The sequence below is a fragment of the Pyrus communis genome, chromosome 4 (genome assembly GCF_963583255.1).
Source record: "Pyrus communis chromosome 4, drPyrComm1.1, whole genome shotgun sequence".
Lineage (NCBI taxonomy): Eukaryota > Viridiplantae > Streptophyta > Magnoliopsida > Rosales > Rosaceae > Pyrus > Pyrus communis.
The window spans coordinates 21,570,058-21,642,146 of NC_084806.1; positions in this window are offsets into that span (position 1 = coordinate 21,570,058).

Sequence of the window (72,089 nt, forward strand, 5' to 3'; positions counted from 1 at the left end):
GAATATGTAAAATAGGCAGATTTAGGCGAATTTGATAAAATTAAGTGGATGGTGAGATGGCTAGGAGGTTTTTCTCCACACATGGCATACTTGCATACAAAATAATCTCCAGTTGCTTATTCGATGAATTTATGAACCTCAACACCCCAAGTTAATTAGGTACGCTTAAATTAACTCTCAGATTTCCCTTAGGTCATTGAATTGAATGGAATTAGCGCATTGCAATCAAATTATTCCTTAAAAGTTTTCTATATGAAAGCGCATGATAGAAAGACAATCAAAGATCATTAGGTTCTATGGAAATCATAGGTGTTGACGAGGCATTCGTAACTATGAAAGCGCATGATACTTATGCCAAGAATTCACTTATCATAATTGTGACCAACAATCTTAACTACTCATGAATATAAGTTCCCAACGATTAGGTGAAGTTCCCTCATACCCTAGCATCATGTTTATGCATGCAAATTAAGCGTGCACTCTCAATTCATATACATAAGCAAGTTTTAATTAAAACAGATAAGCAAATTGAATTCATCATTCATGAAATCACAACTAAAAGTAATCAAATCATCATGCAAATATAACCATGGTTTCGAAATTCCCCCCCTAGCCAAAGGGGGGATTAGTTCCTCATGCTTGCGCAACAAAAAGTATTGAATTTAAACATTGAAATCATAAGAAAGATTACACCTAAATGCCCAGCAATTCCAAGATGGATTCGATGCACAGATTGGCTCCTCTTCCTCCTCCTTGCTGCGGCACAAAGTTTGGGTGATGGGATTTGTGGTTTTGGGTGGTGTTTTCTTGTTTGGAGGGATGGAGGATGGTTGATTATGGTGGGGAAGGATGCGGCAGAGGTGTATGGATGTGTAGGGAGGTCTATGGAGGCTTAGAATGGAGAATGGAGGTGCGGCACAAGGGTTTTCTGTCTAGCATAAGGGGGTCTACGAATTTGTGGCTGAAAATATGTTTATATAGTCCTAGGGTTTATTAGATTAGGGTTTACTTAACAGGTTTGGTGGATTAGGGCCCTAGAATTCGGCTAGGGTTAATCAAATCCACTTAGGAGGAGGTTTTGGCCCACCTAGTTTTATAAACTGATTTGTGTACCCAAATCCACAAGGATTAGGCCTTGGAATTCAGAATCCCAAAGGGATTGGGCCTAGGGAGGTGCGGCTGACTTAGGGGAGAGGGTTGCTTGGCTTGCAAGGCAAGCCAAAGCCTTCTAGAATGGATTGGGTCGCCACTTTTCTAGGGCTTATAGAAAGAATAGGTTTTGTGGCAGATTTGGGCCTTCTAGAATAGGATGCTTCTAGAAATAGGTTCTAGAATGATCCATTTAAGTCCCCATGTAATTAGGAGTAAGACATGATAAGGTTTGGATAGGATAAGATGAGATAAGGTTTGGATAATGTTTTGGATAATTGGATAAGGTTGGATAAGGTTGGATAATGTTTTGGATAAGGTTTCCTCTTTTGAGCTCCTTCCTTATCCACTTTGTCCTTAGCTTAGTTCCTTCCTCTTCTTATCACATTTCCACCTTCTTGAAGTCCAAATTCGTCCATCCATGTTAGCCCACATGCAAGCTCACCACCTAGTGTCCAAAATAGCTCCAAAATGCACCAAAATGCACTTTCTTGATACTTTAACCCATAGGACCTACAAACACACGAAATTGAGTTGTAATACGACATTAACTAAGAAATAATAGCACAAATGCACAAGAATAAGGTAGTTAAGTGATGCGTGATTTATACGCACACAAATTAAACCCTCTTTTCGTCAAATTATAGTATATGTATAAGTAGGGATCGTTCTGGACCGGGGATTAGGAGGGATTGTTAATCACTTGGATTTGACTAAAAAAAACGTAAAAACACAAAATAAATGTATTTCTAACTAATTTAACACTTTAAAATAAATGGGGGATTGGTTTTGGACGAAATTAAACTAAAATAGAAACTTGGAAACAAAACAGATTGTACAAACGAAATTGATGGAATAGAATGAAGAAAAACTAGTTAGAGGGTTCCTTATCCACACATTAACATAAGCATATAATTTGACTCCCAGTTATGACTTCAACAAACGATGAATGACAATGCTCCAAGTTAATTAGGTCCGCTTAAATTAACCTTCAGATTTCCCTAGATTCATTGGATTGAATGGGATACGCATTACAACCAAATTATTCCTAATCAAAGTCTCTCACATGGAATACGCATGATAGAGACATTCAACAAAGATCATTAAGTTCAACGGAAATCATAAACATTGACTAGGCATTCATAACTATGGAATACGCATGTTAATCCAGCCTAGGGTTTACTAAACACAATCGTGACTAGCGATTTTTACTACTCATGAATATAAGTTCATAACGATTAGGTGAAATTCCCTTATATCCTAGCATCAAATCTTAGGCATGCAAATTAAGTGTCGACCCTCAACCCACATACATAAACAAGTTCTTAATCAAAACAGAAAAGTAACCCACATCTAAAGTTCATGAATTCATAACTGGAGTAAATCAAATCATAACCAACATATGTCCATGGCTTCAAATTCGCCTCTAACTAAAAAGAAATTAGTTTCACATGTTTAACATAATTGAATAACAAGTTAAATTAAACATGAAAACAGAAACAAGAAAAGAAAGAACAAATGGATGGAAAGTTAGCTACGGGGTTCATCTCCACATATGTTATACTTGCATAATAAAACGATTTCCAATTGCATTTCAATAAATCATTAATTCTCAACACTCCAAGTTAATTAGGTCCGCTTAAATTAACCGTCAAGTTTTCCTTAAGTTAATGAATTGGATGATTGCATACGACAACCCAAAGCATTCCTCACAAGTTCCCTACATGAATTGCATAATAGAGATACAAGCAAGAATCATTAAGTTCTTTGAAAACTATAAGTGTTGACGAGGCATTCGTTACTATGATTGCATGAAACTTATGCCAAGAATTCGTTTAACGCGATTGTTTATAAGCAACCTCCACTACTTGTGAATATAAGTTCATAACGATTAGGTGAAATTCACTTATATTCTAGCGTCAAATTCATGCATGAAAATTAAGTGTGCACTCTCAATAAACATACATAAATAGGTTATCAATAAAACAGTTAAACAAATTGAATTCACAACTTATGAAACGTAATTAGAAGTAATCAAATCAAAATGCAAGCATAAACATATATTTCGAATCACCCCCTAGCTAAAGGGGGGTTTAGTTCCTCATACAAAACAAAGAGAATTGAAATTAAACATTGAAATCAAAGAAACGCCTAAACATTCCAACAACTCAAACTTGAATTGTATGAACGTTTAGGCTCTCTTCTCTTCCTCTTTATTGTAGCATAAGGTCTAGGGATAATTGGTTTGGGGGATGGAAGTGTGGAATGGAAGAGGAGTGGTGGAGAAGTGGAAGGGGAATGGAAAAATGGTGTTTGGATTATAAAGGGAGAGATGGGAAGCTCACGGCTAGGGAAGGGAGAATGTGTTTGTGGTGTGTTGTGTATGAAATGAGATGTCCATGAATGAATGAATGCAAGGGTATTTATAGGAGTAGTGGAGGGAACATATGGCTATGTCATTTGTAGGTGAAGTAGGTGGATGTTGTAGGTGAAGTAGGTGGATGTTGTAGGTGAAGTGGATGTTGTAGGTGAAGTAGGTGGATGTTGTAGGTGAAGTAGGTGGATGTTGTAGGTGAAGTAGGTGGATGATATGTTAAGTGATAAGTGATAAGTGATATGATATGTGGTTATGATATGATAAGTGGTTAAGTGGTGATGATAAGTGATAAGTGATTAAGTGATATGATATGTGGTGATGATAAGTGATAAGTGCATGTGGGTTAACTAATGAAGGAAATGCATGTGCAATGACAATGTGTTAGAATGGATGTGTGTTATGCATGGCATGATTGGGATTAGGAAAGGTTTAAATGTCCTAAAACTAAAGAGAACAAGGTTCCAACACTTTGGCTCCAATTAGGTCTTCAATTTCGTCCAACACTTTGGCTTCAAGCATAAGCTATCCGTCCTTAGCCCAAAAGTGCTCCAAAAGTCTCCAAAATGCATCTTTTTGCTCCTTTAGCCCTTTGGACCTACAAACACACGAAAATAGCTTAAAGTACTAAAATAACTAAAGAAACATAACGTAAATGTACGAGAACAAGCCATTTAAGTCGCATAAATATGCTCCTATCAAATACCCCCACACTTAGCTTTTGCTAGTCCTCGAGCAAAACAGAAAAACAAAACAAAAAGAACAAAACACAACCTACACCTTCCAACAATCGTATCAGGGACTTCCAATGCACATGACAAGTTAAAAATCATTATTCTCACAGATTTGAGCCATCTTTACACTTAAGTACATTCTTAATCATAGTCACCACATACTAGTTCACAATTAAGCAATTAAAACACATTTCAAATGTAGTAACATGCCTTTAGAGAATTCCCTCAATTTCTTACTAGATGTACTCTCGTTTTTCACACAGATTTTCTGACTACACACCCTACACTAGGTATATGTGAGAAGATTGATGTAAACATGTAGACGAACACTCACATATGTTATAATAAGGAAAGCATTTTCTGGAGTTAATAAGCATGTTTAGATATGATCTCATGAATGGAATGCTACTACTTAGACGCGAGAACCAGTGACACCATAAGCTCATACCAAGTTCAAACTCCACAATTGAAATACATAACACTCAATATAGAAGTCAAAGGGTAGTAACGGGGCTAGGGTATTGGCTAACAATGAAAGGTGAAGGATAAACAAACATTCTTAAAGCAATAGTGAGCAAAGTATTGAATTAGGCACTTAGAATTCCCTTAAGAACGCAGAAGTCAACTTTGAACACCCAAGGGAAAATCACACAAAACTTAGGGCCATATTCAACTTTTTGGACCCTTTCTTCAACCATCAACGCTCGTGAGTTCATTCTTACTTATTTTCACTCCTTTTTTTTTTTTTTTTTTTTTTCTTCTTTTTCTTTTAAATCTCAAAACATACAAATAAACGTAAGAACAAACTTTTACTCCCCCACACTCATTTTCTTGCATAATGTAACTCAAAAGGAATTCATTTAAGTCATGCTCACTAAACTTTAAGAACAAGGGTATAGGAAAGTCCTACTCTAAGCTAGGTAAGGGGTGATGTGGGTAAACAAGGAATAAAGGCAAAACGAGGCTCAACGGGGTTAAAACTTACAACATATACGAAGTATGGGAAGTAAGGCTATTTGGCTATGGTGGTGGTCACTACACAACTTCTTCTTGAATATGTGTTATGCAAATCAATAACATGCTTTGAATGAAATGGGCATGAGTTCTAGCATTTGGAACTATATGATGAAACGCCTTCTAAGTAGTAACCAAGCAAAGAATAATGAGATCATGCAACGACTTTAGAAAACAAGAAATCACAGATTATATTCTCCAAAGAACGTTATAGGCTCAAGTCTCTCAGGGTTGTAGCGTTTGTTTGAGTTCCTTCCTTCAAGCATGTTACAAAAACGAATTTTTTTTCTTTTATGATTGCATGTGAAGTCATACATTATAACCATAACCAAGCTTATACCAAGAGTAAATCAAACTTTTCTCTATGTTTATAACTCCTTATCATTGTGTTGGAAGGTACCCTAAGACACAAACACACAAAAACGACTCTTAAAACAACTCTTTTTGGGTTTTTCAAAACAATTTTTCAAATTTTTATGGGATTTTCGAATTATAAAACAAAACACACTAAAACACTCTAAAACAACTTAAAAACACCTTAAAACAGCAAGGAACAACATTTGAAGTTATGGGTGATAAAATCCCACGAATTTAAATTAACAACATTAGTTACACCCCCACACTTAAATCAAACATTGTCCTCAATGTTTTAAGCATATGGTTCACACAAAACATAAGTAAACACACAAAAAGCAACTAAACATGGCAGAATGTAATTAACAAAGAGAAGAGTTTAGGGACGCAAATCTGGTTATGGAGTGTAAATTCCCTCTTCTCCTTGGTGATTGTATTGAGGCATGATCTTGGTGATTCCACAGGCTTACTCTTGAACTGGTTTCCGCCCATCATTGATTTTCCTTTGTGCTACTCTTGAACTGGGCAGCAGGATTCCCTTTAGTGTCTCCCCCGAAGGTCTGAGCTTCCTCCTGCTATCTGTTTCTTTGTTCAATCTTTGCAGGAGTGGTCCCTTCTCTGGAAGTGTATCAACCGTTGAAGATGACTACTCGAGAGCAACGCTAGGTAAGCAATCAGGAATAGATTCCAGGCAGTTGGCTCCAGATCGGTAGACTGACTCCAAGTGCCGGCTGATTGCTTCTTTTACTTTGCCATGCAAGTAAGAACAAGAACAAAGAAAAAGACAGGGAAAGAGCATGATATGAGATATTTTTGCTTTTGACCTTGATGATATGAGATACCTTTGCTTTGAAGAAGTGGTGAATGAATCAGCACATGCTTCAATCCGCCGTTTTCTCCTGGGTCATATGTACTCCAGGCATCTGGTATCATCTTTGGGGAAGAAGAAAGAATTGAGTATTTCGAAAGGCTTTGCTGGGAGTGCGCCCTCAGAGGTGAGGGAGAGTTGGGCATTTTCTTCACGTTTGCCCTGCCATAAAAGACGAAGGTCGACATATATAGAGATAATATCAAGTGGTGGTACTTTTTACCCTTGTCGACAAACGTTTTGATCCCGCAAATCAGGCTTTTTGAAATAGTGGCGCCTCTTCGATCTTTGAAAACGCCCCTTCGATTTCTGAGCAGGCGCCCCTTTGATTTCTGAACGACGCCCCTTTGCTTTCTGAACGACACGTGGTAGTGCAGATGCGGCTCCTTTTGACAAAGCTGCACACGTCTTCTGAAAAGCAGAGAAAGCGTCGCCGAACTTTGCGCTTGTCGGCTAAAGATGTGTAGTTGCGATGATGGCCTCCACGTGTTTTCAGCTTTGTCAGAAATCTTTTGATAAAGTTGAACGCGTCTTCTGAAAAGCCGAGAACGCGTCACCTAAATTACGCCGGAAATTTCGGCTTCTTGAATCGGTGGACGCGTCGCCTTGGCTTTTATAGAGCTATCGATCACCACAACAAACACACTCTGAAGAATTCCCATTCTTGAAAATCGACTCCGGCCCTTTGAGAATTAACTCCATCCGCCCCTCTCTTTGAACACTTTTGAAAAATGGCAAACCCATCGAACCTTAGCTTGGAATTGAGCCTGAGCAGTGATACGGGCACGCCGCGTCAAGGTAACGTATGGCGCCCTTCTTTCTTATCTTCTAACGGTCCTCTCACATGTGAAGACTCCGTGATGCAGGACGCCACAACAGCTACAATAGTAGCTAGGAACCTCCTCACTCCAAAAGATAGTAGGCTGCTGTCAGGACGGTCCGATGAGTTGGCCGTTCAAGAGTCCCTCGCACTTAGTGTTCAGTGTGCGAGTTCTGTGTCCAACATGGGCCAACGCCTGCTTGCCCGCTCCCGTCAGGTGGAATCATTGATGGCAGAGGTGGAAAGTCTTAAGCAGGAGATCAAACTGCTTAAGCATGAGAATAGAAGTTTGCACGTGCTTGCCAACAACTATTCGACGGGCATGAAGAGGAAGCTTGATGAACTGCAAGAGTCTGAAGGTCGGATTCAAAGTGACCGTCAAAGGTTTTCGTCTTTCCTCCAGAGGCACCTTTTTCCTGGATCATCCAGCGTTTGGCCAAGTATTGAGGCCTCGAATGCTCTATCTTCGATGCCTCCAGCTCCGATGCCTTCCGCTCCTATGTCTTCTGCCCCGATGCCTTCCGTCTCGATGCCTTCCGCTTCAAGAGTTTTGCCACGTAGTGGGTCTTTAAGTAAACAACCTTTGTAAAGCCTCCATCGTTCTGCCATGTTTTTTTTTTTTTTTTTTTTTTTAAATGCATTGGGTTGCCTCCCAAGTAGCGCTTTCTTTTACGTCTTGCAGCCAGACGAAGAACCCAATCACTCCAGGATACGTTCACGAATCGGATGAGAACTCCGAGTCATAAACTAGTACCTAGAACAAGAAACAAAATAACATAAGAATCTGGAATAAAATAAAAACAAACGAAAATAAAACAATCCAAGGGATTAGCAAATTTTCTAATCCCCGGCAACGGCGCCAAAATTTGATGCGTGATACTTGCATAATAAAATTACTTCTAATTACGTTTCATAAGTTGTGAATTCAATTTGTTTAACTGTTTTATTGATAACCTATTTATGTATGTTTATTGAGAGTGCACACTTAATTTTCATGCATGAATTTGACGCTAGAATATAAGTGAATTTCACCTAATCGTTATGAACTTATATTCACAAGTAGTGGAGGTTGCTTATAAACAATCGCGTTAAACGAATTCTTGGCATAAGTTTCATGCAATCATAGTAACGAATGCCTCGTCAACACTTATAGTTTTCAAAGAACTTAATGATTCTTGCTTGTATCTCTATTATGCAATTCATGTAGGGAACTTGTGAGGAATGCTTTGGGTTGTCGTATGCAATCATCCAATTCATTAACTTAAGGAAAACTTGACGGTTAATTTAAGCGGACCTAATTAACTTGGAGTGTTGAGAATTAATTATTTATTGAAATGCAATTGGAAATCGTTTTATTATGCAAGTATAACATATGTGGAGATGAACCCCGTAGCTAACTTTCCATCCATTTGTTCTTTCTTTTCTTGTTTCTGTTTTCATGTTTAATTTAACTTGTTATTCAATTATGTTAAACATGTGAAACTAATTTCTTTTTAGTTAGAGGCGAATTTGAATCCATGGACATATGTTGGTTATGATTTGATTTACTCCAGTTATGAATTCATGAACTTTAGATGTGGGTTACTTTTCTGTTTTGATTAAGAACTTGTTTATGTATGTGGGTTGAGGGTCGACACTTAATTTGCATGCCTAAGATTTGATGCTAGGATATAAGGGAATTTCACCTAATCGTTATGAACTTATATTCATGAGTAGTAAAAATCGCTAGTCACGATTGTGTTTAGTAAACCCTAGGCTGGATTAACATGCGTATTCCATAGTTATGAATGCCTAGTCAATGTTTATGATTTCCGTTGAACTTAATGATCTTTGTTGAATGTCTCTATCATGCGTATTCCATGTGAGAGACTTTGATTAGGAATAATTTGGTTGTAATGCGTATCCCATTCAATCCAATGAATCTAGGGAAATCTGAAGGTTAATTTAAGCGGACCTAATTAACTTGGAGCATTGTCATTCATCGTTTGTTGAAGTCATAACTGGGAGTCAAATTATATGCTTATGTTAATGTGTGGATAAGGAACCCTCTAACTAGTTTTTCTTCATTCTATTCCATCAATTTCGTTTGTACAATCTGTTTTGTTTCCAAGTTTCTATTTTAGTTTAATTTCGTCCAAAACCAATCCCCCATTTATTTTAAAGTGTTAAATTAGTTAGAAATACATTTATTTTGTGTTTTTACGTTTTTTTTAGTCAAATCCAAGTGATTAACAATCCCTCCTAATCCCCGGTCCAGAACGATCCCTACTTATACATATACTATAATTTGACGAAAAGAGGGTTTAATTTGTGTGCGTATAAATCACGCATCAAATTTTGGCGCCGTTGCCGGGGATTAGGAGGGATTGTTAATCACTTGGATTTGACTAAAAAAAACGTAAAAACACAAAATAAATGTATTTCTAACTAATTTAACACTTTAAAATAAATGGGGGATTGGTTTTGGACGAAATTAAACTAAAATAGAAACTTGGAAACAAAACAGATTGTACAAACGAAATTGATGGAATAGAATGAAGAAAAACTAGTTAGAGGGTTCCTTATCCACACATTAACATAAGCATATAATTTGACTCCCAGTTATGACTTCAACAAACGATGAATGACAATGCTCCAAGTTAATTAGGTCCGCTTAAATTAACCTTCAGATTTCCCTAGATTCATTGGATTGAATGGGATACGCATTACAACCAAATTATTCCTAATCAAAGTCTCTCACATGGAATACGCATGATAGAGACATTCAACAAAGATCATTAAGTTCAACGGAAATCATAAACATTGACTAGGCATTCATAACTATGGAATACGCATGTTAATCCAGCCTAGGGTTTACTAAACACAATCGTGACTAGCGATTTTTACTACTCATGAATATAAGTTCATAACGATTAGGTGAAATTCCCTTATATCCTAGCATCAAATCTTAGGCATGCAAATTAAGTGTCGACCCTCAACCCACATACATAAACAAGTTCTTAATCAAAACAGAAAAGTAACCCACATCTAAAGTTCATGAATTCATAACTGGAGTAAATCAAATCATAACCAACATATGTCCATGGCTTCAAATTCGCCTCTAACTAAAAAGAAATTAGTTTCACATGTTTAACATAATTGAATAACAAGTTAAATTAAACATGAAAACAGAAACAAGAAAAGAAAGAACAAATGGATGGAAAGTTAGCTACGGGGTTCATCTCCACATATGTTATACTTGCATAATAAAACGATTTCCAATTGCATTTCAATAAATCATTAATTCTCAACACTCCAAGTTAATTAGGTCCGCTTAAATTAACCGTCAAGTTTTCCTTAAGTTAATGAATTGGATGATTGCATACGACAACCCAAAGCATTCCTCACAAGTTCCCTACATGAATTGCATAATAGAGATACAAGCAAGAATCATTAAGTTCTTTGAAAACTATAAGTGTTGACGAGGCATTCGTTACTATGATTGCATGAAACTTATGCCAAGAATTCGTTTAACGCGATTGTTTATAAGCAACCTCCACTACTTGTGAATATAAGTTCATAACGATTAGGTGAAATTCACTTATATTCTAGCGTCAAATTCATGCATGAAAATTAAGTGTGCACTCTCAATAAACATACATAAATAGGTTATCAATAAAACAGTTAAACAAATTGAATTCACAACTTATGAAACGTAATTAGAAGTAATCAAATCAAAATGCAAGCATAAACATATATTTCGAATCACCCCCTAGCTAAAGGGGGGTTTAGTTCCTCATACAAAACAAAGAGAATTGAAATTAAACATTGAAATCAAAGAAACGCCTAAACATTCCAACAACTCAAACTTGAATTGTATGAACGTTTAGGCTCTCTTCTCTTCCTCTTTATTGTAGCATAAGGTCTAGGGATAATTGGTTTGGGGGATGGAAGTGTGGAATGGAAGAGGAGTGGTGGAGAAGTGGAAGGGGAATGGAAAAATGGTGTTTGGATTATAAGGGGAGAGATGGGAAGCTCACGGCTAGGGAAGGGAGAATGTGTTTGTGGTGTGTTGTGTATGAAATGAGATGTCCATGAATGAATGAATGCAAGGGTATTTATAGGAGTAGTGGAGGGAACATATGGCTATGTCATTTGTAGGTGAAGTAGGTGGATGTTGTAGGTGAAGTAGGTGGATGTTGTAGGTGAAGTAGGTGGATGTTGTAGGTGAAGTAGGTGGATGATATGTTAAGTGATAAGTGATAAGTGATATGATATGTGGTTATGATATGATAAGTGGTTAAGTGGTGATGATAAGTGATAAGTGATTAAGTGATATGATATGTGGTGATGATAAGTGATAAGTGCATGTGGGTTAACTAATGAAGGAAATGCATGTGCAATGACAATGTGTTAGAATGGATGTGTGTTATGCATGGCATGATTGGGATTAGGAAAGGTTTAAATGTCCTAAAACTAAAGAGAACAAGGTTCCAACACTTTGGCTCCAATTAGGTCTTCAATTTCGTCCAACACTTTGGCTTCAAGCATAAGCTATCCGTCCTTAGCCCAAAAGTGCTCCAAAAGTCTCCAAAATGCATCTTTTTGCTCCTTTAGCCCTTTGGACCTACAAACACACGAAAATAGCTTAAAGTACTAAAATAACTAAAGAAACATAACGTAAATGTACGAGAACAAGCCATTTAAGTCGCATAAATATGCTCCTATCATTAAGTCGCCTAAATATGCTCCTATTAGGGGTTCATCTCCACATATGTTATACTTGCATAATAAAACGATTTCCAATTGCATTTCAACAAATCATTAATTCTCAACGCCCCGGGTCAATTAGGTCCGCTTAAATTAACCGTCAAGTTTTCCTTAAGTTAATGAATTGGATGGGTTAGCGCAACGCAATTCACAACATTCTCCAAAAGTCCTTTACGTGAAAAGCACAATAAAGATACAATCAAAGATCATTAAGCATCATGAAAACTTTAAGTGTTGACGAGGCATTCGTTACTATGGACTACGCATGAAACTTATGCCAAGAATTTATTTAACGCGATTGTTTATAAGCAACCTCCACTACTTGTGAATATAAGTTCGTAACTATTAGGTGAAACTCACTTATATTCTAGCGTCATATTGATGCATGAAAATTAAGCGCGCATTCTTAATAAACATTCATAAATAAGTTATCAATCAAACGGTTAAACAAATTGAACCACAACTTATGAAACGCAATTAGAATTAATCAAATCAAAATGCAAGCATAAACATATATTTCGAATCACCCCCTAGCTAAAGGGGGTTTAGTTTATTATAACTTTGAAATCAAAGAAATACCTAAACATTCCAACAACTCAAACTTGAATTGTATGAACGTTTAGGCACTCTTCTCTTCCATTCCTCATACGTACAAACAAAGAGAATTGAATTTAAACATTGAAATCAAAGAAACACCTAAACATTCCAACAACTCAAACTTGAATTGTATGAACGTTTAGGCACTCTTCTCTTCCTCGTTGTTGTAGCACAAGGTCTAAGGATAGTTTGATGGTGTGAATGGTTTAGGGAGTGGTGTTTGGATTAATAGGGAAATGGAAAAATGGTGTTTGGATTACAAGGGAACTCACGGCAAAGAGAAGGAATGGAAGTGTTTGTGGTGTGTTGTGTATGAAATGAGATGTCCATGAATGAATGAATGCAAGGGTATTTATAGGAGTAGTGGAGGGAACATATGGCTATGTCATTTGTAGGTGAAGTAGGTGGATGTTGTAGGTGAAGTAGGTGGATGTTGTAGGTGAAGTGGATGTTGTAGGTGAAGTAGGTGGATGTTGTAGGTGAAGTAGGTGGATGATATGTTAAGTGATAAGTGATAAGTGATATGATATGTGGTTATGATATGATAAGTGGTTAAGTGGTGATGATAAGTGATAAGTGATTAAGTGATATGATATGTGGTGATGATAAGTGATAAGTGCATGTGGGTTAACTAATGAAGGAAATGCATGTGCAATGACAATGTGTTAGAATGGATGTGTGTTATGCATGGCATGATTGGGATTAGGAAAGGTTTAAATGTCCTAAAACTAAAGAGAACAAGGTTCCAACACTTTGGCTCCAATTAGGTCTTCAATTTCGTCCAACACTTTGGCTTCAAGCATAAGCTATCCGTCCTTAGCCCAAAAGTGCTCCAAAAGTCTCCAAAATGCATCTTTTTGCTCCTTTAGCCCTTTGGACCTACAAACACACGAAAATAGCTTAAAGTACTAAAATAACTAAAGAAACATAACGTAAATGTACGAGAACAAGCCATTTAAGTCGCATAAATATGCTCCTATCAATGCTTGGTTATGGTTATAATGTATGACTTCACATGCAATCATAAAAGAAAAATTCGTTTTTGTAACATGCTTGAAGGAAGAAACTCATAATAACGCTACATCCCTGTGAGACTCGAGCCATTACTTTCTTTGGAGAGTTATTTTCTGTGATTCTTTGTTTTCTAAAGTTGTTGCATGATCTCATTATCCTTGCTTGGTTGCTACTTAGAATGCAATTGTATCATGATAGAACTAAATGGTAGAACTTATATCCGTTTCATTTAAAGCATGACATTGAATTGCATAACATATATCAAGATGAAGTTGTGTAGTTGCCACCATAGCCAAATAGCCTTACTTCCCATATTTCGTATATATTAGTTTTAACCCTCTTGAGCCTCGTTTAGCCTATTTTCTTTGCTAACCACATCACCCCTTACCTAGCCTAGAGTAGGACCATCCGTACCCTTGTTCTTGAAGTATAGTGAGCATGACTTAATTGAATTCCTTTTGAGTTACATTTTGCAAGAAAATGAGTGTGGGGGAGGGAAAGTTTGTTCTTAAGTTTGTATGTTTTGAGAGTCAAAAGAAAAGAAAAAAAATTGTGAAAAACATATGAGAACCAAAAAGAAGAAGAAAAGAAAGAAAAAGAATGAAAATAAGTGAGAATGGACTCACAAGTGTGATTGTTGAAGAAAGGGCCCAAAAAGTTTGAATATGGCCCTAAGTTTTGTGTGACTTCCCCTTGGGTGTTCAAAGTTGACTTCTGCGTTCTAAAGGGAATTCTAAGTGCCTAATTCAATACTTTGCTCACTATTGCTTAAAGAACGTTTGTTTTCCCTATCCTTTCATTGTTAGCCAACTCCCCAAGCCCCGTTACAACCTTTGACTTCTATCTTGATCGTTATGTGTTCAATAATGTGGAGTTTGGAATTGATATGAGCTTATGGAATCACTGGTTCTCGTTCTAAGTAGTAGCTTTCCATTCATGAGATCATATTCATGTCATTGTCGTAAATCCAGAAAATGCTTTCCTTGTTATAACATATGTTAGTGTTCGTCTACATGTTTACATCAATCTTCTCACATATAACTAGTGTAGGGTGTGTAGTCAGAAAATCTGTGTGAAAATAGAGTGCATTCTAGTAAGGAATTGAGGAAATTCTCTAAGGCATGTTACTACATTCAAATCATGGTTTTAAATGCTTAATTGTGAACTAGTATGTGGTGACTATGAGTAAGAATGTACTTAAGTATAAAGATGGCTAAAATCTGTGGGAATAATGATTTTTAACTTGTCATGTGCATTGGAAATCCATGAGACGATTGTTGGAAGGTGTAGGTTGTGTTTTGTTCGTTTTGTCTAGTTTCGTGTTCTTTTGTTATTTTGTTTTGCTCGAGGACTAGCAAAAGATAAGTGTGGGGGTATTTGATAGGAGCATATTCATGCGACTTAAATGGCTTGTTCTCGTGCATTTACGTTATGTTTCTTTAGTTATTTTAGTACTTTAAGCTATTTTCGTGTGTTTTTAGGTCCAAAGGGCTAAAGGAGCAAAAAGATGCATTTTGGAGACTTTTGGAGCACTTTTGGGCTAAGGATGGATAGCTTATGCTTGGAGCCAAAGTGTTGGACGAAATTGAAGACCTAATTGAAGACCAAAGTGTTGGAACCTTGTTCCCTTTAGTTTTAGGACATTTAAACCTTTCCAATCCCCTTATGCCGTGCATCTCCACAATCCCATTCATCAACACATGCATTCACAAGCTTTCACAACCTAATCCACATGCTTTCCCATTACTTATCATCACCACATATCATATCACTTATCATAACCACTTATCACTTATCATAACCATACACTTATCACTTATCATACTCATAATCATTCACACCTTGCAGCCACATGCATTCCCCTTTTGCACATGCTTTCCCAATTCATTAAAACATTGCACATGCACTCCCATCCTTTACCATTGCAGCCACATGCATTTCCCCCTTTATCATTTCTGCACATGCACTTTGCCTTTCATCATTGCACCACAAATCAGCACATTCACCTTCATTTCCAGATTGTCCCCTTGCACATGCAGCCACATATTCATTGCACATGCATTTCCACCCTTTAATCACATGCATAAATCAGCCACATGCATCTCCCATCACCATTCCAGATTTCCACCAAGTTCCTAGCTGTCATGTTCCCCCCATTTCACCTATAAATAAGCATCCATTGCAGCCACAATTCATTCATTCCATTCACTACACAATACACTCTTCCATACACATTCATTCACGCCAGAAATTCATTCCCTCTCTCTAACACAGCTATACTTCACCATCCTTCATATTTTCTGCCCAAAAACACTCCTTGCCTTCCCTATTAATCCAAACACCACTCCCCAAACCATTCACACCATCAAACTATCCTTAGACCTTGTGCCACAACAACGAGGAAGAGAAGAGTGCCTAAACGTTCATACAATTCAAGTTTGAGTTGTTGGAATGTTTAGGTGTTTCTTTGATTTCAATGTTTAAATTCAGTTCTCTTTGTTTTGTACGAATGAGGAATGGAAGATAAGAGGGCCTAAACGTTCATACAATTCAAGTTTGAGTTGTTGGAATGTTTAGGTGTTTCTTTGATTCTCTTTGTTTTGTACCATGAGGAACTAAATCCCCTTTAGCTAGGGGGTGATTCGAATATATGTTTATGCTTGCATTTTGATTTGTTTACTTCTAATTGCGTTTTATAAGTTGTGGATTCAATTTGTTTAACCGTTTGATTGATAACTTATTTATGTATGTTTATTGAGAATGCGCGCTTAATTTTCATGCATGAATATGACGCTAGAATATAAGTGAGTTTCACCTAATCGTTATGAACTTATATTCACAAGTAGTGGAGGTTGCTTATAAACGATCGCGTTAAACGAATTCTTGGCATAAGTTTCATGCGTATTCCATAGTAACGAATGCCTCGTCAACACTTATAATTTTCATAGAGCGTAATGATTCTTGCTTGTATCTCTTCTATGCATTCATGTTGAGGACTTGTGGGGAATGTTTTGAATTGTTGTATGCGCTAACCCATCCAATTCAATAACGTTAGGAAGATTTGAAGGTTAATTAGTGCATCACGGTTAACCCGGGGTGTTGAGTTTCATGGTTTATTGAAATGCAATTGGAAATCATTTTATTATGCAAGTGTAACATATGTGAAGATGAACCCCTTAGCTACCATTCTATCATCCATTCATTCCATTCCATCAAATTCGTTTTCCAATCTGTTTAGTTTATTAACTTGTTTTGTTATTTCAATTTTCGTATAAATCTAAATCCCCCTTTACTTTAATGTCCAATTTAGTTTGTGCTTTTAAGTGTTTTGATTCATTTTATTTCCCAATTTCGTCCAAATTCACCAAAGTGCTCAAAACTGCCCAGAAAGTGATTTTAAGGCAGTTTTGAGTGTTTTGGGTGATGTTTGAGTCTTTTGGTTTGTTTTAATGTTTTAAGTGTTTAGTTTTACATTCTTTGAGTTAGTTTAGTGTTTTATATTGTGTTTTTACGTTCTTGAGTCAAGTTATTACTTAATTTCATCCAAATTTGTGTTAGTGCTCAAATCTGCCCAGAAAGTGGTTTTTAGGCAGATTTTTCGTGTGTTTGTGTTGTTTTGAGTCTTTTGGTTTGTCTTAGTGTTTTAAAGTTTAGTTTTGCATTCTTTGAGTCTAGTATAGTGTTTCATATTGTTATTTTATGTTTTTGAGTCAAATCCAAGTGGTTAACAATCCCTCCTAATCGCCGTTGCCGGGGATTAGAAAATTTGCTAATCCCTTGGATTGTTTTAATTTCGTTTGTTTTTATTTTATTCCAGATTCTTATGTTATTTTGTTTCTTGTTCTAGGTACTAGTTTATGACTCGGAGTTCTCATCCGATTCGTGAACGTATCCTGGAGTTTTTGGGTTCTTCGTCCGGCTGCAAGACGTAAAAGAAAGCGCTACTTGGGAGGCAACCCAATGAACTGAAAAAAAAAAAAAAAAAAAAAAATTTGATGCGAGAATTATACGCACACAAATTAAACCCTCTTTTTGTCAAATTGTAGTAAGTATGTAAGTAGGGATCGTTCTGGACCGGGGATTAGGAGGGATTGTTAATCACTTGGATTTGACTTAAAAACGTAAAAACACAATATAAAACACTATACTAGACTCAAAGAATGCAAAACTAAACTTTAAAACACTCAAACAAATCAAAAGACTCAAACATCACCCAAAACACTCAAAACTGCCTTAAAAACACTTTCTGGGCAGTTTTGAGCACTTTGTTGAATTTGGACGAATTTGTGTAATAAATTGAATCAAAACACTTAGAAACATAAACCAAGACACTTTCTAACTAAATTGGACAATAAAGTAAAGGGTGATTGAGTTTTGACGAAATTAAACTAAATGAACAAATTGTAATTAAAGCAGAATGTAAATATGAATATGATGAAAGTATGGATGAATGCTAGCTAAGGGGTTCATCTCCACACATGTTACACTTGCATAATAAAATGATTTCCAATTGCATTTCAATAAACCATGAATTCTCAATGCTCCAAGTTAATTAGGTCTGCTTAAATTAACTTTCAAATCTTCCTAACGTTATTGAATTGGATGATTGCATACGACAACCCAAAACATTCCCCACAAGTCCCCTACATGATTGCATAATTGAGATACAAGCAAGAATCATTACGCTCTATGAAAATTATAAGTGTTGACGAGGCATTCGTTACTATGGAATACGCATGAAACTTATGCCAAGAATTCGTTTAACGTGATTGTTTATAAGCAACCTCCACTACTTGTGAATATAAGTTCGTAACTATTAGGTGAAACTCACTTATATTCTAGCGTCATATTCATGCATGAAAATTAAGTGTGCACTCTCAATAAACATACATAAATAAGTTATCAATCAAACAGTTAAACGAATTGAATCCACAACTTATGAAACGCAATTAGAAGTAATCAAATCAAAATGCAAGCATAAACATATATTTCGAATTCCCCCCTAGCCAAGGGGGATTTAGTTGAATTTAAACATTGGAATCAAAGAAACACCTAAACATTCCAACAACTCAAACTTGAATTGTATGAACGTTTAGGCACTCTTCTCTTCCATTCCTCATACGTACAAAACAAAGAGTATTGAAATTAAACATTGAAATCAAAGAAACGCCTAAACATTCCAACAACTCAAACTTGAATTGTATGAACGTTTAGGCACTCTTCTCTTCCTCTTCGTTGTAGCACAAGGTCTAAGGATAGTTTGATGGTGTGAATGGTTTGGGGAGTGGTTGGAGTGGCTGCAATGGAGGAGAAAAGTGTTTTGGTGGCTGCTGCAAGGGTGTGGAGAGGTTTTGACGAATTTCTGGAATATGGAAGAGTGTATGAGAATGAATGCAATGGATGCTTATTTATAGGTGAAATGGGGGGAACATGACAGCTAGGAGGGAATGTGGCTGCATGTTTGAATGATTAAAGGATGCATGTGGGTTGGAATTGCATGTGCAATGAATATGTGGCTGCATGTGCAAGGGGACAATCTGAAAATGCATGTGAAAGCATGTGTTGGCTGCAATGATGAAATGGATGGGAGTGCATGTGGCTTAATTAATTAAAGGGAGTGCATGTGCAATGTTTTAAAGGATGGAATGCATGTGAATATGATGGAAATCTGATGGGAACTCATGGCAAGGATGATTTCTGGTGGTGAATGGGTGTATGTTTGAATGATTAAAGGGACATGTGGGTTGGAAATGATGAAGGAAATGCATGTGAGTGACAACTAGATATGTTGATGAATGCATGTGGAATGTTTGTGGTGAGTGAATGTGGCTGATTTGATTTATGGATGATGCATGTGGATTAAAGGTGAGTGAATGATTATGGAATGCAATCTGAAATGGGAGATGGAATGGGATGTTTTGCATGTGAATTAAAGAGTAAATGCATGTGAATTAAAGAGTGAATGCATGTGCAATGACAGCTAGGTTGAATATGCATGTGGAATGGCTGATTTATTTGAAGATGCATGTGCAATGAAGTGGAATGACAGCTAGGTTATGATGATGAATGCATGTGACTGATTTAATTGAATAGGAAAGCATGTGGATTTAATGGTTTAAAGGGTGAATGCATGTGGATGCATGTGTTGATGAATGGGATTAGGAAAGGTTTAAATGTCCTAAAACTAAAGGGAACAAGGTTCCAACACTTTGGTCTTCAATTAGGTCTTCAATTTCGTCCAACACTTTGGCTCCAAGCATAAGCTATCCATCCTTAGCCCAAAAGTGCTCCAAAAGTCTCCAAAATGCATCTTTTTGCTCCTTTAGCCCTTTGGACCTACAAACACACGAAAATAGCTTAAAGTACTAAAATAACTAAAGAAACATAACGTAAATGCACGAGAACAAGCCATTTAAGTCGCATGAATATGCTCCTATCAAATACCCCCACACTTATCTTTTGCTAGTCCTCGAGCAAAACAAAACAACAAAAGAACACGAAACTAGACAAAACGAACAAAACACAACCTACACCTTCCAACAATCGTCTCATGGATTTCCAATGCACATGACAAGTTAAAAATCATTATTCCCACAGATTTTAGCCATCTTTACACTTAAGCACATTCTTACTCATAGTCACCACATACTAGTTCACAATTAAGCATTTAAAACCATGATTTGAATGTAGTAACATGCCTTAGAGAATTCCCTCAAATCCTTACAAGATATGCACTCAATTTTCACACAGATTTTCTAACTCCATGATGCGAGATTTATAAGCACACAAATTAAACCCTCTTTTTATCAATTGTAGTGAAGAATGTAAGTAGGGATCGTTCTGGACCGGGGATTAGGAGGGATTGTTAATCACTTGGAAACTGACTCAAATACGTAAAAATAAGTTTAAAACACTAGACTAGACTCAAAGAATGCAAAACTAAACTTTAAAACACCAAAACAAACCAAAAGACTCAAAACAGCACCAAAACACTCAAAACTGCCTTAAAAACACAATCTGGGCAGTTTTGAACACTAGACACAACTTTGGACGAAAATTGGTTTTACTTTGACCTAAGACACTTAAAAACACAAACTAAAGTGATTTCTAACTACTATGACTCAACAAAGTAAAGGGGGATTGGTTTTGGACGAATTTAAAAACAAAACAAACTTTTTAAATTAGAACAGATTGTAAAACGAATTTGATGGAATTGAATGGATGGGAAGCTAGCTAAGGGGTTCATCTCCACACATGTTATACTTGCATATAAAACGATTTCCAATTGCTTTTCAATAACCCATGAATTCTCAACGCCCCAAGTTAATTAGGTTCGCTTAAATTAACCTTCAGATTTTCCTAACGTTATTGAATTGGATGATTGCATACGACAACCCAAAACATTCCCCACAAGTCCCCTACATGATTGCATAATAGAGATACAAGCAAGAATCATTAAGTTCTATGAAAGCCATAAGCATTGACGAAGCACTTGTTACTATGATTGCATGAAACTTATGCCAAGAATTTACTTAACGCGATTGAGATCATCAACCTTTACTACTTGTGAATATAATTCCATAACGATTAGGTGAAATTTCCTTATATCCTAGCATCCAATTTATGCATGATAATTAAGCGTGCACTCTCAACCAACACACACAAATCAATGTAATTCACATAGATAAGTAAATTGAATTCACAACTTATGAAACGCAATTAGAAGTAATCAAATCATATAGCAAGTATGTTCATGGTTTCGAATCCCCCCCTAGCCAAGGGGGGGTTTAGTTCCTCATACGCACAAAACAAAGAGAATTGAAATTAAACATTGAAATCAAAGGAAAAGAAACACCTAGAAATTTGATGCGGGATTTATACGCGCACAAATTAAACCCTCTTTTTGACAATTGTAGTATAAGTATAAGTAGGGATCGTTCTGGACCGGGGATTAGGAGGGATTGCAAATCTCTTGGAAACTGACTCAAAAACGTAAAAACACAATATAAAACACTAAACTAGACTCAAAGAATGTAAAACTAAACTTTAAAACACTAAGACAAACCAAAGACTCAAAATGCTTTTAAAAACACAAACTAAAATGATTTCTAACTAAATTGACATTAAAGTAAAGGGGGATTTAAGTTTATACGAAAATTGAAATAACGAAACAAGTTAAATAAACTAGACAGAATGTAAATATGAAATTGATGAAATGGAATGAATGGATGATAGAATAGCTAAGGGGGTCATCTCCACATATGTTACACTTGCATAATAAAAAGATTTCCAGTTGATCTTTCGATAAATTATGAAACTCATCACCCCGGGTTAATTAGGTCCGCTTAAATTAACCGTCAAGTTTCCTTAAGTTAATGAATTGGATGGGTTAGCGCAACGCAATTCACAACATTCTCCAAAAGTCCTTTACGTGAACAGCACAATAAAGATACAATCAAAGATCATTAAGCATTATGAAAACTATAAGTGTTGACGAGGCATTCGTTACTATGATGAGCATGAAACTCGTGCCAAGAATTCATTTAACGCGATTGTTTATTAGCAACCTCCACTACTTGTGAATATAAGTTCATAACGATTAAGTGAAAATCACTTATATTCTAGCGTCATATTCATGCATGAAAATTAAGCGCGCATTCTTAATAAACATACATAAATAAGTTATCAATCAAACGGTTAAACAAATTGAATCAACAACTTATGAAATGCAATTAGAAGTAATCAAATCAAAATGCAAGCATAAACATATATTTCGAATCACCCCCTAGCTAAAGGGGGTTTAGTTTATTATAACTTTGAAATCAAAGAAATACCTAAACATTCCAACAACTCAAACTTGAATTGTATGAACGTTTAGGCACTCTTCTCTTCCATTCCTCATACGTACAAACAAAGAGAATTGAATTTAAACATTGAAATCAAAGAAACACCTAAACATTCCAACAACTCAAACTTGAATTGTATGAACGTTTAGGCACTCTTCTCTTCGTCGTTGTTGTAGCACAAGGTCTAAGGATAGTTTGATGGTGTGAATGGTTTGGGGAGTGGTGTTTGGATTAATAGGGAAATGGAAAAATGGTGTTTGGATTACAAGGGAAATGGAAAAATGGTGTGTTGTGTATGAAATGAGATGTTCATGAATGAATGAATGCAAGGGTATTTATAGGAGTAGTGGAGGGAACATATGGCTATGTCATTTGTAGGTGAAGTAGGTGGATGTTGTAGGTGAAGTAGGTGGATGTTGTAGGTGAAGTGGATGTTGTAGGTGAAGTGGATGTTGTAGGTGAAGTAGGTGGATGTTGTAGGTGAAGTGGGTGGATGTTGTAGGTGAAGTAGGTGGATGTTGTAGGTGAAGTGGGTGGATGTTGTAGGTGAAGTGGGTGGATGTTATGTTAAGTGATAAGTGATAAGTGATATGATATGTGGTTATGATATGATAAGTGGTTAAGTGGTGATGATAAGTGATAAGTGATTAAGTGATATGATATGTGGTGATGATAAGTGATAAGTGCATGTGGGTTAACTAATGAAGGAAATGCATGTTCAATGACAATGTGTTAGAATGGATGTGTGTTATGCATGGCATGATTGGGATTAGGAAAGGTTTAAATGTCCTAAAACTAAAGAGAACAAGGTTCCAACACTTTGGCTCCAATTAGGTCTTCAATTTCGTCCAACACTTTGGCTTCAAGCATAAGCTATCCGTCCTTAGCCCAAAAGTGCTCCAAAAGTCTCCAAAATGCATCTTTTTGCTCCTTTAGCCCTTTGGACCTACAAACACACGAAAATAGCTTAAAGTACTAAAATAACTAAAGAAACATAACGTAAATGTACGAGAACAAGCTATTTAAGTCGCATGAATATGCTCCTATCAAATACCCCCACACTTATCTTTTGCTAGTCCTCGAGCAAAACAAAACAAAAGAACACGAAACTAGACAAAACGAACAAAACACAACCTACACCTTCCAACAATCGTCTCACGGATTTCCAATGCACAAGACAAGTTAAAAATCATTATTCCCACAGATTTTAGCCATCTTGACACTTAAGTACATTCTTAATCATAGTCACCACATACTAATTCACAATTAAGCATTTAAAACTATATTTTGAATGTAGTAACATGCCTTAGAGAATTTGCTCAATTCCTTACAAGATATGCTCTCGTTTTTCACACAGATTTTCTGACTACACACCCTAAACTAGTTATATGTGAGAAGATTGATGTAATCATAAAAACGAACACTCACATATATGTATTTCAAAGGAAGCAATTTCTGGAGTTAATAAGCATGTTTAGATATGATCTCATGAATGGAATGCTACTACTTAGACGCGAGAACCAGTGATACCATATGCTCATACCAAGTTCAAACTCCACAAATTGAAATACACAACACTGAAGATAGAAGTCAAGGGTTGTAACGGGGCTTGGGGTATGTGGATAACAAAGAAGGGATATGGAAAACAAAGGTTTTTAAAGAAATAGTGAGCAAAGCATTTGAATCAACTTAGAATTCACTTTTGAATGAAAACTCAACTTTTGAACAAAAAGGGAGAATTTAGACAATTTACGCCCAGAATTGGTGTTTTGGAACCTTTCTTCAATCACTTATTCTTTCATTTTTTTTATTTTTTATTTTATTTTATTTTTTTTTTCAAGCTCTTTTTTTTTTTTTTTCTTTCTTTCTTTTCTCTTTTTTTTTTTCTTTTCTTTTGAATCTCAAAACATCAACACTTAAACATTCTCTCCCCCACACTTATTTTCTTTCATAATGTAACTCAAAAGGAATTCAATTAAGTCATGCTCACTATCTTTTAAGAACAAGGGTGGGGATTGTCCTAAACTAGGCTAGGTGAGGAAAATGTGGGTAAACAAAGAATAAAGGCTAAACAAGGCTCAACGGGGTTAAAACTTACAACATATATGAAGTATGGGAAGTAAGGCTATTTGGCTATGGTGGTGGTCACTACACAACTTCTTCTTGAATATGTGTTATGCAAATCAATAACATGCTTTGAATGAAATGGGCATGAGTTCTAGCATTTAGTTCTATCATGATACAATTGCATTCTAAGTAGCAACCAAGCAAGGAATAATGAGATCATGCAACAACTTTAGAAAATAAAGAATCACAGAAAATAACTCTCCAAAGAAAGTAATGGCTCGAGTCTCACAGGGATGTAGCGTTTGTTTGAGTTTCTTCCTTCAAGCATGTTACAAAAACGAATTTTTTTTTTCTTTTATGATTGCATGTGAAGTCATACATTATAACCATAACCAAGCATATACCAAGAGTAAATCAAACTTTTCTCTATGTTTATAACTCTTTCTAACCGTCATGCAATTATAAACCAAATCCTTATCGTTGTGTTGGAAGGTACCCTAAGACACAAACACACACACAAAAACAACTTTAAAACAACTCTTTTTGGGTTTTTCAAAACAATTTTTCAAATTTTTATGGGATTTTCGAATTATAAAACAAAACACACTAAAACACTCTAAAACAACTTAAAAACACCTTAAAATAGCAAGGAACAACATTAGAAGTTATGGTGGATAAAACCCTACGAATTTGCATCAAAACACTTTAGTTACCCCCCCACACTTAAATCAAACATTGTCCTCAATGTTTTAAGCATAGATTCACGCAAAACATAAGTAAACACACAAAAAGCAACTAAACATATTAAACATGGCATAATGTAATTAACAAAGAGAAGAGTTTAGGGACGCAAATCTGGTTATGGAGTGTAAATTCCCTCTTCTCCTTGGTGATTGCATTGAGGCTTTGATCTTTGTGATTCCACAGGCTTACTCTTGAACTGGTTTCTGCCCATCGTTGATTTTCCTTTGTGCTACTTCTTGAACTGGGCAGCAGGATGGTTCTTTTGGTTTCCCCCGAAGGTCTGAGCTTCCTCCTGTTATCTGTTTCTTTGTTCAATCTTTGCAGGAGTGGTCCCTTCTCTGGAAGTGTAACAACCGTTGAAGATGACTACTCGAGAGCAACGCTAGGTAAGCAATCAGGAATAGATTCCAGGCAGTTGGCTCCAGATCGGTAGACTGACTCCAAGTGCCGGGTGATTGCTTCTTTTACTTTGCCATGCAAGTAAGAACAAGGACAAAGAAAAAGACAGGGAAAGAGCATGATATGAGATATTTTTGCTTTTGACCTTGATGATATGAGATACCTTTGCTTTGAAGAAGCGGTGAATGAATCAGCACATGCTTCAATCCGCCGTTTCCTCCTGGGTCATATGTACTCCAGGCATCTGGTATCATCTTTGGGGAAGAAGAAAGAATTGAGTATTTCGAAAGGCTTTGCTGGGAGTGCGCCCTCAGAGGTGAGAGAGAGTTGGGCATTTTCTTCAGGTTTGCCCTGCCATAAAAGACGAAGGTCGACATATATAGAGATAATATCAAGTGGTGGTACCTTTTACCCTTGTCGACAAACGTTTTGATCCCGCAAATCCGGCTTTTTGAAATAGTGGCGCCTCTTCGATCTTTGAATACGCCTCTTCGATTTCTGAGCAGGCGCCCCTTCGATTTCTGAACGACGCCCCTTCGCTTTCTGAACGACACGTGGTAGTGCAGATGCGGCTCCTTTTGACAAAGCTGCACACGTCTTCTGAAAAGCAGAGAAAGCGTCGCCGAACTTTGCGCTTTGTCGGCTAAAGATGTGTAGTTGCGATGATGGCCTCCACGTGTTTTCAGCTTTGTCAGAAATCTTTTGACAAAGTTGAACGCGTCTTCTGAAAAGCAGAGAACGCGTCGCCTAAATTACGCCGGAAATTCCGGCTTTTCGAATTGGTGGACGCGTCGCCTTGGCTTCTTATAGAGCTATCGATCACCACAACAAACACACTCTGAAGAATTCCCATTCTTGAAAATCGACTCCGGCCCTTTGAGAATTAACTCCATCCACCCCATCTCTTTGAACACTTTTGAAAAATGGCAAACCCATCGAACCTTAGCTTAGAATTGAGTCTCAGCAGTGATACGGCCGCGCCGCGTCAAGGTAACGTATGGCGCCCTTCTTTCTTATCTTCTAACGGTCCTCTCACAGGTGAAGACTCCGTGATGCAGGACGCCACAACAGCTACAATAGTAGCTAGGAACCTCCTCACTCCAAAAGATAGTAGGCTGCTGTCAGGACGGTCCGATGAGTTGGCCGTTCAAGAGTCCCTCGCACTTAGTGTTCAGTGTGCGAGTTCTGTGTCCAACATGGGCCAACGCCTGCTTGCCCGCTCCCGTCAGGTGGAATCATTGATGGCAGAGGTGGAAAGTCTTAAACAGGAGATCAAACTGCTTAAGCATGAGAATAGAAGTTTGCACGTGCTTGCCAACAACTATTCGATGGGCATGAAGAGGAAGCTTGATGAACTGCAAGAGTCTGAAGGTCGGAAAAGTTGAATATGATCTCATGAGCTTGTTCTCGTACATTTACGTTATGTTTCTTTAGTTATTTTAGTACTTTAAGCTATTTTCGTGTGTTTGTAGGTCCAAAGGGCTAAAGGAGCAAAAAGATGCATTTTGGAGACTTTTGGAGCACTTTTGGGCTAAGGACGGATAGCTTATGCTTGAAGCCAAAGTGTTGGACGAAATTGAAGACCTAATTGGAGCCAAAGTGTTGGAACCTTGTTCTCTTTAGTTTTAGGACATTTAAACCTTTCCTAATCCCAATCATGCCATGCATAACACACATACATTCTAACACATTGTCATTGCACATGCATTTCCTTCATTAGTTAACCCACATGCACTTATCACTTATCATCACCACATATCATATCACTTAATCACTTATCACTTATCATCACCACTTAACCACTTATCATATCATAACCACATATCATATCACTTATCACTTATCACTTAACATAACATCCACCTACTTCACCTACAACATCCACTTCACCTACAACATCCACCTACTTCACCTACAACATCCACCCACTTCACCTACAACATCCACCTACTTCACCTACAACATCCACCTACTTCACCTACAACATCCACCTACTTCACCTACAAATGACATAGCCATATGTTCCCTCCACTACTCCTATAAATACCCTTGCATTCATTCATTCAATTAACATCTCATTCCATTTCACAACACAACACCCCTCAAACACTTCCTTAGAATCCAAACCATCTTTCCATTTCCACCATTCCTCATCCATTTCCATAATTCCCCAAACCTCACCTTAGACCTTGTGCTACAACAACGAGGAAGATAAGAGGGCCTAAACGTTCATACAATTCAAGTTTGAGTTGTTGGAATGTTTAGGTGTTTCTTTGATTTCAAAGTTTAAATTCAATTCTCTTTGTTTTGTACGTATGAGGAATGGAAGAGAAGAGTGCCTAAACGTTCATACAATTCAAGTTTGAGTTGTTGGAATGTTTAGGTGTTTCTTTGATTTCAAAGTAATGAGGAACTAATCCCCCTTTAGCTAGGGGGTGATTCGAAACTATGTTTATATTTGCAATATGAATTGATTACTTTTGGTTGGAATTTCATAAGTTGTGGATTCAATTCGTTTAACTGTTTGATTGATAACTTATTTATGTATGTTCATTGAGATTGCAAGCTTAATTTTCATGCATGAATATGACGCTAGAATATAAGTGAGTTTCACCTAATCGTTATGAACTTATATTCACAAGTAGTGGAGGTTGCTTATAAACAATCGCGTTAAACGAATTCTTGGCATAAGTTTCATGCGTATTCCATAGTAACGAATGCCTCGTCAACACTTCTAATTTTCATTGAACTTAATGATCTTTGTTGAATGTCTCTATCATGCGTATTCCATAGTTAGGGACTTTGATTAAGAATAATTTGGTTGTAATGCGTATTCCATTCAATCCAATGAATTTAGGGAAATCTGAAAGTTAATTTAAGCGGACCTAATTAACTTGGAGCATTGAGTTTCATAATTTATCGAAAGACCAACTGAGAATCAATCTTGTATGCAAGTATAACATGTGTGGAGAAGAACCCCTTAGCTAGCCTTCATTCCATTTATTCCATCATCCATATTCACATTTACATTCTGCTTAGTTTATTAACTTGTTTTGTTATTTCAATTTTCGTCAAATCAAAACTCTTCCCCCCTTTTTCCTTATTGTTCAATTTAGTTTATGTTTTAAAGCATTTTGAGTCTTTGGTTTGTCTTAGTGATTTAAAGTTTAGTTTTGCATTCTTTGAGTCTAGTATAGTGTTTTAAACTTTATTTTACGTTTTTTAGTCAAATCCAAGTGATTAACAATCCCTCCTAATCCCCGGTCCAGAACGATCCCTACTTATACTTATACTACAATTGTCAAAAAGAGGGTTTAATTTATGCGCGTATAATTCTCGCATCAGTGGACGCGTCGCCTTGGCTTCTTATAGAGCTATCGATCACCACAACAAACACACTCTGAAGAATTCCCATTCTTGAAAATCGACTCCGGCCCTTTGAGAATTAACTCCATCCACCCCATCTCTTTGAACACTTTTGAAAAATGGCAAACCCATCGAACCTTAGCTTAGAATTGAGTCTCAGCAGTGATACGGCCGCGCCGCGTCAAGGTAACGTATGGCGCCCTTCTTTCTTATCTTCTAACGGTCCTCTCACAGGTGAAGACTCCGTGATGCAGGTGATGCAAAATATATTAAGCACACAAATTAAACCCTCTTCTGACAATTGTAGCAAAGTATGTAAGTAGGGATCGTTCAAAACCGGGGATTAGGAGGGATTGCTAAACTCTTGAAAACTGACCTAAGAACTCCAAAACAAAGTTAAAAACACTAATTTGGACTCAAAGAATGAAAAACCAAAGTTAAAACACTAAAACAAAACAAAAACTCAAAACAGCAACTAGAAGACTCAAAACTGCCTAAAAACCACTTTCTGGGCAGTTTTGAGCACCTACACTAATTTGGACGAAATTGGTTGAAAACTTGACTCAAAACACTTAAAAACATGAACCAAAACAATTTCTAACTAAATTGAGACTTCAAAGTAAAGGGGGATTTGATTTGGACGAAATTAAAGTTGAGAAAACAGATTGCAAAGTAAAACTGATTTTGAAACGTTTTTGGGGTTTTTAATGGATGATGGACTAGTTAGGGGTTCCTTCTCCACACATGACAAGTATGCAAATGACTCGATTTCCAGTTATTCCTTCATAGAATTATGAATGACAATGCCCCAAATTAACCATGACATCACTAGTTAATTCTCAAGTTTTCCTTGTGTTATTGAATTGGATGACATCATACGACAACCCAAAGCATTCTTCAAAAGTTCCTTACATGACATCATAATAAAGATACAATCAAAGATCATTACGTTCAATGAAAACTATAAGCATTGACAAAGCACTTGTGACTATGACATCATGACACTTATGCTAGGAATTGAACTTAACGCGATTGTGACTAGCAACCTTCACTACTTGTGAATATAAGTGTGTGACAATTATGTGAAACAAACTTATATTCTAGCATCATATTCATGCAAGCCAATTAAGTGTCGACCCCTAATTAACAAACACAAATACGTTATTACTCTCACAGTTAAGCCAATTGCATTCACGATTCAAGAACTCATAACTGGAATTTATCAAATCAACTTGCACACATAGTTATGGCTTCGAAATCACCCCTAACCAATAGGGGTTTAGCCACTCATGTTCATAGCAAAATGAAAGGAAAATAAATTAAACATTGAAATCATAAAACGAATTACACCTAGAATGCACCAACGACGAAGCTTGAGCATCCAAGAGTCTTTCCTTCTTTCTCCTTGCTACGGCACAAAGGTGGATGGGATGGTTGGGATGTGTTTTAGGATCAGGGATTATGGAATTGGATGGAGGATAGGCACGGCAAGGTGTAGTGTTTGGCTGGAATTGTGTTTTTAGGATTTTAGGATGTATAGAGTGGTGTGGCTAGATGAATGGACGAAAATTGGGTGAATGAGTGATCCCCCCAAGTGCCTTGCTGCAAAGCCTTATTTATAGGGCTAGGAAAGGTTTTTGAACTTAGTTGAAACACTTAAAGGATATATGTGTGTAGCTTGGACAAGGTAGGAGACAAGGTAGGACGGCTAGGAGACAAGGTAGGACGGCTAGGAGACAAGCTAGGACGGCTAGTGACAAGCTAGGACGGCTAGTGACAAGCTAGGACGGCTAGGAGACAAGCTAGGACGGCTAGTGACAAGCTAGGACGGCTAGGAGACAAGCTAGGATGGCTAGGAGACAAGGTAGGACGGCTAGTGACAAGCTAGGACGGCTAGGAGACAAGCTAGGACGGCTAGGAGACAAGCTAGGACGGCTAGGAGACAAGGTAGGACGGCTAGTGACAAGCTAGGACGGCTAGGAGACAAGCTAGAAATTAGGCACCATGTGTGATTAGATAAAGCCTTCTAGAAATAAGGTTTTTTAGGCCCCCTTGCAGCTCCCTAACTGAATTCAAGCCTTCAAATTCGTCCATCCTTATGCCTCCATGCTTGCACTATCCAATCTTGGCCCAAAAATGCTCTAGAATGCTCCAAATTGCTTCTTTTTGCATACTTTGACACTAAAACCTGAAATTGCACGAAAATGACTTTAAACACTAAACTAACTAAGGAAAAACAACATAAATGCATGAGAACAAGCCAATTAAGTCGCATAAAAATGCTCCTATCAAATTCCCCCACACTTAGCTTTTGCTAGTCCTCGAGCAAAACAAAGAAATAAAACAAGACAAAACAAACAAACATAATCTAAACCTTCCAACGTTTGCCTCAGGGATTTCCAATGCACATGACATGTTAAAGATTATCATTCCCACAGATTTGAGTCAATTTAACACTTAAGCACATGCTTAATCATAGTCACTACTTACTAGTTCACAATTAACCAATTAAAACAATGTTTTGAATGTAGTAACATGCCTTAGAGAATTCCTTCTATCCTTAATAGATTTGCACTCTATTTTCACTCAGATTTTCTAACTACACACCCTATACTAGTTATATGTGAGAGAATTGATGTAGATATAAAAACGAATGCTCACATATATGTATCACAAAGAATGCAATTTCCGGAGTTAATAGGCATGTTTAGATATGATCTCATGAATGGAATGCTACTACTTAGATGCGAGAACCAGTGACACCATATGCTCATACCAAATTCAAACTCAACAAATTGAAACACATAACACTCAAGATAGAAGTTTAAGGGTTGCAACGGGGCTTGGGGTATTGGTTAACAAAGAAAGGATAGGGAAAACAAACGTTACTTCAAGCATTAGTAAGCAAAGTAATGAAATTAAGACTTAGAATTCACTTAGTTTGCAGAAATTAACTTAAAAACACAAGGGGAAGACTTTAAACAACTTCTTAGGGCCGAATTCAACTTTTTGGACCCTTTCTTCAACAAACAACACCTTGGAACTCTTTTTCTCATGTTGTTCAACTCTTTTCATACTTTTTTTTTTTTTTTTTTTTTACGAATTTTTCTTTTCTTTTCTTTCTACTTCCCCCACACTTGGTTTCTGCCATAAAGGAATTCCATTTGAATCATGCTTACTATACTTTAAGAACGATGGTATGGATAGTCCTAATCTAGGCTAGGTGAAGGTAATGTGGGTTAACAAAGAAAAGGCTAAACAAGGCTCAATGGGGTTAACACCTAAACATATAATGGAGTAGGGCACACGGCTTTTTGGTTAAAGTGGTGGTCACTACACAACTTCATCTTGAATATGTGTTATGCTAATCAATACCATGCTTTGAATGAAATGGGCATGACTTATAGTGTTTGGAACTAAATGATGAAACGCCTTCTAAGTAGCAACCAAGCAAAGAATAATGAGATCATGCAACAATTTTAGAAAACAAAGAATGCACAGATTTTAACTCTCCAAATAAACGTTTAGGTTCAAGTCTCACAAGGTTGTAGCGTTAATTTGAGTTCCTTCCTTCAAGCATGTTACAAAAACTGATTTTTTTTCTTTTATGATTGCATGTGAATTCATAAGTTATAACCACAACCAAGCATAAACATAGAGTAAATCAAACTTTCATCCATGTTAATCACTCTCTTTAACAGCCATGTATTTAAAAACCAAATCCTCATCATTGTGTTGGAAGGTACCCTAAGACACAAACAAACACACAAAAACAACTCTTTTTTGGGTTTTTTAAAACAAATTTTTCAAATTTTTCTTTGATTTTCGGATTTTTATTCAAAACATACTAAAACACACCAAAACTGCTTAAAAACACTTAAAAACAGCAAGGAACAAGTTTTGAAATAATGGGTGATAAAATCCCACGAATTTGCATGAAAAACACTTAGTTACCCCCCCACACTTAAAATCAAACATTGTCCTCAATGTTTTAAGCATAAAATCACACAAAGAAACACACAAACAGCAAGTAAAACAACTAAATAGGCAAATTAGAAAGAATCAACAATGATAAGGGTTTAGGAACGCAAATCTGGAATTGGAGTGCTTTCTAGGTCTTCCTTTGTTGAATGGCATGGGTTGCCTCCCAAGTAGCGCTTTCTTTAACGTCTTGCAGCCGGACGAAGAACATGTTCAGGCACCATTGGTGCCCACGGCATGGAGTGAGATCTCCTCCACAACCTGCCCCACGGCATTCTCATAGTATGGCTTCAATCTATGTCCGTTGACCTTGAATTCCACCCCATTCCTTAAGCTTTGGACTTGAACTGCACCATGTGGAAAAACATTAGTGACAACAAAAGGTCCAATCCATTTAGAACGTAACTTTCCGGGAAATAAACGTAGACGAGAATTAAAAAGTAAAACTTTCTGCCCAATTGTGAAGGTTTTGCCCCTAATCATCTTGTCATGAAACGCCTTCGTCTTTTCCTTGTAAATGCGGGCATTCTCGTAGGCTTCATTCCTTAGTTCCTCAAGCTCATTCAATTGGAGCTTCCGATGCATTCCAGCAGCATCTAAGTCCAAATTGAACGTTTTGATGGCCCAATGTGCCTTATGCTCTAGCTCCACGGGTAAGTGACAAGGTTTTCCATAAACTAGCCGAAATGGAGACATCCCTAGGGGTGTTTTGTAGGCAGTGCGATATGCCCATAGTGCATCGTCTAAACGCATGCTCCAATCCTTCCGGTTAGGCCCCACGGTCTTCTCCAAGATTTGCTTGACCTCTCTATTTGATACTTCGGCTTGGCCACTTGTTTGTGGGTGATAAGGTGTTGAAACCTTATGCTTGACATTGTACTTCTTGAAGAGTGCCTCAATGGTCCTATTGCAGAAATGTGAACCTCCATCACTTATAAATACCCGCGGCATCCCAAATCTAGAGAAAATGTTAGTCTTGATGAAATCTGAAACCACTCTAGAATCGTTAGTACGGGTAGCTTTTGCTTCTACCCATTTAGAAACATAATCAACCGCAAGCAAAATATAAGTGAAACCAAATGAAGAAGGAAAAGGACCCATGAAATCAATACCCCAAACATCAAAGATTTCAACATTGAAGATGGGTGTTTGCGGCATTTGGTCTTTTGCACCAATAGAACCTGTTCTTTGACATCTATCACATGTTAAGCAAAACATTCTAGCATCTTTGAACAATGAAGGCCAATAAAAACCAGATTCTAACACTTTACGAGCTGTCCTTTGGGTACCAAAATGGCCTCCACATGCATAAGAATGACAAAATGCTAGAATTGAGTTAAAATCAGAAGTTGGCACACATCTTCTAATAATCTGATCTGGGCAATATTTCCATAGATATGGATCATCCCACACATAAAATCTTGCATCATGTATCAATTTATCACGTTGAACCTTGCTTAGAGTGTTAGGAACTTGCTTAGTCACCAAGAAATTGACCAAATCGGCATACCAAGGGGTACTTACCTCAATGGACAGAAGTTGTTCATCCGGAAACGTCTCAGAAATGGGGAGGGATTCTTCTTCACGCACCAATCTACTCAAGTGGTCAGCCACCACGTTTTCACAACCTTTCTTGTCCCTAATTTCAATATCGAACTCTTGAAGTAGGAGCATCCAACGAATGAGCCTTGGTTTGGCCTCCTTTTTGGTGAAAAGATACTTCAAGGCTGCATGGTCAGTGAAAACAATTACTTTAGTTGCAATAAGATATGATCTAAACTTATCTAAAGCAAATACAACCGCCAAGAGTTCTTTTTCGGTTGTAGAATAATTCAATTGAGCATCATTTAAAGTGCGGGAAGCATAATAAATAACATGTGACTGTTTATTTTTCCTTTGACCCAAAACAGCCCCAAGTGCATAATCCGAGGCATCACACATCAATTCAAATGGAATGGACCAATCCGGGGGAGTTATGATGGGTGTCGTGGTTAGGAGCTCTTTGAGATGCTTGAATGACTTCTCGCATGCCTCGTTGAACTCAAAAGACACATCTTTTTGGAGGAGGCGGCATAGGGGTTGTGCAATCTTGGAAAAGTCCTTGATAAATCGTCTATAGAATCCTGCATGACCAAGAAAAGAACGAACCTCTCTAACCGAAGTAGGAGAGGGTAAGTAGCGTACAAGATCTACTTTAGACTTATCAACTTCAATTCCTTTTTCAGAGATTATATGACCCAAAACAATACCTTGTTTAACCATAAAATGGCATTTTTCCCAATTTAAAACAAGGTTTGTTTCAACACAACGTTTCAAGATTAAAGTGAGATTATCCAAGCATTTATCAAAAGAATCACCAAAAACACTAAAGTCATCCATGAATATCTCAATAATCCTTTCAACATAATCAGAAAATATGCTTACCATACACCTTTGAAACGTGGCAGGGGCATTGCACAAACCAAATGGCATGCGTCGATATGCAAATGTTCCAAAGGGACAAGTAAAAGTGGTCTTTTCTTGATCATCCGGGGCAATGACAATTTGATTATAACCTGAATATCCATCAAGAAAGCAATAAAAAGAATGACCCGCTAACCTTTCCAACATTTGATCTAGGAACGGCAATGGGAAGTGGTCCTTCCTTGTGGTGGCATTTATCTTCCTATAATCGATGCATACACGCCAACCGGTTTGGATTCTCATGGGTACAAGCTCATTCTCGGCATTTTCCACAACCGTCACTCCGGATTTCTTAGGCACACATTGGATAGGTGAAACCCAACGACTATCGGAGATAGGATAAATGACTCCACAATCAAGAAGTTTGATTATCTCCTTTTTCACAACTTCCATCATTGGAGGGTTAAGACGGCGTTGAGCCTCTCTAGTTGGTTTGGTCCCCTCCTCAAGAAATATGTGATGCATACAAGTTGTGGGGCTTATACCTTTGATATCGGCCAATGTCCATCCTAGGGCAGATTTGTACTCCTTCAACACATGCATGAGTTTTTCCTCCTCTTGTGCCGTGAGGGATGATGATATGATGGCAGGCAGTGTCTCATTTTTTCCCAAGAAAATGTACTTCAAATGGCTTGGCAAAGGTTTGAGTTCAAGGATAGGTGCCTGAATTATGGATGGAAGCAACTTGTTAGTCGAAATGGGAATGGACTCTTTGTTAGGAAACTTACCATCATGTATTGGTGATGACTCAAGGGCAGCAACTACTTCAAGAAAATCCTCACTAGGAGGCACGGCATAGGATAGTGTATTTGTGTCGTGGGGTTGCATGGATGTTGCTCCCTTGGTTTTGACTTCTACACCACTTGTAATGACTTTTTCAAGCATATCATCATTCAAATCTTCAAGGTATCCCTGCGCCAAAGAGTCAACAGTATCAATAGAGAAACATGAATGATCTTCACTAGGATACTTAATAGAATCAGAAAGATTGAAATTAACAACTTCCCCATCAAATTCCATGGACAAAGTTCCATTAAACACGTCAATCTTAGTCCGGGCCGTTTTCATGAATGGCCTTCCAAGTAGAATGGGCAGCGAGGGTGCATGATCCGATTCATCCATCTCAAGGACATAGAAATCCGCCGGAAAGATCAAATGATTAACCTGCACCAAAACATCTTCCAAAACTCCCTTTGGATAGGCATTAGATCTATCGGCCAATTGTATGATAACACCATCCTTTTTCAATGCTCCTAGGTTCATAGAGACATATATGGAATATGGCATAACATTTATAGAGGCACCTAAGTCAAGCATGGCAGATTCAAATCTAGTGTTACCTATGACACAAGGAATGGTGAAACTACCCGGATCTTTGCATTTGGGAGGTAGTTTGCGTTGCAAGATGGCGGACACATTCTCACCTACTTTTACCACTTCCTTGGTCGACATCCTCTTCCTAGTGGTGCACAACTCCTTCAAAAACTTGGCGTATCTAGGGACTTGCTTGATTGCATCCAACAAGGGTATGTTCACTTGAACTTTCCTAAATGTCTCAAGGATGTCCTTTTCAGCTTCTTCCTTCCTTGTTTGCATAAACCTACTAGGAAAAGGAGCATTCGAAGGAAAAGCATTAGTAGAAACCGAATTTGACACATTCTTACCCTTTTTGGCCGAATTAAACAGTTTTGGGGCACTAGGAACTTGCGGCAAAGACTCTCCCACCTTTGTCGTGGGTTTGCTTGATTCTTCCTCTTCAATTTGCAAGTTTTCATCACCTTTGGGACCTGATTGTGATGGTGTAGGATCTGCCCCAATCTCTTTTTCACTTCTCAAGGTTATGGCTTTTGCACTTTCGAAGCTTCCCTTTGGATTTGGAACGGTGGAACTAGGGAGCTTTCCTTGTTCACGAAACTGCCCCATAAACTCGGCAATTTGCCCCATTTGTTTCTCCAATTGATCCACCCTTTTGTCTTGGTTTTGCATAGCCTTAGCTTGATCGTCCTGCCCATTAGACAACTTAGTTAGTATCTTAAGAAGTGCATCATTGTCAAGAGACGTACCTGAGGCACTTGGGCCGGATTGGGCTTGATTTTGGGGTGGGCCGTAGGTTTTGGGAAAGAACCCAGGGGGTTGTTGCCTAAAGCCTCCTTGGTTTTGAGATTGTTGGGGCTCCCTCCATTTGAAATTTAGGTGGTCTCTCCAACCGGGATTATATGTGTTGGAATAAGGATCGTTCCTTGGTTGGTTTTGGCCTTGAAACCCAATTGCATTGGCGCTTTCCCATCCACCATTTTCAATCAACTGTGGACATTTTTCAGAGGCATGTCCATGCATAGAACATACGCCACATACAATTGGTCCTTGCATCTTCATGCCCTCGGCCAACTGAGACACAATAGAAGTAAGATTAGCCAATTGTGAATTAATGTCGGAAGTAGAACTTACCTCATGAACATGTTGCCGTGGGGGTCCTCTTTGGCCTACTCCTTCGTATTGTTGATCGTTCAACGCTCGATTAGAAATCAAGGTCTTGGCAGCCATAGGTGTTTTGTCCACTAATGCTCCACCTGCCGAGGCATCGAGCATTTGACGTTCTAATGGTAGGAGGCCCTCGTAGAAGTATTGCAAAAGTAGCTCCTCCTTCATCTGATGCTGTGGACAAGAAGCAACAAGTGATTTAAAACGTTCATAGTATGCAGGAAAAGACTCACCTTCATCTTGTTGAATTCCACTTATTTTTTTACGAAGAAGAATGATGCGAGAAGTTGGGAAAAACTTCTCCAAAAACGCTCTTTTCATACTCTCCCATGAAGTGACAGTGCCAGGAGCCAACTCGTATAACCAATCCTTAGCTTTATCCATTAAAGAGAACGGAAAAGCTTTCATCTTCAAAATACTTCCGTCAACATTGACGGGAGTCATGCTTGAACAAACTACTTCAAACTCTTTAAGATGCTTGTTTGGATCTTCCATGGAAAGCCCATGGTATTTAGGAATGTGGTGCAACAGGCTTGACTTCAACTCGAATTCATCGGTCTTGCCTTGGGCAGCCGCGGGGTATTGAATGCATAATGGTGCGGCATTGGCCAACCCTGAGGCCGAAAGCTCTTTAATGGTCCGATTGTCTGCTGCCATAACTTCTTCTTCCACTTCTTCAAACTCAGATTCGGCCTCTGAACTTGAACTAGGTTTACTACGTTCGGGATGCCTCCTCTTTCTTCTCAAATCACGTTCAAAATCGTCGTTAAAGTCTAAGATATGTGCATGCACAGTTTGAGAACTCCGCGTCATGCACTAGTACCTAAAAAACAAGAAACAAAAATAGGTCAGAAACTAAAACAAAATCAGAAACAAAGTGAAATAAATGAAACAAAAACAATCCAAGGGATTTAGCAAAGTTGCTAATCCCCGGCAACGGCGCCAAAAATTTGATGCAAAATATATTAAGCACACAAATTAAACCCTCTTCTGACAATTGTAGCAAAGTATGTAAGTAGGGATCGTTCAAAACCGGGGATTAGGAGGGATTGCTAAACTCTTGAAAACTGACCTAAGAACTCCAAAACAAAGTTAAAAACACTAATTTGGACTCAAAGAATGAAAAACCAAAGTTAAAACACTAAAACAAAACAAAAACTCAAAACAGCAACTAGAAGACTCAAAACTGCCTAAAAACCACTTTCTGGGCAGTTTTGAGCACCTACACTAATTTGGACGAAATTGGTTGAAAACTTGACTCAAAACACTTAAAAACATGAACCAAAACAATTTCTAACTAAATTGAGACTTCAAAGTAAAGGGGGATTTGATTTGGACGAAATTAAAGTTGAGAAAACAGATTGCAAAGTAAAACTGATTTTGAAACGTTTTTGGGGTTTTTAATGGATGATGGACTAGTTAGGGGTTCCTTCTCCACACATGACAAGTATGCAAATGACTCGATTTCCAGTTATTCCTTCATAGAATTATGAATGACAATGCCCCAAATTAACCATGACATCACTAGTTAATTCTCAAGTTTTCCTTGTGTTATTGAATTGGATGACATCATACGACAACCCAAAGCATTCTTCAAAAGTTCCTTACATGACATCATAATAAAGATACAATCAAAGATCATTACGTTCAATGAAAACTATAAGCATTGACAAAGCACTTGTGACTATGACATCATGACACTTATGCTAGGAATTGAACTTAACGCGATTGTGACTAGCAACCTTCACTACTTGTGAATATAAGTGTGTGACAATTATGTGAAACAAACTTATATTCTAGCATCATATTCATGCAAGCCAATTAAGTGTCGACCCCTAATTAACAAACACAAATACGTTATTACTCTCACAGTTAAGCCAATTGCATTCACGATTCAAGAACTCATAACTGGAATTTATCAAATCAACTTGCACACATAGTTATGGCTTCGAAATCACCCCTAACCAATAGGGGTTTAGCCACTCATGTTCATAGCAAAATGAAAGGAAAATAAATTAAACATTGAAATCATAAAACGAATTACACCTAGAATGCACCAACGACGAAGCTTGAGCATCCAAGAGTCTTTCCTTCTTTCTCCTTGCTACGGCACAAAGGTGGATGGGATGGTTGGGATGTGTTTTAGGATCAGGGATTATGGAATTGGATGGAGGATAGGCACGGCAAGGTGTAGTGTTTGGCTGGAATTGTGTTTTTAGGATTTTAGGATGTATAGAGTGGTGTGGCTAGATGAATGGACGAAAATTGGGTGAATGAGTGATCCCCCCAAGTGCCTTGCTGCAAAGCCTTATTTATAGGGCTAGGAAAGGTTTTTGAACTTAGTTGAAACACTTAAAGGATATATGTGTGTAGCTTGGACAAGGTAGGAGACAAGGTAGGACGGCTAGGAGACAAGGTAGGACGGCTAGGAGACAAGCTAGGACGGCTAGTGACAAGCTAGGACGGCTAGTGACAAGCTAGGACGGCTAGGAGACAAGCTAGGACGGCTAGTGACAAGCTAGGACGGCTAGGAGACAAGCTAGGATGGCTAGGAGACAAGGTAGGACGGCTAGTGACAAGCTAGGACGGCTAGGAGACAAGCTAGGACGGCTAGGAGACAAGCTAGGACGGCTAGGAGACAAGGTAGGACGGCTAGTGACAAGCTAGGACGGCTAGGAGACAAGCTAGAAATTAGGCACCATGTGTGATTAGATAAAGCCTTCTAGAAATAAGGTTTTTTAGGCCCCCTTGCAGCTCCCTAACTGAATTCAAGCCTTCAAATTCGTCCATCCTTATGCCTCCATGCTTGCACTATCCAATCTTGGCCCAAAAATGCTCTAGAATGCTCCAAATTGCTTCTTTTTGCATACTTTGACACTAAAACCTGAAATTGCACGAAAATGACTTTAAACACTAAACTAACTAAGGAAAAACAACATAAATGCATGAGAACAAGCCAATTAAGTCGCATAAAAATGCTCCTATCAGCAGGACGCCACAACAGCTACAATAGTAGCTAGGAACCTCCTCACTCCAAAAGATAGTAGGCTGCTGTCAGGACGGTCCGATGAGTTGGCCGTTCAAGAGTCCCTCGCACTTAGTGTTCAGTGTGCGAGTTCTGTGTCCAACATGGGCCAACGCCTGCTTGCCCGCTCCCGTCAGGTGGAATCATTGATGGCAGAGGTGGAAAGTCTTAAACAGGAGATCAAACTGCTTAAGCATGAGAATAGAAGTTTGCACGTGCTTGCCAACAACTATTCGATGGGCATGAAGAGGAAGCTTGATGAACTGCAAGAGTCTGAAGGTCGGATTCAAAGTGACCGTCAAAGGTTTTCGTCTTTCCTCCAGAGGCACCTTTTTCCTGGATCATCCAGCGTTTGGCCAAGTATTGAGGCCTCGAATGCTCTATCTTCGATGCCTCTATCTCCGATGCCTTCCGCTCCTATGTCTTCTGCCCCGATGCCTTCCGTCTCGATGCCTTCCGCTTCAAGAGTTTTGCCACGTAGTGGGTCTTTAAGTAAACAACCTTTGTGAAGCCTCGCCACTTTTATTATTATTATTTTTTTTTTTTTTTTTTTTTTTTTTTTTAACATAAATAAAATCAAACGGCATGGAATTGGTCCTTGAATGGAAGGTGATACTTGAAGTGAACCGGCATTGGTTTGAATTCTAATGTAGGTGCCTGATTCATAAAAAACAACAAGTTAGTATAAAATGTAATGGAATTTGAAAAAAATGACTTACTTGTTTTGTCTGACAAGAACTCAATGACAAACACCACTCCTTTGAAAGTTTCAGGGATATTGGACTTGGCCAGATTGCATGTGATGGTTATGACTTGTCCAATGTCATCAAATTCAACTTCTTTGGGCATTGTTGTCTCAAGTATATCCCCTTTGATGAATTCATGAAATTCCCTACTTTGCACCTTTGGAAGGTCTTCCAAGATGTCTTTTTCACTTTCTTCTTCCTTGGAATTCATGAACCTGCAAGGAATAGGGATATTAGGTGGAATGGGGTTAGAACTAATTGGAACAACCTTACTTGAATTAGATGGCGTAGGAGCAATAAGTGCTTCCGGCAAAGGTGCTTCAAATCCTCCCTTCGGATTTACAATGGTTGAACTAGGGAGTTTGCCTTGGTCGCAAAATTGTCCTACGAACTCCGCTATCTGCCCAATTTGCTTTTCCAAGTGATCCAACCTTTTGTCTTCTTGTCGAGCCTCATTGTCTTGATTTTGTGAGCCCTGCACCAAACAAATTAATTCGTTAAGCTTTTGATTATAATCTATTGACGAACTTAAATTTGGTTGGGCATATTGAATATGAGGTTGTGGTGGCTGCCAATATCCTCCTTGTTGAGCATTTTGAGGTTCCCACCACATAGAGTTTGAATGATCACTCCAATCCGAATTGTAAGTATTGGAAAACACGTTATTCCTTGATTGAAGATTAGATATATCAACTCTTTGCATTTGGGACCTTTCCATGAGCTGTGACAAAAGAGAAGCGTTATCAAGTGCCATGTTGTTCTTAACAAACAAAACACAAATAAAAACTAAATCTAAAAGACAATACAGAAACAAACAATCCAAGGGATTAGCAAATTTTCTAATCCCCGGCAACGGCGCCAAAATTTGATGCGGGATTTATACGCGCACAAATTAAACCCTCTTTTTGACAATTGTAGTATAAGTATAAGTAGGGATCGTTCTGGACCGGGGATTAGGAGGGATTGCAAATCTCTTGGAAACTGACTCAAAAACGTAAAAACACAATATAAAACACTAAACTAGACTCAAAGAATGTAAAACTAAACTTTAAAACACTAAGACAAACCAAAGACTCAAAATGCTTTTAAAAACACAAACTAAAATGATTTCTAACTAAATTGACATTAAAGTAAAGGGGGATTTAAGTTTATACGAAAATTGAAATAACGAAACAAGTTAAATAAACTAGACAGAATGTAAATATGAAATTGATGAAATGGAATGATGAAATGGAAAGATCTCCACATATGTTACACTTGCATAATAAAAAGATTTCCAGTTGATCTTTCGATAAATTATGAAACTCATCACCCCGGGTTAATTAGGTCCGCTTAAATTAACCGTCAAGTTTTCCTTAAGTTAATGAATTGGATGGGTTAGCGCAACGCAATTCACAACATTCTCCAAAAGTCCTTTACGTGAACAGCACAATAAAGATACAATCAAAGATCATTAAGCATTATGAAAACTATAAGTGTTGACGAGGCATTCGTTACTATGATGAGCATGAAACTCGTGCCAAGAATTCATTTAACGCGATTGTTTATTAGCAACCTCCACTACTTGTGAATATAAGTTCATAACGATTAAGTGAAAATCACTTATATTCTAGCGTCATATTCATGCATGAAAATTAAGCGCGCATTCTTAATAAACATACATAAATAAGTTATCAATCAAACGGTTAAACAAATTGAATCAACAACTTATGAAATGCAATTAGAAGTAATCAAATCAAAATGCAAGCATAAACATATATTTCGAATCACCCCCTAGCTAAAGGGGGTTTAGTTTATTATAACTTTGAAATCAAAGAAATACCTAAACATTCCAACAACTCAAACTTGAATTGTATGAACGTTTAGGCACTCTTCTCTTCCATTCCTCATACGTACAAACAAAGAGAATTGAATTTAAACATTGAAATCAAAGAAACACCTAAACATTCCAACAACTCAAACTTGAATTGTATGAACGTTTAGGCACTCTTCTCTTCGTCGTTGTTGTAGCACAAGGTCTAAGGATAGTTTGATGGTGTGAATGGTTTGGGGAGTGGTGTTTGGATTAATAGGGAAATGGAAAAATGGTGTTTGGATTACAAGGGAAATGGAAAAATGGTGTGTTGTGTATGAAATGAGATGTTCATGAATGAATGAATGCAAGGGTATTTATAGGAGTAGTGGAGGGAACATATGGCTATGTCATTTGTAGGTGAAGTAGGTGGATGTTGTAGGTGAATTGGATGTTGTAGGTGAAGTAGGTGGATGTTGTAGGTGATGCGAGATTTATACGCACACAAATTAAACCCTCTTTTCGTCAAATTGTAGTATATGTGCAAGTAGGGATCGTTCTGGACCGGGGATTAGGAGGGATTGTTAATCACTTGGATTTGACTCAAAAACATAAAAACACAATATAAAACACTAAACTAGACTCAAAGAATTCAAAAATACTTTAAAACATAAACTAAAAAGATTCTAAGCATTAAAGAACAAGAAAGTAAAGGGGGGTTTAGGTTTTACGAAAATTGAAATAACGAAACAAGTTAATAAACTAGACAGAATGTAAATATGAATGTGATGGAATTGAATGGATGATAGAATAGCTAAGGGGGTCATCTCCACATATGTTACACTTGCATAATAAAACGATTTCCAATTGCATTTCAATAAATCATGAAACTCATCACCCCGGGTTAATTAGGTCCGCTTAAATTAACCGTCAAGTTTTCCTTAAGTTAATGAATTGGATGGGTTAGCGCAACGCAATTCACAACATTCTCCAAAAGTCCTTTACGTGAACAGCACAATAAAGATACAATCAAAGATCATTAAGCATTATGAAAACTATAAGTGTTGACGAGGCATTCGTTACTATGATGAGCATGAAACTCGTGCCAAGAATTCATTTAACGCGATTGTTTATAAGCAACCTCCACTACTTGTGAATATAAGTTCATAACAATTAGGTGAAAATCACTTATATTCTAGCGTCATATTCATGCATGAAAATTAAGCGCGCATTCTTAATAAACATACATAAATAAGTTATCAATCAAACGGTTAAACAAATTGAATCAACAACTTATGAAATGCAATTAGAAGTAATCAAATCAAAATGCAAGCATAAACATATATTTCGAATCACCCCCTAGCTAAGGGGGGGTTTAGTTCCTCATACAAAACAAAGAGAATTAAAATTAAACATTGAAATCAAAGAAACACCTAAACATTCCAACAACTCAAACTTGAATTATATGAACGTTTAGGCCCTCTTCTCTTCCTCTTTATTGTAGCATAAGGTCTAAGGATAGTTGGTTTGGGGGAATGGAAGTGTGGAATGGAGTGAGGAGTGATGGAAATGGAAAGATGGTTTTTGGATTCTAAGGGAGACTCACGGCTAAGAGAGAAAGGGATGTGTTTGTGGTGTGTTGTGTATGAAATGAGATGTTCATGAATGAATGAATGCAAGGGTATTTATAGGAGTAGTGGAGGGAACATATGGCTATGTCATTTGTAGGTGAAGTAGGTGGATGTTGTAGGTGAAGTAGGTGGATGTTGTAGGTGAAGTGGATGTTGTAGGTTTGTAGGTGAAGTGGATGTTATGTTAAGTGATAAGTGATAAGTGATATGATATGTGGTTATGATATGATAAGTGGTTAAGTGGTGATGATAAGTGATAAGTGATTAAGTGATATGATATGTGGTGATGATAAGTGATAAGTGCATGTGGGTTAACTAATGAAGGAAATGCATGTTCAATGACAATGTGTTAGAATGGATGTGTGTTATGCATGGCATGATTGGGATTAGGAAAGGTTTAAATGTCCTAAAACTAAAGAGAACAAGGTTCCAACACTTTGGCTCCAATTAGGTCTTCAATTTCGTCCAACACTTTGGCTTCAAGCATAAGCTATCCGTCCTTAGCCCAAAAGTGCTCCAAAAGTCTCCAAAATGCATCTTTTTGCTCCTTTAGCCCTTTGGACCTACAAACACACGAAAATAGCTTAAAGTACTAAAATAACTAAAGAAACATAACGTAAATGTACGAGAACAAGCCATTTAAGTCGCATAAATATGCTCCTATCAAATACCCCCACACTTAGCTTTTGCTAGTCCTCGAGCAAAACAGAAAAACAAAACAAAAAGAACAAAACACAACCTACACCTTCCAACAATCGTATCAGGGACTTCCAATGCACATGACAAGTTAAAAATCATTATTCTCACAGATTTGAGCCATCTTTACACTTAAGTACATTCTTAATCATAGTCACCACATACTAGTTCACAATTAAGCAATTAAAACACATTTCAAATGTAGTAACATGCCTTTAGAGAATTCCCTCAATTTCTTAATAGATGTACTCTCGTTTTTCACACAGATTTTCTGACTACACACCCTACACTAGGTATATGTGAGAAGATTGATGTAAACATGTAGACGAACACTCACATATGTTATAATAAGGAAAACATTTTCTGGAGTTAATAAGCATGTTTAGATATGATCTCATGAATGGAATGCTACTACTTAGACGCGAGAACCAGTGACACCATAAGCTCATACCAAGTTCAAACTCCACAATTGAAATACATAACACTCAATATAGAAGTCAAAGGGTTGTAACGGGGCTTGGTGTATGTGGATAACAAAGAAGGGATATGGAAAACAAAGGTTTTTAAAGAAATAGTGAGCAAAGCATTTGAATCAACTTAGAATTCACTTTTGAATGAAAACTCAACTTTTGAACAAAAAGGGAGAATTTAGACAATTTACGCCCAGAATTGGTGTTTTGGAACCTTTCTTCAATCACTTATTCTTTCATTTTTTTTTTTTTTTTTTTTTTTTTTTTTCAAGCTCTTTTTTTTTTTCTTTCTTTCTTTCTTTTCTCTTTTTTTTTTCTTTTCTTTTGAATCTCAAAACATCAACACTTAAACATTCTCTCCCCCACACTTATTTTCTTTCATAATGTAACTCAAAAGGAATTCAATTAAGTCATGCTCACTATCTTTTAAGAACAAGGGTGGGGATTGTCCTAAACTAGGCTAGGTGAGGAAAATGTGGGTAAACAAAGAATAAAGGCTAAACAAGGCTCAACGGGGTTAAAACTTACAACATATGTGAAGTAAGGCTATTTGGCTATGGTGGTGGTCACTACACAACTTCTTCTTGAATATGTGTTATGCAAATCAATAACATGCTTTGAATGAAATGGGCATGAGTTCTAGCATTTAGTTCTATCATGATACAATTGCATTCTAAGTAGCAACCAAGCAAGGAATAATGAGATCATGCAACAACTTTAGAAAATAAAGAATCACAGAAAATAACTCTCCAAAGAAAGTAATGGCTGGAGTCTCACAGGGATGTAGCGTTTGTTTGAGTTTCTTCCTTCAAGCATGTTACAAAAACGAATTTTTTTTTCTTTTATGATTGCATGTGAAGTCATACATTATAACCATAACCAAGCATATACCAAGAGTAAATCAAACTTTTCTCTATGTTTATAACTCTTTCTAACCGTCATGCAATTATAAACCAAATCCTTATCGTTGTGTTGGAAGGTACCCTAAGACACAAACACACACACAAAAACAACTTTAAAACAACTCTTTTTGGGTTTTTCAAAACAATTTTTCAAATTTTTATGGGATTTTCGAATTATAAAACAAAACACACTAAAACACTCTAAAACAACTTAAAAACACCTTAAAATAGCAAGGAACAACATTAGAAGTTATGGTGGATAAAACCCTACGAATTTGCATCAAAACACTTTAGTTACCCCCCCACACTTAAATCAAACATTGTCCTCAATGTTTTAAGCATAGATTCACACAAAACATAAGTAAACACACAAAAAGCAACTAAACATATTAAACATGGCATAATGTAATTAACAAAGAGAAGAGTTTAGGGACGCAAATCTGGTTATGGAGTGTAAATTCCCTCTTCTCCTTGGTGATTGCATTGAGGCTTTGATCTTTGTGATTCCACAGGCTTACTCTTGAACTGGTTTCTGCCCATCGTTGATTTTCCTTTGTGCTACTTCTTGAACTGGGCAGCAGGATGGTTCTTTTGGTTTCCCCCGAAGGTCTGAGCTTCCTCCTGTTATCTGTTTCTTTGTTCAATCTTTGCAGGAGTGGTCCCTTCTCTGGAAGTGTAACAACCGTTGAAGATGACTACTCGAGAGCAACGCTAGGTAAGCAATCAGGAATAGATTCCAGGCAGTTGGCTCCAGATCGGTAGACTGACTCCAAGTGCCGGGTGATTGCTTCTTTTACTTTGCCATGCAAGTAAGAACAAGGACAAAGAAAAAGACAGGGAAAGAGCATGATATGAGATATTTTTGCTTTTGACCTTGATGATATGAGATACCTTTGCTTTGAAGAAGCGGTGAATGAATCAGCACATGCTTCAATCCGCCGTTTCCTCCTGGGTCATATGTACTCCAGGCATCTGGTATCATCTTTGGGGAAGAAGAAAGAATTGAGTATTTCGAAAGGCTTTGCTGGGAGTGCGCCCTCAGAGGTGAGAGAGAGTTGGGCATTTTCTTCAGGTTTGCCCTGCCATAAAAGACGAAGGTCGACATATATAGAGATAATATCAAGTGGTGGTACCTTTTACCCTTGTCGACAAACGTTTTGATCCCGCAAATCCGGCTTTTTGAAATAGTGGCGCCTCTTCGATCTTTGAATACGCCTCTTCGATTTCTGAGCAGGCGCCCCTTCGATTTCTGAACGACGCCCCTTCGCTTTCTGAACGACACGTGGTAGTGCAGATGCGGCTCCTTTTGACAAAGCTGCACACGTCTTCTGAAAAGCAGAGAAAGCGTCGCCGAACTTTGCGCTTTGTCGGCTAAAGATGTGTAGTTGCGATGATGGCCTCCACGTGTTTTCAGCTTTGTCAGAAATCTTTTGACAAAGTTGAACGCGTCTTCTGAAAAGCAGAGAACGCGTCGCCTAAATTACGCCGGAAATTCCGGCTTTTCGAATTGGTGGACGCGTCGCCTTGGCTTCTTATAGAGCTATCGATCACCACAACAAACACACTCTGAAGAATTCCCATTCTTGAAAATCGACTCCGGCCCTTTGAGAATTAACTCCATCCACCCCATCTCTTTGAACACTTTTGAAAAATGGCAAACCCATCGAACCTTAGCTTAGAATTGAGTCTCAGCAGTGATACGGCCGCGCCGCGTCAAGGTAACGTATGGCGCCCTTCTTTCTTATCTTCTAACGGTCCTCTCACAGGTGAAGACTCCGTGATGCAGGACGCCACAACAGCTACAATAGTAGCTAGGAACCTCCTCACTCCAAAAGATAGTAGGCTGCTGTCAGGACGGTCCGATGAGTTGGCCGTTCAAGAGTCCCTCGCACTTAGTGTTCAGTGTGCGAGTTCTGTGTCCAACATGGGCCAACGCCTGCTTGCCCGCTCCCGTCAGGTGGAATCATTGATGGCAGAGGTGGAAAGTCTTAAACAGGAGATCAAACTGCTTAAGCATGAGAATAGAAGTTTGCACGTGCTTGCCAACAACTATTCGACGGGCATGAAGAGGAAGCTTGATGAACTGCAAGAGTCTGAAGGTCGGATTCAAAGTGACCGTCAAAGGTTTTCGTCTTTCCTCCAGAGGCACCTTTTTCCTGGATCATCCAGCGTTTGGCCAAGTATTGAGGCCTCGAATGCTCTATCTTCGATGCCTCTATCTCCGATGCCTTCCGCTCCTATGTCTTCTGCCCCGATGCCTTCCGTCTCGATGCCTTCCGCTTCAAGAGTTTTGCCACGTAGTGGGTCTTTAAGTAAACAACCTTTGTGAAGCCTCGCCACTTTTATTATTATTATTTTTTTTTTTTTTTTTTTTTTTTTTTTTTTTTTAACATAAATAAAATCAAACGGCATGGAATTGGTCCTTGAATGGAAGGTGATACTTGAAGTGAACCGGCATTGGTTTGAATTCTAATGTAGGTGCCTGATTCATAAAAAACAACAAGTTAGTATAAAATGTAATGGAATTTGAAAAAAATGACTTACTTGTTTTGTCTGACAAGAACTCAATGACAAACACCACTCCTTTGAAAGTTTCAGGGATATTGGACTTGGCCAGATTGCATGTGATGGTTATGACTTGTCCAATGTCATCAAATTCAACTTCTTTGGGCATTGTTGTCTCAAGTATATCCCCTTTGATGAATTCATGAAATTCCCTACTTTGCACCTTTGGAAGGTCTTCCAAGATGTCTTTTTCACTTTCTTCTTCCTTGGAATTCATGAACCTGCAAGGAATAGGGATATTAGGTGGAATGGGGTTAGAACTAATTGGAACAACCTTACTTGAATTAGATGGCGTAGGAGCAATAAGTGCTTCCGGCAAAGGTGCTTCAAATCCTCCCTTCGGATTTACAATGGTTGAACTAGGGAGTTTGCCTTGGTCGCAAAATTGTCCTACGAACTCCGCTATCTGCCCAATTTGCTTTTCCAAGTGATCCAACCTTTTGTCTTCTTGTCGAGCCTCATTGTCTTGATTTTGTGAGCCCTGCACCAAACAAATTAATTCGTTAAGCTTTTGATTATAATCTATTGACGAACTTAAATTTGGTTGGGCATATTGAATATGAGGTTGTGGTGGCTGCCAATATCCTCCTTGTTGAGCATTTTGAGGTTCCCACCACATAGAGTTTGAATGATCACTCCAATCCGAATTGTAAGTATTGGAAAACACGTTATTCCTTGATTGAAGATTAGATATATCAACTCTTTGCATTTGGGACCTTTCCATGAGCTGTGACAAAAGAGAAGCGTTATCAAGTGCCATGTTGTTCTTAACAAACAAAACACAAATAAAAACTAAATCTAAAAGACAATACAGAAACAAACAATCCAAGGGATTAGCAAATTTTCTAATCCCCGGCAACGGCGCCAAAATTTGATGCGAGATTTATACGCACACAAATTAAACCCTCTTTTCGTCAAATTGTAGTATATGTGCAAGTAGGGATCGTTCTGGACCGGGGATTAGGAGGGATTGTTAATCACTTGGATTTGACTCAAAAACATAAAAACACAATATAAAACACTAAACTAGACTCAAAGAATTCAAAAATACTTTAAAACATAAACTAAAAAGATTCTAAGCATTAAAGAACAAGAAAGTAAAGGGGGGTTTAGGTTTTACGAAAATTGAAATAACGAAACAAGTTAATAAACTAGACAGAATGTAAATATGAATGTGATGGAATTGAATGGATGATAGAATAGCTAAGGGGGTCATCTCCACATATGTTACACTTGCATAATAAAACGATTTCCAATTGCATTTCAATAAATCATGAAACTCATCACCCCGGGTTAATTAGGTCCGCTTAAATTAACCGTCAAGTTTTCCTTAAGTTAATGAATTGGATGGGTTAGCGCAACGCAATTCACAACATTCTCCAAAAGTCCTTTACGTGAACAGCACAATAAAGATACAATCAAAGATCATTAAGCATTATGAAAACTATAAGTGTTGACGAGGCATTCGTTACTATGATGAGCATGAAACTCGTGCCAAGAATTCATTTAACGCGATTGTTTATAAGCAACCTCCATTACTTGTGAATATAAGTTCATAACAATTAGGTGAAAATCACTTATATTCTAGCGTCATATTCATGCATGAAAATTAAGCGCGCATTCTTAATAAACATACATAAATAAGTTATCAATCAAACGGTTAAACAAATTGAATCAACAACTTATGAAATGCAATTAGAAGTAATCAAATCAAAATGCAAGCATAAACATATATTTCGAATCACCCCCTAGCTAAGGGGGGGTTTAGTTCCTCATACAAAACAAAGAGAATTAAAATTAAACATTGAAATCAAAGAAACACCTAAACATTCCAACAACTCAAACTTGAATTGTATGAACGTTTAGGCCCTCTTCTCTTCCTCTTTATTGTAGCATAAGGTCTAAGGATAGTTGGTTTGGGGGAATGGAAGTGTGGAATGGAGTGAGGAGTGATGGAAATGGAAAGATGGTTTTTGGATTCTAAGGGAGACTCACGGCTAAGAGAGAAAGGGATGTGTTTGTGGTGTGTTGTGTATGAAATGAGATGTTCATGAATGAATGAATGCAAGGGTATTTATAGGAGTAGTGGAGGGAACATATGGCTATGTCATTTGTAGGTGAAGTAGGTGGATGTTGTAGGTGAAGTAGGTGGATGTTGTAGGTGAAGTGGATGTTGTAGGTTTGTAGGTGAAGTGGATGTTATGTTAAGTGATAAGTGATAAGTGATATGATATGTGGTTATGATATGATAAGTGGTTAAGTGGTGATGATAAGTGATAAGTGATTAAGTGATATGATATGTGGTGATGATAAGTGATAAGTGCATGTGGGTTAACTAATGAAGGAAATGCATGTTCAATGACAATGTGTTAGAATGGATGTGTGTTATGCATGGCATGATTGGGATTAGGAAAGGTTTAAATGTCCTAAAACTAAAGAGAACAAGGTTCCAACACTTTGGCTCCAATTAGGTCTTCAATTTCGTCCAACACTTTGGCTTCAAGCATAAGCTATCCGTCCTTAGCCCAAAAGTGCTCCAAAAGTCTCCAAAATGCATCTTTTTGCTCCTTTAGCCCTTTGGACCTACAAACACACGAAAATAGCTTAAAGTACTAAAATAACTAAAGAAACATAACGTAAATGTACGAGAACAAGCCATTTAAGTCGCATAAATATGCTCCTATCAGTAGGTGAAGTGGGTGGATGTTGTAGGTGAAGTAGGTGGATGTTGTAGGTGAAGTGGGTGGATGTTGTAGGTGAAGTGGGTGGATGTTATGTTAAGTGATAAGTGATAAGTGATATGATATGTGGTTATGATATGATAAGTGGTTAAGTGGTGATAATAAGTGATAAGTGATTAAGTGATATGATATGTGGTGATGATAAGTGATAAGTGCATGTGGGTTAACTAATGAAGGAAATGCATGTTCAATGACAATGTGTTAGAATGGATGTGTGTTATGCATGGCATGATTGGGATTAGGAAAGGTTTAAATGTCCTAAAACTAAAGAGAACAAGGTTCCAACACTTTGGCTCCAATTAGGTCTTCAATTTCGTCCAACACTTTGGCTTCAAGCATAAGCTATCCGTCCTTAGCCCAAAAGTGCTCCAAAAGTCTCCAAAATGCATCTTTTTGCTCCTTTAGCCCTTTGGACCTACAAACACACGAAAATAGCTTAAAGTACTAAAATAACTAAAGAAACATAACGTAAATGTACGAGAACAAGCTATTTAAGTCGCATGAATATGCTCCTATCAAAATTCCAGCGACGCGAACTCGAATTGCATGAACTCCCGAGCTTCCTTCTCCTCCTCCTTGGTGCGGCAAGGGTCTAGGGACAGGTTTAGGGCCTTAGGTATATGGATGCACGGTTATGGAGGGATGTAGTAGTGTTTAGGGGAAGGGGATGGTGCGGCAAGGCTTAAAACTAAGGAGAAAGGTGTTTGGTGGCTGCGGCAAGGGTGTGGAGAGGGTTGGACGAATTTCTGGAATTAATGAATGTGTATGAGGGGTGGTGATCTGATCTAGGGGTTAATATGAGTATATATAGGCACTTAAAACCCTAGGGTAATCAGATATGGACTGAATAACCCAAATCCACAAGGAAATAGGCTTAGAAATCAGAAATAGAAAGGGATAATGCTTCCTAGGTGCGGCAGGTAAGGAGATAAGGTGATAAGGCTTCTAGAATGCCTTGCAAGGCAAGGGAAATCAGCTTTCTAGAAGGATTTGGGGCGCCACTTTTGTAGGAGATAAGATAAGGTTCCTAAAAACATGTTTTAAGGGCCAAATTTGTAGGGAAAAAGGGATAAGGGTGCGGCACTAAAGGATAGGGCAGATTAGGGCTTCTAGAAACCCTCCAATGCAAGGAAAACTCATGGCAAGGATGGATAAGGGTTCTAGAACAAGGATAAGGTTTCTAGAAACCCTCCAAGATAAGGTAAAGTACATGGCATCCCTATAGGGTTAGGATAAGGTGTCCTAAATGGATAAGGTGCCCTAAATGGATAAGGACTCCTCATTGCACTTGGAAACTTTGCCTATTAGGATTAGGAAACCTTGTCTTTGTCATTCCTTCTTCATCTTGGACTCCTTTTCCTTCTTGGACTTGGAAAACTTCTTTGTTGCTTCACTTGAGACCATTTGGATTTAACTTTCCTACTTCAAGTAGGAAACCTTTTTTGAGTAGGAAACTTTGTTCTTCTAGGAATCCTAATTCAACTAGGAAACCCATTTCAACTAGGAATCCTAATTCAACTAGGAAACCCATTTTCCATTTAGGGACTTTCCTACTTCAACTAGGAAACCTTGCTCAAGTAGGAATCACCATCTTCAAGTCTTCAATTTCGTCCATCCTCTTGGCTCCAAGCATATGATGTCCATTCCAAGCTCTAATTTGCTCCAAAAAGCTCCAAAATGCATCCTTTTGCATACTTTGCCCTTAAAACCTGAAAACACATAGAACTAGCTTAAAAGACTACTTTACTAAGGAAAAACACTATAAATGCACAAAAACAAGCTAAACTAAGGTGCATAAATATGCTCCTATCAAATTCCCCCACACTTAGCTTTTGCTAGTCCTCGAGCAAAACAAAATGAAACAAAGTAAATAAACGAAGTAAAACGAGTAAAACACAACCTACACCTTCCAACAATCGCCTCAGGGATTTCCAATGCACATGACATGTTAAAAATCATCATTCCCACAGATTTTAGCCATCTTTACGCTTAAGCATGTACTTAATCATGGTCACTACTCATTAGTTCACAAATGACCAATTAAAACATGATTTTGAATGTAGTAACATGCCTTAGAGAATTTCCTCAATTCCTTACTAGATATGCACTCAATTTTCACACAGATTTTCTGACTACACACCCTATACTAGTTATATGTGAGAAGATAGATGTAAATATGAAAACGAATGCTCACATAAATGTATGACAAAGAAAGCACTTTTCGGAGTTAATAACATGTTTAGATATGATCTCATGAATGGAACGCTACTACTTTAGATGCGAGAACCAGTGACACCATATGCTCGTACCAATTTTAAACTCCACAAATTGAAACACATAACACTCAAGATTAAAGTCAAGGGTTGTAACGGGGCTAGGGGTATTGGCTAACAAAGAAAGGTAAAGGATAAAACAAACGTTCTTTAAACAATAGTAAGCAAAGCAATGAACTTGATACTTAGAATTCACTTTAGAGTGCAGAGAATAACTTTAAACACAACGGGGAATACACGTGCATACTTAGGGTCAAATGCAACGTTTTGGACCCTTTCTTCAATAACCAACAACTTAGAGCTCATTTTATGCTCTTCCAACTCCTTTTCGTACTATTCACAACTTTTTCTTTTTTCCTTTCTATTTTCCACGAATTTTTCTCTTTTTTTTTTTCTTTTCTTTGCCGTGCCCCATTCAAGACTTTGGCACACCCATATATCAAGAATCCTTCCCCCACACTTGTTTTCTGCAATGCAATGATCAAAAGGAATTCATCTTTGAGTTATGCTTTTACTATGCTTCAAGAACAAAGGTATGGGTGGTCCTACTCTAGGCTAGGTGAGGATAATTGTGGGTTAACAAAGAAAGTAGGCTACACAAGGCTCAACGGGGTTAAATCCTACAAACAAATGAAATAGGGAAATATGGCAATTTGGCTATGGTGGTTACTACTAACTTCATCTTGAATATGTGTTATGCAATTCAATAACATGTTTTGAATGAAATTGGCATGAGTTCTAGTATTTGGAACTAAATGATGAAAAGCCTTCTAAGTAGTAACCAAGCAAAGAAAAATGAGATCATGCAACGACTTTTAGAAAACAACAATGCACAGATTTTAACTCTCCAAATAAACGTTTAGGCTCAAGTCTCACAAGGTTGTAGCATTAGTTTGAGTTCCTTCCTTCAAGCATGTTACAAAAACTAATTTTTTTTTTTTTTCTTTTTGATTACATGTGAAGTCATAAGTTATAACCACAACCAAGCATAACAAAGAGTAAATCAAACTTTCATCCATGTTAATCATTCTCTTTAACAGTCATGCAATTACAAACCGAATCCTCATCATTGTGTTGGAAGGTACCCTAAGACACAAACAAACACACAAAAACAACTTAAAAACAACTCTTTTTGGGTTTTCAAAACAATTTTTTCTGGGATTTTCGGATTTTTAGAACAACAAATACTAAAACACTCTAAAACGGCTTAAAAACACTTAAAAACAGCAAGAAACAACATTTGAAATTATGGGTGACAAAACCCAACATTTGAAATTATGGGTGACAAAACCCTATGAATTTGCATCAAAACACTTTGGTTACCCCCCCACACTTAAATCAAACATTGTCCTCAATGTTTCAAGCATAGACTCACACAAATAACAAACAAACAAACAAAACAACATCTAACAACCTAACATGGCAGAAACAAAATCAACAACAAAGAGAAGAGTTTAGGAACGCAAATCTGGAATTGGAGTGCTTTCTCGGTCTTTCTTTGTTGAATGCATGGGTTGCCTCCCAAGTAGCGCTTGCTTTAACGTCGTACAGCCGGACGAAGACCTCATTCACTCCTTACTAGGGCCCACGGCTTCCAAGGGTATGTCATCCACGGCATGCTCCACAAAGGTGTCATAATAGGGCTTCAAACGATGCCCGTTCACCTTGAATTCTTGTCCCGTTTTCAAGCTTTGGATTTGGACTGCACCATGAACAAAAACATTAGTAATAACAAATGGTCCAATCCACTTAGAACGTAACTTACCGGGAAATAAATGTAAACGGGAATTGAACAATAGCACTTTCTGCCCAATTGAGAATGATTTCCCACGGATCATGTTGTCATGGAAAGCTTTGGTCTTTTGCTTGTAAATGCTTGCATTATCGTACGCCTCGTGCCGTATTTCATCAAGCTCATTCAATTGGAATTTCCTAAGACTTCCCGCTTCATCTAAGTGCATGTTGAACTTCTTGACGGCCCAAAGAGCTTTATGCTCCAACTCCACGGGAAGATGGCACGCCTTGCCATAGACAAGTCTAAAAGGGGACATCCCAATGGGGGTTTTGTACGCCGTACGATACGCCCAAAGTGCATCATCTAACCGTAAGCTCCAATCCTTCCTTGTTGGCCCAACGGTCTTCTCAAGTATTTGCTTGATCTCTCGGTTGGAAACCTCGGCTTGGCCATTCGTTTGAGGATGGTAAGGTGTAGAAACCTTATGGGTGACATGGTATTTCCTCAATAACGCTTCAATGGTCCGATTGCAAAAGTGTGACCCTCCATCACTAATGATCACTCGTGGCATTCCAAACCTTGCAAAAATGTTAGTTCTAATAAAATCTGCAACCACTTTAGAATCATTAGTCCGGGTGGCCTTGGCTTCCACCCATTTTGACACATAATCAACTGCAAGCAAAATATACATGAAACCATACGATGAAGGGAAGGGACCCATAAAATCAATACCCCAAACATCAAAAATTTCAACATTTAGGATAGAAACCTGCGGCATTTGGTCCCTTGCACTAATACCACCCATTCTTTGGCATTTATCACATGTTAGGCAAAACGTTCTAGCATCCTTAAAAATACTAGGCCAATAAAATCCACATTGTAACACTTTGAGGGCCGTGCGTTGTGTGCCAAAGTGCCCTCCACATGCATATGTATGACAAAAACTCAAAATTGAATGACATTCAGAATCATGCACACAACGACGTATAATCTGATCGGGGCAAAATTTCCATAAGTACGGATCATCCCACACATAAAACCGTGCATCATGCCTAAGTTTATCACGTTGGTGCCTAGTGAACTCACTTGGAATACGTTTTGACACCAAAAAATTAACAATATCGGCATACCAAGGTGCACTAACCTTAATGGACAGCAATTGTTCATCGGGGAATGTCTCGGCAATGGGTAGGGCCTCTTCATTGTGCACCATTCGGCTTAGGTGGTCAGCCACCACGTTTTCACTTCCCTTCTTGTCCCGAATCTCTATGTCGAACTCTTGAAGTAACAACATCCATCGAATTAGGCGTGGCTTGGCCTCCTTTTTAGTGAGCAAGTACTTCAGAGCTGCATGATCAGTGAAAACAATTACTTTAGTGCCAATTAGATATGATCGAAATTTATCTAAAGCAAAGACAACGGCAAGAAGTTCTTTTTCCGTAGTGGAGTAGTTCAATTGTGCATCGTTCAATGTCCGTGAGGCGTAGTAGATGACATGCGGTCTCTTGTCCTTTCTTTGTCCTAAAACTGCTCCTAAAGCATAGTCGGACGCATCACACATGAGCTCGAAAGGTAGACTCCAATCCGGTGGAACAATGATGGGTGCCGTGGTCAACAACTCCTTAAGTTGGTTGAATGATGCCGTGCACTCCTTGGTGAATTCAAACGTCACGTCTTTTTGTAGGAGACGGCAAAGAGGTTGTGCAACCTTCGAGAAATCCTTGATAAACCTACGATAAAATCCTGCATGGCCAAGAAAAGAACGAACCTCTCTAACCGAAGTTGGAGAGGGTAAGTGACGTACAAGATCTATTTTCGACTTATCAACCTCAATACCGTTTTCAGAGACTATATGACCTAAAACTATTGTGACATCCCGTCCCGGAAATATTGAAACGTACATTTGAAATTACAAATTTTACCCCTAGTTCGTTATTTTACGTGTAGTTTTGTGTTGTGTGGTGTTGTAGGACCACACACACACTCATACACCCCGTTTCACTCTCCCGTGTTTTCCTCTCCCTCTGTCTCTTTTCTGTCTCTTCTCTCTCTCTCTCTCTCCCAAGCTCCGTTCTTCCTTCTTCTTTCTTCAAAAACGTACGGACAACACACAAATCACCCAAACCTTGATGGATCGAAGAAACTAAGGACACCATCGAACTCGTGAAGCTCGTACGAGTGCAACCATACCATTTTCAGGTGAGAAATCCTTCGTTTTCGTGTCGATTCGAGGTATTCCGATTTCGAGTACTGTTCATGAAAGATTAATCTAGTTAGTTTTTGGACTTTTGAAGCTTGTAGATGTGTTAGTGAGGTCCCAAGGAGCCTCGGAGTACTTCGTTGGAGAAGTTTGGACGTCGGGATCGTCGTGTTCAAAGTTGGCCGGAGCTGTCGGGGCTTTTTCCGGCGAAACCACGGCGAGTTAGGGGTCAAGAAAGGTATGGATGTGTTCGTCTCGTCAATACCTTCATTTTGATATATAGTACGTCGAAAATGGTTAAGAAATGAAGAAGTTATGACACTTTGAAATTTACCCAGAAATTCCGGCAAAACACCATCTCCGGCGAAACCAGTCCGGCGACGCGAGGAAGAAGACGCGCGCGTGGGCAGCGCGTGAACAGTGCGCGTGGGGGCGCGTGAGAGCTCCAAATTGAGTTCTGAAAATTGTCACGCGTTCGTGACGTCGTGTAGATCACCGTGGTATATTCATACACCCAAATTGAGTAACGTATGAGAAAGTTATGGACGAATGTTTGGTGTATGCGCGTTAAATAACGTCAATTTGGTTACTTTTTGTATAGGTGAAAATTATACAGAGGAAGAATGTAACCAATCTAGGGGAGGCTCAGGGACCTACGAGACGTCGATGTGATATGTGAGTGGGCAGTTATTTTTCAGTATATATATATATATACGTATGCTTGACGTATTTCCCAGAAAACGTATTTTAAAAGAAATACGAATTATATATCCTGTCATATATGCATCATATTTTAATATGTGCATTACCATAATTATGCATACTGTTGCATGGTGCTGAGGAGGCCCAGGTAAGTGCCAGGTAAGTGGTATTCATGTTTGTATGCAATAGTAGTAGTTGAGATGTTTAGAGAGCTCATAATCTGCACCCCGGTGTTAGTGCTCCCGCCCAGGGCCAGGGCACAGTCCTTCACGTGATGTTCACCAGCACCACACGCTCGCCTTGGATCCAAGTTAGGTGCAAGCCTTGTCGTACAGACCACATTAGGTGGTTCCGACTCGTAGGTGACCCGCGATTATTCGCACAGTCTTCACGTGATCGTAGCACTAGAGCGTATATATTACACCCAGTCCTGTCGTACAGACCACATTAGGTGGTTCCGACTCGTGTGCAGATTCAGATATTGAGTTGAGATTGGAGCTCTAGATGCAGCCGTACAGGTCACGTTAGGTGACTCCCGGCTACTAGATTATATGTTATTGATGTGAATTACGCTTGAGCATTTATATTTGATTATGAGATTCTGTTGTGGCATATTCTCAAGCATGAATGGCATATTGTGAGCATGAATGGCATATCGTGAGCATGAATGGTATATCATGGAGCATGATTGACATATCTATACATACGTATATATGTTTATTTTCTGGGAAACTATATTTGTTTTACGGCGAGGGGTTAGTATATTCAAAGAGAAAAGAAGGTTTTGAATACGTACGTTTTGCTGACCCACTCAACTTTGTTTTGCGCCCCTCCAGGTTCAAGAATTGAAAAGGTGTGGTGACTACGAGGAAATTCAACGGTGTTCTGACAGAATGGCCAAAAATGAGGACTCACCTTCGGGTGTTTCATCTTAGAAGTTGTATATTTTAAAGCTTCCGAACTGTGCAAATGGTTACGTCACTCTCACGTGACGGCCAGCATGCCCTCCTTCGGGACGGGGTGTGTCAAGTTGGTATCAGAGCCTAGTTTCAATCTTGGACATCTTGAGAAGTTCTAGTGAATTCTGTCAGAACTACACCGCCTCGTAGCAAACCACGTAGTTAGAGGAACTTAGTCTCCCTGATTTAGCTGTTGGGGGAAATTATTATTTTGGTGATTCAGTATATTATCAAAAAGGGACATTTTAAGATGGGTTATGAGTGGAATTTGAATCACCTTATGGAAAAATGATGGACCTAAGGGAGCAAAGCGATGGCTTAATCTTTTGGAAAAGATGTTTTAGATTATGCAAGTCAAAGGAATCTTCCTTTTGACAGAAGGGTTGAGACGACTACCTGGTTTGAGTTATGAACTTGTATCCTGGTGGAAACAGGAGTATAATTCGTTGTCACCGAAGGAAACAGCCGATTGAGAATTGTTTAAGGACTTGTTTAAAGAAAAGAATTATTTCCTTTGGCATCTTACGATGGTAGAAAGCAAGAGTTTGCAAATGTGAGACAAGGAAAGCTGACGATCAATGAGTATTATAGAAAGTTCTCAGACTTGCCTCGTCCCATTCGAATATTGCTGCTATTTTGATTGAAGTGTTATATTGTTTTAGGCTGGGTGGCATAAGGCAGTGGTACTTTGGGTGACCACTATCCATTGTAATTCTTACCAGGAGTATACAAGATGTTGTTGAGCCTTGAGGACTCTGAGAACATGTTCAGCGAGAGTAAAGAAGAATGATAAAAGAATGGGAATCAAAAGAGGACGATAAAGTTAATGATTCGTCATGTCAAGAATATAGAAAGATTCGGAACTTCAAAAGAAGTGAAGCTGATTCTAATTCTTTTGGCAAAGGTTTTAATGCCATTGGTCAAAGTCAAAGTGATAGATGTATTGGTAATCCCAGATCTCAAAGACAAGGTGATTTTGGTAAAAGAAATGTACCTTTGGGCTGTAGGTACAATAATGGACACCTTTGAGAATGTAGGTGAGAAAGCATTGGACGCTTTACAAGTGGATAGATGGGACATAGAACTGCAAATTATGTCCAAAGCCAACAGAAGCCCTAGCAGTCTTCTTTGCCACAACTGGCGCCGATCCAGCAAGTTCCTGGATATATTAATTATGGTCAGTTAGGCCGTGGTGTACACGAGCGAAGTATTTACACTAATAGAGGTTGTGGGAGACAACAACAAGCCCAGGGATGTGTTAACCACACATCACTGCAAGATACTCAGAATTATTCGGATTTGATTAGGAGTACGATAATTATTCTTAATGACTTAGCTAAAGTCTATTTGTTGTTAATGTAGAAATTTTACGTTATTATTGTTATTGCCTAGAAAGTAGTATTTAAACGCGGTTGAGACGTGTGTATGTATTTTCTAATGAGTGGCAAAATAGTAATATTACACCCTCGAGAGTTGTTGCTTACTTATCGAGACAACGATGATTTATCAGTATTGCGGGCTGCAGACCGTAATATTAATAATTTATTCGTGGATTCGTTAAGCAAGTAAACCGGTAGGTTATCCTATGTTAGTATCGTACTTATTCAGAGTGCTCAGTATTAGTAGAGTATTGTTGCTAGCTACTTTTGTTCTATTAGATTGTAGATTTCGATGTTATTCTAGAGCATATTATGTTATATACAGTGACGAGTTGCAGACCACGCGAGGTGGTACTGAATGTGTGCAAGATATACATGATATGATGAGTTGATTATGAGTTATATATGCCGCCGAGGGCTGAGTTGATTAGAATGAAAGAGTATGAGCTATGTTTATAGCCGAATGTTGAATTGATTATATGTTATTTTCCATCGGTCTGGATGACTAGAGATTACTTTTGTAAGTATGCAAAGTGGAGTGAGGCAGGCCGTTATTTATGTTGTGAGAGCAAAGAGATTATTATTAAAAGGCTGCCAAGGATACTTATCTCACGTGGTGCTAAAAGATGTCACTTCTAGTAGCGTGGAAGAAGTGGGAGTAGTCAAACATTTACCTGACGTTTTCCCTGAGAATTTACCTGGATTGTTGTCAGTTAAAGATGTAGAGTTCACTATGGATTTGTCTCCAGGTACAAACCATATATTATAGAATGTTGCCTTTTGAACTAAGAGAATTGGAAATTGGTTGATAAAGGTTTTTATTCAACCTAGTACATTACGTTGGGGGAACACCAGTTTATTGGTGAGAAAGAAAATGGACGTTAAGGCTGTGCTTTGATTATAAGCAGTTGAATCGAGTAACAATTGAAAACCGTTATTCGTAACCTCACATTGATGGTTATTTGATCAGCTTTGAGGTGGTTGTATATTTTCTAAGAAGGACTTAAGGTCTGGATATTATTAGTTGAAGATTATCGGTGAGGATGCCCTTATGATAACTTTCAGGATTCGTTAAGGTCATTTCAAGTTTTGGTGATGCCATTCGGAGTGACGAATGCATCTACTACTTTATGAATTTGATGAATGAAGTATTCCAATGATATCTAGACCGATTTGTTATTGTTGCTATTGAAAGGATTGATAAGACTAGAGCAAAGTATGCTAAACATCTTAAATCGGTATTGCAAAGATCGAGGGAAGGTCGATTGTATGCTAAGTTTAGCAGAAATTGAAAATTTAGAATAATCACGAATCGTGATTGGGATTCGGAGTTATCCTAGCTTAACAAGCTATCATGGACGGTTCGTGAAAGATTTTTCAGTCATTGCTTTGTCATTGACGAGATTGTTGAGAAAAGAGGTTATGTATGAGTGGGAAGGAAATTGTGAGCAAAGGATTCAACAACTGAAGCATTTCCTCACTCATGCACGTAATTTAGTATTCCCAGAGAATAGTGGTAATCATAAAATTTTAGTGATGTTTCTTGAATGGTATTGGATGCATGTTGATGCAAATGTTAGGGTGATTACATACGTTTCACGACGAAAGGAACCTCATGAAATGAATTACCCTACTGGTGATTTGGAAGTCATGATTACCATTCTTGCTGTGAAGTTATGAAGACATTATATTTGGTAAGAATGCAAGATTTTTACGAATCCAAAAAGTCTCCAATATCCATTACTTGGAAGGATTTTGTTATGAGGCAGCGAAGGTGGATTGAATTGTTTAATGAACATGATTGTACGACCAGGGTGATCGTAAAATTGTTCTAGCTGATGCACTTGGTGAAAAGACGGTGGTAAGAGTTGATGTCTGGCACGCTTGCCAAGATTGTCTTCTTGTGGATTAGAAATCAACTGAAGTAAAGTTGAGAATGGAAGTTTGAGAAGAAGTTGTAATTGCTAATTTTCAAGTTAAGTCTTTTTAGTAAGGTCATACTCAAGACTTAAATGGTTAACGAAGAAAATTAAGAATTAACCAAGGCAAAGAAAGAAGGGAAAAAGAAAGATTGCTGAGTTCGAGAATATGATGGTTATGATTGAACTTGAAGTGATAGTTGATCAATGTACCAAGTTAGTACATTTACTCCAGTGTTGAGTAACAACCACAGTACAACAGTACTTATATGTTTTATGGAGAAGAGATTTGGGTTACGGAACTGCTGAATTTCTTAAGTATGTTGGTTGCACAGTTTCCAAAGTAACGCCATAAGGACCATGAAATGTGTCGATTTTTGTTGAATTGTGGAAGAAATACTTCTGGATAGAGAAGATTCGATCATGAAAGAGTTTTGGTAGGCCCTGAAACTATGGATGAGTCTTCTCAAAGTATTCAGGTGATTAAGTTTAACCTGAGAGTAGCCAGGACTGGCAAAAGAGATTAATAGTTGAACATGTCACTAATCGAGTGTTTAACGTAGATGATCTTATAATTTTGAAGTTTTCACTTTAGAAAAGTATGATACGGCTTGGAAAGGAAAGCAAATTAAGTCCTAAGTACCTCGGACTTTATGTGATCATCGAAGAGTAGGTGAAGTTGCTTGAATTACTTCCAGAGTTATTGTAAGAGCATGATGTGTTTCATGATTCAACATTTTTAGAAATTTCATCACGAAAAGAAATAGTGAGATTTGGAAAGGAGACAAAATAAGTCTTAAACACATCAGACCGTTTTTGACCACTAAAGGAATCGATGAAGTTGCATACAAGTGGTGATGTCTTCAGAATTGGCTAAGGTGCATAATGTATTATATTTCGATGCGTTGTCACTAGGTGGCAGATTCGTCACATGGAGTTCCGATGCAACTATTGAAAATTAATCCGGATTAGACTGGTTGAGGAACCAAGGACGACTTTGGATTGGAAAAAAGAATGTATTGAGAATTAAGACAGTGTAATTGGTAAAGAATTTGTGGAGAAATCAGTCAGTCGAGGAAGCTACATGGGAGACAGAAGATCAGACGAGGAATTTGTATTCTAGATTGTTCTTTGACCACTAGGGGTTGTTGATTGGTTGTTTTGAATTTCGGGACGAAATTCTATTAAGGAGGGTAGGTTGTGACATCCCGTCCCGGAAATATTGAAACGTACATTTGAAATTACAAATTTTACCCCTAGTTCGTTATTTTACGTGTAGTTTTGTGTTGTGTGGTGTTGTAGGACCACACACACACTCATACACCCCGTTTCACTCTCCCGTGTTTTCCTCTCCCTCTGTCTCTTTTCTGTCTCTTCTCTCTCTCTCTCTCTCCCAAGCTCCGTTCTTCCTTCTTCTTTCTTCAAAAACGTACGGACAACACACAAATCACCCAAACCTTGATGGATCGAAGAAACTAAGGACACCATCGAACTCGTGAAGCTCGTACGAGTGCAACCATACCATTTTCAGGTGAGAAATCCTTCGTTTTCGTGTCGATTCGAGGTATTCCGATTTCGAGTACTGTTCATGAAAGATTAATCTAGTTAGTTTTTGGACTTTTGAAGCTTGTAGATGTGTTAGTGAGGTCCCAAGGAGCCTCGGAGTACTTCGTTGGAGAAGTTTGGACGTCGGGATCGTCGTGTTCAAAGTTGGCCGGAGCTGTCGGGGCTTTTTCCGGCGAAACCACGGCGAGTTAGGGGTCAAGAAAGGTATGGATGTGTTCGTCTCGTCAATACCTTCATTTTGATATATAGTACGTCGAAAATGGTTAAGAAATGAAGAAGTTATGACACTTTGAAATTTACCCAGAAATTCCGGCAAAACACCATCTCCGGCGAAACCAGTCCGGCGACGCGAGGAAGAAGACGCGCGCGTGGGCAGCGCGTGAACAGTGCGCGTGGGGGCGCGTGAGAGCTCCAAATTGAGTTCTGAAAATTGTCACGCGTTCGTGACGTCGTGTAGATCACCGTGGTATATTCATACACCCAAATTGAGTAACGTATGAGAAAGTTATGGACGAATGTTTGGTGTATGCGCGTTAAATAACGTCAATTTGGTTACTTTTTGTATAGGTGAAAATTATACAGAGGAAGAATGTAACCAATCTAGGGGAGGCTCAGGGACCTACGAGACGTCGATGTGATATGTGAGTGGGCAGTTATTTTTCAGTATATATATATATATACGTATGCTTGACGTATTTCCCAGAAAACGTATTTTAAAAGAAATACGAATTATATATCCTGTCATATATGCATCATATTTTAATATGTGCATTACCATAATTATGCATACTGTTGCATGGTGCTGAGGAGGCCCAGGTAAGTGCCAGGTAAGTGGTATTCATGTTTGTATGCAATAGTAGTAGTTGAGATGTTTAGAGAGCTCATAATCTGCACCCCGGTGTTAGTGCTCCCGCCCAGGGCCAGGGCACAGTCCTTCACGTGATGTTCACCAGCACCACACGCTCGCCTTGGATCCAAGTTAGGTGCAAGCCTTGTCGTACAGACCACATTAGGTGGTTCCGACTCGTAGGTGACCCGCGATTATTCGCACAGTCTTCACGTGATCGTAGCACTAGAGCGTATATATTACACCCAGTCCTGTCGTACAGACCACATTAGGTGGTTCCGACTCGTGTGCAGATTCAGATATTGAGTTGAGATTGGAGCTCTAGATGCAGCCGTACAGGTCACGTTAGGTGACTCCCGGCTACTAGATTATATGTTATTGATGTGAATTACGCTTGAGCATTTATATTTGATTATGAGATTCTGTTGTGGCATATTCTCAAGCATGAATGGCATATTGTGAGCATGAATGGCATATCGTGAGCATGAATGGTATATCATGGAGCATGATTGACATATCTATACATACGTATATATGTTTATTTTCTGGGAAACTATATTTGTTTTACGGCGAGGGGTTAGTATATTCAAAGAGAAAAGAAGGTTTTGAATACGTACGTTTTGCTGACCCACTCAACTTTGTTTTGCGCCCCTCCAGGTTCAAGAATTGAAAAGGTGTGGTGACTACGAGGAAATTCAACGGTGTTCTGACAGAATGGCCAAAAATGAGGACTCACCTTCGGGTGTTTCATCTTAGAAGTTGTATATTTTAAAGCTTCCGAACTGTGCAAATGGTTACGTCACTCTCACGTGACGGCCAGCATGCCCTCCTTCGGGACGGGGTGTGTCAACTATGCCTTGTTTAACCATGAAATGACATTTTTCCCAATTAAGAATAAGGTTAGTTTCAACGCAACGTTTTAAGATTAAACTAAGATTATGCAAGCAACCATCAAAAGAATCACCAAACACGCTAAAATCATCCATAAATACTTCAATGATTTTCTCAACATAATCAGAAAATATGCTCATCATGCATCGTTGAAATGTAGCAGGTGCATTACATAAACCAAAAGGCATGCGACGATATGCAAAAGTACCGAAGGGGCATGTAAAAGTGGTTTTTTCTTGATCTTCGGGTGTTATGACAATTTGATTATAACCAGAATAACCATCAAGAAAACAATAGAAAGCATAACCGGCTAACCTCTCAAGCATTTGGTCGATGAACGGCAATGGGAAGTGATCCTTCCTTGTTGCGGCGTTTAGCTTCCTATAATCGATGCACACCCTCCAACCGGTTTGAATGCATTGAGGAACAAGTTCATTCTCGGCATTTGCAACCACAGTCACTCCAGATTTCTTCGGAACACATTGCACGGGTGAGACCCACTTACTATCCGAGATTGGATAGATTACTCCACAATCCAAAAGCTTGATTACCTCCTTCTTCACAACTTCCATCATCGGAGGGTTGAGACGGCGTTGAGCCTCTCTGGATGTTTTGGACCCTTCCTCTAGAAGTATGCGATGCATGCATGTAGTAGGGCTAATTCCCTTGATGTCGGCCAAGGTCCATCCAATTGCTGTTTTGTACTCCTTAAGCACTCGTACCAATTTGCTCTCTTCTCGTGCCGTGAGTGAGGATGAAATAATGACGGGCAACGTGTCATCCTCGCCCAAGAAAACGTACTTCAAATGACTAGGCAACGGCTTAAGTTCAAGTGTAGGTGGCTGCACAACTGAGGGAAGCATTTTATTAGCCGAAACTGAACTTAAAATAGGGTCCGAATACTTACCCGATTGTAATGGCAATGACTCAAGGGCAGCCACCATCTCAATAATATCCTCATTAGGGGGCACGGACAAGGATTCCTCATGCATGCCGTGGGGTTCCTTGGTGGTTGTTTCCATGTTTTGCATGTTCCTTCCTTGTGCAATGACCAATTCAAGTGCATCATCCTTCAAATTGTCCAAATAGTCCTGCGCCAAAGAGTTAATTATATCAATAGCAAAACACGAATGATTCTCACTAGGGTACTTCATAGAATCAGAAAGATTGAAATTAATAACTTCCCCATCAAATTCCATGGTCAAAGTGCCATTATATACGTCAATCTTCGTACGAGCAGTTTTCATGAATGGCCTTCCGAGGAGGATGGGCAATAAAGGGGCATGGTCCGATTCATCCATCTCAAGTACGTAGAAGTCCGCCGGGAAGATCAAATGATTAACCTGCACTAACACATCTTCCAAAACTCCCTTTGGATAGACATTAGATCTATCGGCTAATTGTATGATCACACCATCGTTTTTTAACGCTCCTAGGTTCATAGATGCATAAATTGAATATGGCATGACATTTATAGATGCACCTAGGTCTAACATGGCAGATTCAAACCTAGAATTACCAATAACACACGGAATTGTAAAACTACCCGGATCTTTGCATTTTGGGGGCAGCTTGCGTTGTAAGATGGCTGAGACGTTTTCACCTACTTTGACCACCTCCTTGGTCGAAATCCTCCTCCTATTGGTGCAAAGTTCCTTCAAGAACTTGGCGTACCTCGGGACTTGCTTGATTGCATCCAAAAGGGGGATATTAACTTGAACTTTCCGAAACGTCTCCAAAATGTCCTTTTCCGCTTCTTCTTTCTTTGTTTGCTTAAATCTACTAGGAAAAGGAACATTCGCAGGAAAATCATTAGTAGGAACCGAACTTGACACGTTCTTACCTTTATTGGATGAATTGGACGACTTGGGATCACTTGGAACTTGCGGCACATTTGGTTCCACCTTGGCCGTGAGTGGCCTTTGCTCCTCCTCTTCAATTCTCAACTCGTCCTCCTCGTTGGAACGTGATTTGGATGGGTTGAGGTCAGATCCGACTTGCTTTCCACTTCGCAAATGCATAGCTTTTGCAGATTCGAATCCACCTTTCGGATTGACCACCGTTGAGCTAGGCAACCTTCCTTGCTCACGAAATTGCCCCATGAACTCGGCAATCTGTCCCACTTGCTTCTCCAAGTTGTCCACCCTTTTGTCTTGGATTTGTCTCTCTTTGTTTTGAGTTTGGACTTCCTGCGTCAAAGTAGTGAGTAATTGAAAAATCTTATCATTATCACTTGAATTACCTACATTGCTTTGGGCAGGTTGTGCTTGGGCTTGTGGTGGTGCCAACGGCTTTTGATAGAAACCCGGGGGTTGTTGCCTAAATCCGCTTTGTTGTTGACCTTGTTGGGGGTCTCGCCATTTGAAATTCGGATGATCACGCCAACCGGGATTGTAAGTATTAGAAAACGGATCACCACGTGTTTGGTATTGGTTGCCATATCCCACGGCATTGAGTGTCTCCCACCCTCCATTCTCGATCAATTGTGGGCATTTGTCCGTAGGGTGTCCTTGCATGGAGCATACGCCACAAGAAGCTACGGTTTTGACTTTTGGACCTTCCACCACCTGAGAAAGCAACGTAGTAAGGTTAGCCATTTGATTTTGAAGTTCGGTTATGGTACTTACCTCATTGACTTGGTGTTGCCGTGGGGTACTCCTCTGTCCAACGCCTTCGTATTGTTGAGCATTCAATGCTCGATTAGCAATCAAGGTCTTTGCAGCCGTGGGGGTCTTGTCCACTGATGCGTGATTTATACGCACACAAATTAAACCCTCTTTTCGTCAAATTGTAGTAAGTATATAAGTAGGGATCGTTCTGGACCGGGGATTAGGAGGGATTGTTAATCACTTGGATTTGACTCAAAAACGTAAAAACGTAATAATAAACACTAAACTAGACTCAAAGAATGTAAAACTAAACTTTAAAACACTAAGACAAACCAAAGACTCAAAATGCTTTTAAAAACACAAACTAAAATGATTTCTAACTAAATTGACATTAAAGTAAAGGGGGATTTAAGTTTATACGAAATTAAATTAAATGAACAAATTAAAACAGAATGTAAATATGAAATTGATGAAATAGAATGGATGAATGCTAGCTAAGGGGGTCATCTCCACATATGTTACACTTGCATAATAAAAAGATTTCCAATTACATTTCAATAAATTATGAATTCTCATCACCCTGGGTTAATTAGGTCCGCTTAAATTAACCGTCAAGTTTTCCTTAAGTTAATGAATTGGATGGGTTAGCGCAACGCAATTCACTACATTCTCCAAAAGTCCTTTACGTGAACAGCACAATAAAGATACAATCAAAGATCATTAAGCATTAAGAAAACTATAAGTGTTGACGAGGCATTCGTTACTATGATGAGCATGAAACTCGTGCCAAGAATTCATTTAACGCGATTGTTTATAAGCAACCTCCACTACTTGTGAATATAAGTTCATAACGATTAGGTGAAACTCACTTATATTCTAGCGTCATATTCATGCATGAAAATTAAGCGTGCACTCTCAATAAACATACATAAATAAGTTATCAATCAAACGGTTAAACAAATTGAATCCACAACTTATGAAACGCAATTAGAAGTAATCAAATCAAAATGCAAGCATAAACATTTATTTCGAATCCCCCCCTAGCCAAGGGGGGTTTAGTTCCTCATGGTACAAAACAAAGAGAATCAAAGAAACACCTAAACATTCCAACAACTCAAACTTGAATTGTATGAACGTTTAGGCCCTCTTCTCTTCCATGCCTCATTCGTACAAAACAAAGAGTATTGAAATTAAACATAGAAATCAAAGAAGCACCTAAACATTCTAACAACTCAAACTTGAATTGTATGAACGTTTAGGCATTCTTCTCTTCCTCTTCGTTGTAGCACAAGGTCTAGGGATAGTTTGATGGTGTGAATGGTTTGGGGAGTGGTGGAGGAATGGAAGAGGAGTTGTGGAGATGGAAGGATGGTGTTTGGATTTGTAGGGGAAGGGGGACTTACGGCAATGAGGGAATGGAAGTGTTTGTGGTGTGTTGTGTATGAAAAATGAGATCCCCCTGAATGAATGAATGCAAGGGTATTTATAGGAGTAGTGGAGGGAACATATGGCTATGTCATTTGTAGGTGAAGTAGGTGGATGTTGTAGGTGAAGTAGGTGAAGTAGGTGGATGTTGTAGGTGAAGGTGAAGTAGGTGGATGTTGTAGGTGAAGTAGGTGAAGTAGGTGGATGTTGTAGGTGAAGTAGTTTGTGAAAACATGTGAATGCATGTGTTGATGAATGATAAGTGGTTATGATAAGTGGTAAGTGATATGTGGTGTGTGATAAGTGGGAGTGTGGAATGTTGGAATGTTATGCACGGCTAAGGATAAAGGTTTAAATGTCCTAAAACTAAAGGGAACAAGGTTCCAACACTTTGGTCTTTAATTAGGTCTTCAATTTCGTCCAACACTTTGGCTTCAAGCATAAGCTATCCGTCCTTAGCCCAAAAGTGCTCCAAAAGTCTCCAAAATGCATCTTTTTGCTCCTTTAGCCCTTTGGACCTACAAACACACGAAAATAGCTTAAAGTACTAAAATAACTAAAGAAACATAACGTAAATGCACGAGAACAAGCTATTTAAGTCGCATGAATATGCTCCTATCAAATACCCCCACACTTATCTTTTGCTAGTCCTCGAGCAAAACAAAACAAAAGAACACGAAACTAGACAAACGAACAAAACACAACCTACACCTTCCAACAATCGTCTCACGGATTTCCAATGCACAAGACAAGTTAAAAATCATTATTCCCATAGATTTTAGTCATCTTCACACTTGAATACATTCTTAATCATAGTCACCACATACTATTTCACAATTAAGCATTTAAAACCATGTTTTGAATGTAGTAACATGCCTTAGAGAATTTGCTCAAATCCTTACAAGATATGCTCTCGTTTTTCACACAGATTTTCTGACTACACACCCTAAACTAGTTATATGTGAGAAGATTGATGTAATCATAAAAACAAACACT